Source organism: Castanea sativa, chromosome 5 (assembly GCF_040712315.1).
Source record: "Castanea sativa cultivar Marrone di Chiusa Pesio chromosome 5, ASM4071231v1".
Taxonomy (NCBI): Eukaryota; Viridiplantae; Streptophyta; class Magnoliopsida; order Fagales; family Fagaceae; genus Castanea; species Castanea sativa.
This window is the reverse complement of record NC_134017.1, coordinates 39,749,435-39,821,523: the sequence shown is the minus strand read 5'-3', so window position 1 is coordinate 39,821,523 and position 72,089 is coordinate 39,749,435. Positions and strand designations below refer to the sequence as shown.

The 72,089-nt window shown below is 34.1% G+C and overlaps 5 protein-coding genes across 7 annotated transcripts; 1 reads left to right on the top strand and 4 right to left on the bottom strand.

Moving 5' to 3' along the window:
* Positions 1 to 7,396: 7,396 nt before the first annotated feature.
* LOC142636339 (26S proteasome non-ATPase regulatory subunit 6) lies at positions 7,397 to 18,810 on the bottom strand. Of its 2 annotated transcripts, none has more exons than XM_075810527.1 (8): positions 18,447 to 18,810; positions 18,235 to 18,349; positions 13,946 to 14,036; positions 13,702 to 13,847; positions 13,381 to 13,600; positions 13,124 to 13,232; positions 12,702 to 12,870; positions 7,397 to 7,905 (listed from the first exon to the last, which is right to left on the bottom strand). In XM_075810527.1, exons 1-8 carry the CDS (start codon positions 18,580 to 18,582, stop codon positions 7,731 to 7,733), a joined length of 1,161 nt encoding a protein of 386 aa, XP_075666642.1. In that variant the 5' UTR covers positions 18,583 to 18,810; the 3' UTR covers positions 7,397 to 7,730. The 2 variants fall into 2 exon arrangements, with proteins under 2 accessions (XP_075666642.1, XP_075666643.1); XM_075810528.1 differs by having other exon boundaries at positions 7,397 to 7,882; positions 18,447 to 18,771.
* Positions 18,811 to 22,032: 3,222 nt separating this feature from the next.
* LOC142636953 (uncharacterized) lies at positions 22,033 to 26,667 on the bottom strand. Its single transcript, XM_075811244.1, has 5 exons — positions 26,317 to 26,667; positions 25,244 to 25,432; positions 24,730 to 24,827; positions 22,895 to 23,011; positions 22,033 to 22,574 (listed from the first exon to the last, which is right to left on the bottom strand). Exons 2-5 carry the CDS (start codon positions 25,413 to 25,415, stop codon positions 22,455 to 22,457), a joined length of 507 nt encoding a protein of 168 aa, XP_075667359.1. The 5' UTR covers positions 25,416 to 25,432; positions 26,317 to 26,667; the 3' UTR covers positions 22,033 to 22,454.
* An 8,751-nt stretch (positions 26,668 to 35,418) lies between these two features.
* Positions 35,419 to 36,714, top strand: LOC142635177 (uncharacterized). Its single transcript, XM_075809381.1, has 4 exons — positions 35,419 to 35,764; positions 36,074 to 36,170; positions 36,252 to 36,320; positions 36,480 to 36,714. Exons 1-4 carry the CDS (start codon positions 35,419 to 35,421, stop codon positions 36,712 to 36,714), a joined length of 747 nt encoding a protein of 248 aa, XP_075665496.1.
* Positions 36,715 to 46,121: 9,407 nt separating this feature from the next.
* LOC142637299 (transcription factor bHLH162) lies at positions 46,122 to 47,086 on the bottom strand. 2 transcript variants are annotated; one of them, XM_075811573.1, is made up of 3 exons: positions 46,846 to 47,086; positions 46,399 to 46,746; positions 46,122 to 46,305 (listed from the first exon to the last, which is right to left on the bottom strand). In XM_075811573.1, the coding sequence occupies exons 1-3, from the start codon at positions 46,963 to 46,965 to the stop codon at positions 46,228 to 46,230; spliced, it is 546 nt and encodes a 181-aa protein (XP_075667688.1). In that variant the 5' UTR covers positions 46,966 to 47,086; the 3' UTR covers positions 46,122 to 46,227. The 2 variants fall into 2 exon arrangements, with proteins under 2 accessions (XP_075667688.1, XP_075667689.1); XM_075811574.1 differs by having other exon boundaries at positions 46,399 to 46,737; positions 46,846 to 47,034.
* Positions 47,087 to 60,834: 13,748 nt separating this feature from the next.
* Positions 60,835 to 61,317, bottom strand: LOC142635176 (protein FAR1-RELATED SEQUENCE 1-like). The gene has a single exon (XM_075809380.1). The coding sequence runs from the start codon at positions 61,315 to 61,317 to the stop codon at positions 60,835 to 60,837; it is 483 nt and encodes a 160-aa protein (XP_075665495.1).
* Between the last annotated feature and the right edge of the window lie 10,772 nt (positions 61,318 to 72,089).

The window sequence follows — 72,089 nt, the reverse complement described above, 5'->3', positions numbered from 1 at the left end:
TGTGAACTTTCAAGTAACTTCAGCATTCTCTTTCCCTTATTATTATAAGAACATCCTTCCAATAACAAAACAAAATCTTTAGCATTCTTCAGTGAAGTATGGCAGGCTTGTTGTGCAGTAGTCTATCTTTATCTAAGTTTTCTGAAATGTGACTTATCAGTTATCGCCAAACCTGCATTCTTTTACCGTTCATCGCCGTACCTTTCAAATCAAAGCCTTTTTCTATATTTCATCACGAAAGAATCAACGGATTCAATAATGTATGATGTCATCAATAAGTTATTGTGATAACGTTTTATTAGGCTTGCAAAAGAAAAAGGGTTTTCAATCGAGAAATTTTTGTTGCTTTTACACCTTCTGGTCAAAGAATATACGTTTTCATTTATAAAATTGCTCGAAGCAATAAGAAATTGTATCACCTATATACGTTTATGTCTAGAACTCCAGTAATCCAGAATTGACCTCCGACTCTAAAATTCTTGAAATCTTAACCTAGCTATTGTGTGTACCGCAAAACTTGCTGCGTAATTAGCACTTGATAGATTGCCTTTCCTTGAGACGTGTTTCACATTTCAATACTCATTTCTAAGGTTGACTAATGATGGGGATTAATATAGTGTATTAAAATAGCAACAACAAAAATGCATATTCAATAGCATATTCTATGAAGTTTTTGATGAACATTAGTCTTTTGAAAGTACATATAAGGCACACCTTTATAAGGATAATATGGGAATTTCAGACGCAATACCTGCAGGAGCAGCCCCAGACCCAGGCCCCCTACTAAAGAAAGCTCCCAAAATTGGAGGGCAATAAGTAAATTTTTTTATTTAAAAAAATGTGAGTTTTATATTTATTTTTTTTCCTCCCATTTTAAGATTAACAAAAAAAAATTAATTGTGTTGAAAATACTATAAATTTTGTTTTATAGGTGTTACAAATTAATGTATCACCGATCACAAAAAATAATTCAAATACTTATTCATTATCTTTAAGTGCTATCAATCACATTAATTTTTACATTAGTTTGTAACTTTGTTGTTATAAAATTTGTAAAATTTTAGCATTTCAAAAAAAAAAAGATTAATAGAAATCTAACTAAATCACCAAATGGAAAAGTGCAAAATGCTAAAACTACTTAAAATTTTGCCAGTATAATCAGTGCTTTCTCAGTGTTGAACATCAATTTTATTGATAAATATCACTGCCCCACTACATATGACATATCAATCATTCCTTGGAATCATGGATACTACTATTTTAGGGATTTTCTTCTTTTCCTTTCTATACTCTATTTGTTTCGACGATAAAATTTTATAAAAAAATAAGTCATTTTTCAAAAAATATTTTCTATAAAACTATCTCATTTATCTATATTTGGTAACAACTTTAAATGTGGTGAAAAAGATATCTAACGTCCCTTAGTTAGCTTGCCATGAGATAAATTGTTTTTCAAAAAAAATTGTGGAAAATAATTTCTAAAAAATAAGTTATATCTTTATGTTGACCAAAGATAGTTTTCATTTAACTTATTTTTTATGATACTAACATCTCGAAAAACACAGAAAATTATCTTCATACAAGATTTTCTGTCAATACAAATAGAGAATTAAAGTTAACCCAAACCAAATGGATCTTGAATACTTCTCATTTTTCAATGATATTATAATTAGTTGTTTGGGTAACTAACGAGGCTCCTGATCATTAAGCCACCATGTATTCTGCAAATTTAACTAACATTGAAAACCATGAAATCTAACCCCCATGTTTTTGGGTTTGGCTTACCTCTTGTACTTTTTTTAATTGAACACCTCCTTTTATTTTCAATAATAATGGCAAGTGATAGTGGGTTTTAATCTCAATCTTTTATTTAGTTAGTGAGTGATGTAGTAATTTTTCAGTAAAACAAAAAGAGATTCTAGTTAAAAAAGTACTAGATGTAAGCCAAACTCATGTTCTCTTTCACTTATTTTTTCTGATACTAACAAACATCTCAAAAAACTATCTTCATACAAGATTTTTCATTAAAACAAACGGAGCAATCAAGTTAAACCAAATGGAACTTGAATACTTCTTATTTTTGAATGACATTAATATTATTTTTTTGGGTAACTAACGAGGCTCCTGATCATTAAGCCATGTATTCCACAAATTTAATTAACATTGAAAACCATGAAATCTAATCTCCATGTTCTCGGAGTTTGGCTTATCTCCAATACTTTTTTTTAATTAGACACCTCCTTTTTAAAAAAAAATAATAGTGACAAGTGGTAGTAGATTTTAATCTTCATCTTTTATTTAGTTAATAGGTGGGTGATGTGGCAATTTTTCATTAAAACAAAAGAATATTCTAATTTAAAAAATGGTCATGCTAACGAGTGCCCTTAGGGCATTGGTTAACAATTCATTTTAGAAAAGTTTTGACACAATTTTTATGGGAAATTAAAAAATCTGTCAAAATATTTTTTTTTTTTCTTTTCTCATAAAAACTTTCTTTAAATAGATTATTAACCAACGCCCTAAAGACATTCGTTAGCATTTTCCTTAAAAAAATATTGAATGTAAGTGAAACTCATGTTCACGTTTCTCTCTCAATTCTTTACTAGCATTGCTGCATTGCATTGCCCAAGTCGTTGACTCTTAAAATTCTGTTTTGATATTGATTTTATGATCATACTTTAATCCTCAATGCCAATGTCGCCCCTCATTAATTAATTGGAATTCTTTAAGATAGTATACTGTAAAAGAGTTACAACTTCCATAGTCTTCTACCGAAGTTTGTGCACTCCATTAGCAACTCTCATGCAAATTGTGTTTATTTAGTCAGTGATAACTGATAATGACCCCAAACTTTCACACTAACATGTATGCATATATATAATAGGGATCTTACTGGTCCGCAGACTATGGTGCAAGTCAGCATTCTTTCTTTAATACTTTTGAAGAGATAGAAGACAACGAACTAAAGTCTAAAACCAACATTAAACAAGTGTAATTATAATGCCGCAAGCAGTCTGGATCAACAATCACAAGTCATTTTTAAGTTTCAATTATTCAACTTCCTAATTTCAAATGCGACTATTTTTTTTTTTTTCGTAAATAATGAAGAGGATAAAATAAGAGACGGATCTCTTTTCTTGAAGCATGACAATACGGTATTGACATGTGGATGGTAGACGGGTCAATGTTACAAGGACACGTAGTAGACAGTTGTAACATCTGGCCTCCGTTTGTATTGATTAGGCTTTAAGGATTCCTAACCGGAATCAACTTGCATTTTGCGATAAGTCTAATATAGCTTTGTTTGATCTCCACACAAACATGAATAAGGAGAGTTCTTGCATCACACGTTTAACCATAATCAAAAGACTCCTATAAAGAAAAGAACTCTATAAAGTATGCAGAATCGAAGATGTGCTATCCTAAAAGGAAATGATTTCCTGGCCAAGGCATGGATGATAACCCCACACCAATATAAATACCTCAAAACTCTCATAAATCAAGGTACGCATAATTGATTCAACTTTGGCACTTTAGGGTTGTGAAAAGTTCTAACTTGACCTTTGGAGGGTTTTTGGCCGGCACCACACCCAATGACGGAGGCATTCATTGACCAAGGGGGGCAGTGGCCCCCCTAATTTAAAAAAAAAATTATATATATATATATGCATTAATTTTAGCAATTTTGTTCTATAAAATTACATTTTACCCTATTAACAATATTATTGAATTTTTTTAGAGTAACGTTAAAGATACAAATTTATTTACAATATTTTATAAACTGTTGAGGTACAAATTCTTATTGGTTCGCATCTGGGTTTATTACTTGCATAAATTTTTTACTTATCAATAATCACTCACTATATCATCAATATACTTCTAGCACTTTTCTCATTTTAAAGGCCATTAAAATTTTATAGATCTAAAATCTAAAACAACATATACTAGCCCAAAAACATTTGTGCAACAACAAAAATCACCAATAGCAAAGCTAAAAAAAATTAAGTCTAATTAACCAATTTTACTCAAATAAATAATTGCCCTTTAAAAAGTTTTAAATAGAATAATTTTGTCTTTACCTAGCAAATGCACACATTAAAAATTTAAAAAAAAAAAACCTCCACAACTAAGAAGCTGCCAAACTAGAGGTCAAAGTCGCCCCCCTTAACTTAAAATCTTGGCTCCGTCCCTGACCACACCGATGCTCTCTGATAGGTCTTTGTTTTTCGTTTTGTATGTGTTGTTTCGACTTAAGAATGGGTGTAGCTTACTGGTGACTTTTTCGGCATCATCAAATAAAATCTCTTTTCCTGGACAGACACACATTTATAGATGATAGGTGGGCGCTAGAACCAAAGTATTTTTGAGTGGCTAAAATAGAGAGAATTTGTTGTTTTGGTTAGTGAGAAGCACAGGTATAGTCAGGATATTGAAATTCGAAACCAAGAGGCTTAAGAAGATTTGTATTTGGTATAAATTTTAGAGCACAGCAACACTAACTGAGTATTGCACTGTTTTTATTTAATTTCATTGCACTATATTACAGTTACTTTTACATCTCTACATTACATCTATTTTTAGAAGACTGCTTTGGTCGGTTACAGGGTTCACAAATGCTATAGAATTACAATATAGATAATTCTAGAGATCCAGGAAATGAGAATATTGACACCCAACTTCTTTTACTTCATTTTGGTGCCACCTCTAGTTCATGTTTGAATTAATGTTGACAACTACGTACCAAGCTAGCTTACACTTGATTTGTTGACAGCTATGAATTACAAATTACATCTTATATATGTTTAACAATTTCAAGGCACTGAGAGAGAGTGAAATTCACACAAAACTGACTAAAGGGATTCCGCAAGACTAGCCAAATGATTTTATTTATTCTTAATAAAGATGCTCTTTTTTTTTAACTAGTTGGAAAATTTAATACATAAATATCCATCCTTTCTTCTCGGGCTCCAAACCAAGTCTCACGCATTCTCCCATGCACTTAAAGACATGGGGAGGTATCATCTGAATCAACGATGGTAATGCATTCTTTAAAGCTTAAATACAAGTTCATGTATACAAATGTATATGTTTTGTGAAGACTTTGATTGACTTACGAGACGGTCCAGGTTGGTATTTTCTGGTATCTTTCATGCATTGACATGCAGATAAATTTATTGAACTTTTTGGGAACCAACCCCAATGGCCTGAACTTTCTTCCCAAACATGGCCCAAAATTAACTAATTGGGAGAGGTGATGGCCCATAAACATGATTAACTCCTATATATAATTGAGAGAAACTCAAATTAAAATTTCAAATTAGAGTTTTAATTTTACGTCATGTACTTAAATTATTTATTCTTAAATTATTTATTTTTAAAGAGTATAATTTTTTAATTTTAGAATTGAATGTGCGACCACATCATAAATATTCATCCAAGTGAGTTATTAAATACAAAAATCAAAAAGTCTAGAATAAATCAATCATTAAAAAATAAAATGTTTCACAATAATTTTAAAAAAATCATGGACAAATTTACATTTTATACCTAATAATATCCTTATCAATTTTTTTAAAGAGTTAACAAAATATAAAAATAACTATTAATAGTATTTAAATTATATATATAGGAATTATATTATGCATCTTATTGTATTTCTTTAAGTGTTCATGCAATATGCATAAGGTTATAAGCTAATTAAACATAATGTGACTGTAGTCTATATTAATATTGCATCACATAATTTTTTTATCAAAATGATATTCTTAAAATATCATCATTGGATCCTACGTTCTATTCAAACTGAACTAAAAATATGTCTATTTCTAGGGAAAAGTAAAATTTATGGACATTAATACATTATGACAAAATATTTGCTATTTGGCCACTTGTCCACGTCTCAAGAGAAAAACTTAAAAATAAAGAATAAAAAAAAAGCCCTCACTTCAATATGCCAAGAAAAACCAAAACAATGTAAATAGATTTTTATATGCAAAAACATCATTTTCATCCTCATTTTTGGGGTTTTTTTGAATTTGGTTCTTATATTTTTGTAACATTTAATTTAGTCTTTGTTATTTTTAACTTATAATTAATTTGACCACATCATCAACTCACTAATGGAAATTAACTATAAGTTGAAAATAGCATGAACCAAATTTACTGTTATTAAAATGTAAAAACCAAATTGACAATAACTTTAAAATATATGAACAAAATGGTATTCTTAACTGTTTTATTTTAAAGATAATTTTATACAAAGTAAATGAATCCTTATAATAATTGTCATACATGCATGCAATATTTGTTAAATGTAACATCAAATCAAACTCATTCTAAACTAGAGCTCATTGGTAAAAACATAGATGAATTCTTCAAATGATGAATTTATTTTAGGAGACAATGTCCCATCCCATTTGAATTAATGCTCATTGGCAAAAACACAGACGAATTCTTCAAAGTAATTTTAGTCAATGAACAAAGCAGAAGATATGTCATTACCAATGGATTAAGATTCAATGCAACACCTAGAGTAATGCACTAGGTGCAATTCACCTTCCTTTCTCTCACAAAATTTTTCATATTTCACTTTTTAAACTTTTACTTTTTACTTTTCTTAACTTTTTTTTTTATAATTTTTTTTAATCTGAGATTGAAAGCTACTTTTTGCAACTAACAATTTCAACTGTGAATAATAATTGCATCAAGTTCTCAATTCGAATCTTTTCTTTGCAGGAGCAATAATAGCACTTAATACTTGACCTGTTATTTTTCTGACTACTGAGTTAGGTGAGATATTATCATCTATAATGTTAATTCTTCTAGAGTTCGTCAATCCAAATCAATATCATTTGTTCATCAACAAGAATCATGATGTACTCGGCTTCTAAACCTATTTCAAATTTCAATACCCTCTCTAGTTGCCATATCCATGCAGCATATATGAATCTACTATATCATCCCAATTTGCAATTAGTTTCCAACAAAAATTCTTAACATCTTCATGGGACTATCAAGCATGAGGACAACCTTTTAACAAGTTAAAAAACAAACCATTATTCCCTGTACCTTATATATTATTATCGAGCATTATAATCATGAATAGTAATCACCTTTCTAATTAGCAAAAGAAAAAAATTAATAAATAAAATCATCTTTCTTGTTGCATCCCAACTGAATCCACTTTGACTATTGAGCATATCACTGATGATTTTTCCTCTTTTGTTTCTTTTTTCTTTTTTTGCTTACCTTTAGTTACTTCTATCATTCTCATTTTACATACATTGTAAAAAATAATAGCTATAATAAAAATGAATTTTAACATTGATTTATTACTTATAAAACTACGATAATTACTTACTTCTAATTAAAGTATTCAATTCAACGTAACAACTTAGTTCTAATCTCACCCAAAAAGTGATTAACAAATAGAAAGCAAGCAAATCTGTTATGCAAGGTACACTCATAGTTTTTTTTTTTTTTTTTGAGAAATAAGGTACACTCATAGTTAACACATCATTAAAGCTACAAAAATTCACATCTGAACACTTTTGGCATAGCATTGATACAAATAGTGGACTAAATATTGCTAAAATAATCCTAATGAGTTTAATAACTAACTAAATTTGATGTATCATATCCAGCCGGAGATGCTACCATGAGCATTTTTTTCTTTCCCTGGTAAGTGAGCAAATTTTGGCACCGTTTCCAAAACAGAAATAAAAAATGCTTCACAGATCAATCACACGAGACAGCTTCTGGATCCGGTTCAATAGGAAGTCCCCCTGCTTGATAGTTGCTTGGTAAAGAGCATTCTTTGCATCCGGACGATTAGTCTCAAGAACTCCTGCAACTTTATCAATCTTGCAATGAAGCTTCCCAGCTGCAATAAAAAGCGAGAGCTCTCTATAAGAGAGAGAGAGAGAGAGAGAGAGAGAGAGATAAATTAAAAACTGAATACACATCACTATCGCAAAAGAATATCTCAAACTCTAATAAATAATGGACAAATGACAAAATTTAGCTACAAAATTGGTTGTAACTTAAGACTACAAACTTGCTCAATATTTTTTTATTGGATGTGAATTTTGACAAATCTACTATTAGATTACATCTTTTTCTTATATCCTTCATGCTTGCAAAATTTTTATAAAATTAAATATTAATAGCTATGTCATCAATAAATTGTTTAAATTACAAGTTTTTATAGTTTGAAATTATGTATAAAATATAAACTTATAGATCATATAGTAAATAATATTCGATTAACACAAAATTTCACGTGTATTGAGAGCGTAAAGAACATGCAAGGCGAAGTGGAGTAGTTGGATTAAGGTCTGCATTTCTACAGTTAAGGACCCATTTGGTTTAGAGATAGCTCAATTTTCAAAACTCATAACTCAAACCCAAAACTTATAACTCCCTACTCAAACCTCACCTCACTCAAAAACTGCAAAACACCTATATGGACTCATAACTTAGCTACATATCTCTACAACTTTTTGCCAAAACCGTGGACCCCACCCACTGACACTACCCAGTGTTGCCTACTATTGCTACCCGCGTCTCATTAACATAAAATCTACTTCTGCTTTACTTCTCCCACTTAGTCACCGTGGAAGCCCATCTTCTTCTTTACTTCTCCCACTAAGTCACCGTGTTCTACCTCTCGCCTCTCGCCTCCCACATCCACGCAGCCCACTTCAATGGTCTTATTTTCACATCAAAGCTAAACACTACAACCACTACAAACCAATCCACCACCACTAACCCAGCCACTAGCCACCATCAACCACGACAAACCAATCCACCACCACAAACCCAGCAACCATCAACAAAACCTATTCATTAACAAAACCCAGCAACCTTCAACAAAACACATTCATCAACTATTGACAAAATCAAAACCCATTCATCGAAATAAAAATAAAACCCATCAACAAAACCCAGTCACAACGACAACGCCCGTTTTGTCAGTCACAGCGACAAAATCAAAACCCAGCACCGACGATCATGGGCCTTGGTGTTTCGAGACTCTCACTTTGCCTTGCTTCGGCAAAGACCACGGCTAAGAGAGGTTCTCGTGGTTTTCCTTTTCTGGGTCATTGGCTAGTGGCGGCAGAACTAGGCTAAACCAGAGAAAGGAAGAAAGAAAGAAAAAACAGAGAGAGAAAGATAAACCGAAGAAAGAAAGAAAAAGAAAAAAATGGAAGAAGAAAGAGAGAGATAAGACAACACACAAGCTATGGGCCCCACAGAGTCCGAATATTTACGTTGGTACCACTGAGTTTCCTATTTCAGTTTTTGAAAACACCCATTTGTTATTTCCTATTTCCATCACTCTAACTCAAATTTTTGAGTTTTAGTGATGGAAACAAGGGTTGAAAACCAAGCCAAACAAAAAAAAAATTTGTGGGACCCATGTGTTTTGAGAACTCAATTATGGAAACTGAGTGATATGATCTAAAAACACCCTCATCCAAACAGGCTCTAAATTTTCAGTTCTAGTGAATGGGTCTCTTGCAAGTTTTTTGGTAGTTCTTGTGGTATTCGCCAAAGAGATCCTTTGTCTCCACTTTTATTCCTATCGGTTGTGAAAGTATTGAATAGCCTATTGAAGAGAACAGAAAATTGTGGTTTTCTTTGTGGTTTTCAAGCGGGTGTGCATATCTCTCATCTTCTTTTTACTGACGAAACTATATTGTTTTGTGATGCTTTTAGGGATCAATTATTATACATTCAGATGGTGTTGATCTTTTTTGAAACTATTACAAACCTGAAAGTTAATGTAGGAAAGAGTAAGATTGTTCATATTGGTGATGTTGGGAATTTGAATGCTTTGGCTTGTACCTTTTGTTGCAAGGTGGGTACTCTGCGTATGAGATATTTGGGCATGCCTCTCGGGGCCCATCACACCGACTTTTTATCTTTGTTTACTGTCCCTCAAGCTGTGGCAACTAGAATAGAAACGATTCAAAGGAATTTCCTTTGGAGGACCTTAGAGGATGTTTTTAAATATCCTTTAGTTGCTTGGGTTAAGGTCTATTTGCCAGTTGAGTGTAGTGGTTTGGGGATCTGAAGGATTGGGTTGTTTAACAAGGCCTTGCTTGGGAAGTAGTTGTGGTGTTTTGGGAAAGAAAGTAACAGATTACGGTGTCAAGTTATAGCAGCCAAATATGGTGAGGCGAGAGGAGACTGGTGCACTAGAGGGGTAAGAGGTTCACATGGGTGTGGGATGTGAAGAAGTATTAAGGAAGAAACAGAGAGGTTCTTTAGTCAGATTCTGTATAATGTTTTTGGCATGATCCATGGAGTGGGCCTATTCCTTTGAAGGAATTCTTTCCTGCTATGTGGGCTTGTTCTCTATCTAAAGAAGCATGGGTCTCTGATTTGGTAGTATTTGCTACAGAAGGAGATAGTAGGAGCTGAAATTTACTTTTTCGACATGGTCCTCAAGATTGGGAGACAGAAACTGTTTATTCCTTTTTTGAGCTTATTTATTCCTCTATGCTGAGGGGTGAGGGAGATGATCACCTGGTTTGGAGATTGACTACATCTAGAGTATTTGATGTGCGCTCTTTTTATAAGCTATTGTCTGGTCCAAACACTGATGAATTTCCTTGGGAGTGCATTTGGTGTGCAAAGGTGCCTAAAATGGTGTCTTTCTTCTTATGGGCAGCAACTAATGATGGGATACCCACCATTGATAATCTTGTTAAGAGAGGTCAATCCCTGATTAATAGGTGTTGTTTATGCTGCTACGATGAGGAATCAGTGGATCACCTTCTTCTTCATTGTAAGTTTTCTCACGACTTATGGTGTGAAGCTTTTGCGGTGTTTGAGATTCAGGGGATAATGCCGAGGTCAGTTAACTCTTTTTTCTTTATCTAGAGAAACTAGTTTGAAAAACATTTTCAACCATTTGGAATATGATCCCAACATATTTAATATGGTTCGTTTGGCAGGAACGCAATACCCACATTTTTGAAGACAATGAGAGAACATTAGGTCACCTAAAATCTCTCCTCTTTAGTACTCTATTTCATTGGGCTTGCATTTGGAGGTGTACGAATTTTATTTCTTTATCTCAATTCTTAGTCTCTCTTTCCTTTAGTTCTTGATTAGATTGTATTTGTTTCTTATTAAGAGTGTTCACCATCGTGAACATGATGTTCAATTTTTTTCAATAAAAATCTTATTACCTATTAAAAAAAAAGATTTACAATATATATAGTAATTTTTTATTTTATTGAGTGAAGCTACAACCAATTTTGTAGCTAAAATTTGTCTTCAAATAATATACTATATACAATAAAAATTACATCTTATATGCAGTAGCCAACTATGCAGTAGTAACAAGTTGACGCACTCTCCTTAGGCCACCATGTGAGGAGGAAGTTGAAGAAGAATGGAGACTTTCATATCCTTTCAAAGGTTAAGGCACCTAGGCAAGTTTCTTTATTTATTTGGATTGCAACATGGGGAAAGTTACTCACTTACTGGTGATAATTTGAGAAGAAGAGGTTTTGCTATTGTCAATTGGTGTATGTGCCAATGTAATGGGGAGACAATGATCATTAAGTGATTCAGTGCGAGAAGGCTTATTAGTTGTGATGTTTTGTCTTTAGATCTTTTGGGATCTCATGGATCTTACCAAGAAGCAAAAGCAGTGCTAGAACTTTTTGGTATAAGAAATTGGTTGGGAGAGCACTCGTCAGACATTTGGAATTTGGTACTGTTGTGTTTGATGTGGTGTGTATTGAAGGAGCACAATAAACACACGTTTGAGGATATGGAAAGTTCGGTGATCAGGTACTTGCTTCATTTATTGGCTTTGTGTTTGATTGGTCTCAAGCGTGGGACTTATGTCTAGTGATTAGGCGTAGGACTTTATGTCTAGTGATTCTCTTGATGATTTATATCTAGTGATGATTCCCTTATGTTTACAAATTCTCTTATCTCCCATACATAATTTCTGTTTTTTTTTCTCTTTCTTGTACTATTTGACTGCCTTGTGATCTTTTCGCTTGAAGTAGCCTTTTTTAATAAATATTTTTCTTGCTTAAAAAAAAAAAAAAATCCGTACAGGCGTACATCATGCTTTTGCCATGCGGATTAACCATAACTATATTAAAATTATTTAGATAGTTTGCTATAGCTAAAATTTTAAATTACTAAAATTAAAATTTTGTTTGCCAAGAGTTTTAACAAATTTAATGAAATTCCACATTATTTTAGAATATTTTATTCATCTACCATAATATTTGCATGGATCACATTGTGCTTGCTTCATGTGACTCAACGTTAATGTTACATGTCATACAACGCGCTCTTATCATGTGGGCTACTAATCATTTAAACAGGTTGTTCCAGATAAAACTCTATTAAAAAAAGTTTTAAAATATATCTCAATTTAAATTTATCAAAAGTTCCAAAAAAATTTATAGGAAGTTTCATTATTTATTTTAAACTATTTTAATCATTTATTCCCAACAAAATATATATAATCATTTACCATATCTTTGTTTTAATAAAAACTTGATTATACACCATGCTGTCACCTAACTTAAGATAGTTTTTCTATCTAATTTATTATTCAATTTCAATGATATTAGTGAAATTTTTTATTTAATCTGTGTATAGCACAAATGTACTGTTAATTAGAATCTAAAATAGAACATTAATGGAATTTAAATACTTACAGATCAATGAACTCCACAGTAACTCCAAATGCCTTAGCCATTGCTTCAATAGTAACACTCTTGTAGGATTCCAAAAACTGGGAATAAACCACAATTCTGACCTCCCTCATAAAATACCGGAAGTGTGGCTGCAAATAGCGGTCCAATTTTATTTGCTCTGTCAGGCCAGCTGAAAATAAACCCCAAAAAGAACACGAAGGTTGAGATGCATAGAATCATACAAGTTATAAATAAATCAATCCATACAGGTTGGAGTAGATCTGATCCCATATCACATAATTTTCATAAAGCCCAACTGAGACAGGAAATGCCAAGGAGCTCAAAGTGTAACCCAGACTAGGGAGAGAAACCAAAAGAACTTATCTCTCTAAACATATTCAATCAATATGAATGATTATGGGATATATTAGGTCTCAACTTACCAAATGCCACAAAAAATGATTTATATTGACAATCATATAGGGCGTTCAAAAACTCTGAAAGATAAGGGATTTTTTCAATTACTGTCAAGATCTCTGGAGCATCCACTACCTAAACAAAGATTAATCAGAATTAGTAAAATTAATAGCAGAGAAGTTGCTCAAAAAATTAAAAAAGATTAAATCACATAAGCAATTTAAATTAAAACCATGCAGTGGGGAATACTTGTAAAAAAATTTCAGTTAGGAAACCCAAATACCTTCTGCTTCAGGGAAACTCTATCCAAGGATATAATGCTGGTAAGGACTGTGTAGAATATGAACTTGTCATAAGGAAAAAGTTCATAAGTTGTGAAGGTTGAAATAGAATCCAAAAATAGATCAGCTGCCTTCTTGAAGTTTCGAGTGGACATGCAGTACAAGCCTTCATATACCTTCAAACGGTTCTTCCTTTCCCAATCTCCTCCCTCTTCAAACAAGCTAACACCATTGTATAAACAGTCATAATTCAATGATTCATGTGCCCAACTTTCAAAAAGACAACCACAGAATGTTACTGGCAATTTCATGGCATTACTTACCTCTTCGCTTTATCAATGCTTTTGGAAATTAGATCAAAATCCATGTAGAAAAATCCAAGCTGCAGTGTATAGAACACCAAGTCCATCTTTTGCCCTACTGCAACAGTTTTGCTTTCTGTCACCTTGAGTTGTTCCAATGCTTTCTCCTGGGGTTCATGCGGGAATGAATTAGATGTCAACATCCATTGTAAGCAGACAATGGTAACAATGCTTTCAAGAGCAATAAGTTATGATACTTATGTACCTTGTCACCAATTCGAATAAAATACAATGATTTTGCCAAATTAGCTTCTCGGACTTCACTTTCACCCAAGTTTTCTTGGGCATCAGCTATCCTGAATATATTCCAACCAGAGAGAATCATTTAAGTGAAAAAATAAATGGATTAATTAGTGATCCTAAGCACTTTGAATCCTAATAGGTACTCACGGTTCCAAAAAACAACAGACTCACTGATTGCTATTATTTGACATAATTCTAAACTAACATATTCTTTCATCAATGAGATCCACAACCAGCTGCTATGTACAGAACAGTATATTATCCAAAACAAGTGGTAGATAAGAAATTCAACCTTATTCACATACAGTAATTCTTTTAAACAAAAACTTGACCATCACAGCAATCAGAAGTTAGATGAATCAGCACAAGCAAACAACCAAGATGTACGCATTTGGTTAGCCTAAAGTTCGAATAAGCCACTTTCATCAAATAAGCCAATCCAAACACATACTAAAGTTCAGAACAAAACCGACAAACTCAACCTAATTAAAAATAAGTTAATTAGGCCTTAATACATTCTTGTTACAAAAGAACAATGCACTAAAATCATGAGACAATTGTGCTCTCCTTGAAAAAGGATATGTATCAGACAGACCAAAAGGCAAAAGAACAAACATTGGAAACCACAAGTGATGAGGCTAAATTTTGACCTTGTCACTCTAAAAATGCAGTGTAATAGGAGCTCATTTGCATGGAATGCTTCTGGTGTATGACAAATTGGGGAGTCTTTCAATGTGTACTTATGGTGGGTTAAAGTTTAGGAGGATTTGTGGATACAGGGTTTAGAAATTGCATGCAAAAGGATTGGGGCTCAAATTTATTAGGGTTTGATGAGTTTTTAAGGTTATTTGATAGATAAAAGATGTGGGGCATTAGGGTTTTAATAGGTAGAAGGATGAGCTTGATTTAGGGTTGTAGAGTAAAAGGAAAAGAGATAAATATATAGTGTTCATGGGTTGTATGAACAGTATCCATAAGCAGTAACACAAGAAAGATAATAAGGAAGGAGACAGAAATAGAGAAAAAATGCACAAAGATCAACATTCCTCAATGCTCAAAAAAACTCACTATTTTTATTAATTAACCCCATCTATTCTACGAGTAAATTGAGCATAAATATTTTTAGGAAACATTTTCCAGCACTAGTAGTATTAACAATCTTAGTTTGACTAGTAAAACTAAAAACCTATAAAATTTCCAACTTGGGACTTGAAAACAAAAAACATGATATACGTAGGATCTCCTGGAAAATAGAAGACCCAACTAAACTATCAAATACCTTTAATTTTCAGGGTAGCAAAAATTACATTTTTGTTCCTGAATACAAAATTGGCCATAACTTATTAAAACAAAACCAAAATAAACACTATTTTAACCCTATGATACATATAACTAGAACTTTAAAACCACACTATTTATACTTCAATTAGATTTTACAAACTGACCCCATAAAATAAATCTTGAATAGACGAATTTGTGTATCTTTGAATGTGTCTACGTAATCCTAAAGCTTCTTTTCCATCACTTTTATTTCTTCAAACCAAACTGAGATTGTTTTGGAATCCTTTTCAGAAAAGAATGCAGGGAAGTGCTATGACTAAAGCTTCTTTTCCATCACTTTTATTTCTTCAAGAGGAATGTCCTTGGGAAGGATAACACTCTTTGTTGTATTGGTCAATACAACCATGTAGATGAATTCATTTGAAAATCTAAGGTAAAGCAACTACAGAATTGGACATAAATTTTGTCCTCTTGTTTAATGTGGACTATATGGGGGGAGAGGAATAACCAAACTTTTAATGACAAGGAGTCTTTTTTTTAAGTAACAAATTTATTATTGAAAAAAGGATCTACCTCATGTGCTCAGGAAAACACAAACTAGTCCATTCAATGACAAGGGTTCTACTACTGAGCTGAAATCTAGCTTCTTGGGAGGGTTATTCAAGAGGTGTCAAATCATACACACTTGCAGTTAATATTCTATTTTAGATTTTGTTGATTCACTTTCTCTTTGTAAGTAACAATTGGTGTTTGTAATTTTAGGCTTATTTTGTAGATACACCCTATGTGCATAAAGTATCTCCTCTTTCTTAATAAAATCTTATTACTTACAAAAAAAAAAATTTGTGAAAGGTTTAGTTCAATAATAACTATTGCAGTTCATATTCTTACATACAATTGTTTATTCTTCATTCCATCAATATTCTATCAAAGTCCCTCCATGAAATTCAACTCAACAACCAATAAGGAAATCATTTTCAAAAAATGAAGAATATTCATGCACTTGTCATGTTCATCAAAATTGTTGAAGACACAGGGGAGCACAATTGTGAGGCTAAAACCATGCTTGAGTGCATTAAATTTGAAGAAGATTAACAAAGGCACAAAAGTGTGACAATTGGTTTTATCAATGAAAAGAAAAATCCATTACTTCAAATACTCAGAAAATTCAAAAAATGAGAGTATTCGTGCACACAAGCATATGTGGTGCTCATCAAGCTGTAAAAGACACAAGGAAGCACAATTGTGATGCCAAAAGCTTGTGAATGCATTAAATTTGCAGAAGATTAACGAAAGCATGATAATAAGGCGATTGGTTTGAGCAATGAAGACCAATCCATCACTTAAACCACTCAAAGAACTCAAAAAATAAGCATTTTTCCAACTTTTCATTCGGGCATAAATCTTGTCCCAATCATGCATGTCAAAACTACCTCCAGCAACTAAATAAATATATAATCTCAAAACTAGGAGGTTAAGCCACAACCCAACCCATCCCAATTACAATTAGGTTGAAAAGGCCCAACCTGAATACAATGCATTTAGTTAGAAATTCAACCATAGCTTTACTAGTCTGAAAACACCAATGTCCCTTCCACCCAACAAAAATATGTAAGGCTAAAAGACTTTGAGTGCATTAAATTTGCAGAAAAGCTATTAAGATTTAAGACTATGCAGGCATTGGGTAAGTCACGTCTTAATCATACATGTCAAAACTAGTTCCAGCAAAAAAAGAAACGGAAAAACTATCAAAACTAGGGGTGACTAGTTTAAGCAATAAAAAGGGAATCTGGAATCCATTTCTTAACTACTCAGAAAACTAAAAGATATAAAACTCCTCTACTTTCACATTAATGCTTTTAATCTTGTCCCTATCATGCATCTGAAAACTAGGGGGTTAAACTGAAACCCATCCCATCCCATCCCAATCCCAAGTTGGATGAAAAAGCCCAGCCTGAATATGATGCATTTAGTAAAAATTTCAACCATGACTTTTCCAGTCCAGAAACCCCAATTCTTGTTACCCAAGGACCCCACCCCTCCAAAAAATAAAAAAAGCCCCAAGATCTTTGTTTGAAGGGCTTCTAAATCCCCATAGACATTTGGCACAAGACCTATGTAGCTCCAATAATTTGGGGGTCTTAAACAGCTCAATTTGGTACAAAATTCTATAACTTCTACATCCCCTTACTTTTCCACATATGCATCTGTAAACCCTTTTTTTTTTTTTTTGATGACAAGGAACCCCCTCAAGGTATGGATAAGTGGGGCCACCCCTGAGGGGTATAGCATAAACCCTAGATGTCTACACACCTCCATTGAGCAGGCATCGGATAAATTGCAAATTGCCTCCGCCAGGAGTCAAACTAGAGACTTCAAGGTTTAAGTAACTCTAAACCCATTTGAAATTATCCAACCTTTACAAGTCTGGCCAGCCACTAAAATCTCCTTAGAATGAACATTCCACTGCTATTTTTCTTTTTCCCTAATACGAATTGAACCAGAAGGCTAGGACCTAAACCCCACCAATCAATTTGAGCTGGAAAACACAGCTAAGAATCTCAATATTAAATACAGATACCGTAAACTTCATCATGAAAACTGATCCCTTTATCTTTCCCATTTCCACAATGTCCCTATTACCATCTTGCAGTAACATACAAGTGAAAAATCAAAATCCCACATGTTAAGATGAGAAATTTTTGCGAGAATAAGAACCACTAGAAACTTCAATCTCAAAGTGATACATGAAATTTCAGATTTAAAAATAATAATAATAATAATAATAAATAATAAAATCCTAATACAACGGTTTCGCTACGTCAAAGTCGAATTTTAGTAATTCAGAGCCCAAAAAATCCAAAATTTTCTTTCTTTTCCCTTCATTCTCACAGCAACCAAACAAAAATTACGTCGAAATTTTTTTTTTTTAATTTATAAAATCTAAAATTAAATCAACCACAGGCTCACTTTTCGTCAAGCTTCTTGATCTCTTCGTCGATCTTGGCACGCATTGAGTCCAGAAGCCCCTGATCTCTCTCCAACACCGAATCAGCGACTAGGGTTTCGTACAACGGAGCCATATCTACACAGGAAAAAAAAAAAAAAAAAAAAAGAGTAACGTGAGGTGGAATTGGAGGAATGACTCGGAGAGAATCGTTGAGTAATCGGCGGTGAGTTACCGTCGGATTTGACGGCGGCGAAGACCTCATCTTTGAGGCGGACCTTCTCGATGTCCTGGACATCCGGGTGCCTCAGGAGGAAGAGCTTGTGAGCGAGCACGAGGTGCGGTTGCTGAGTTCCCTCCTCGCTATCCATGGCGGCTGTCGACTCGGTGGCTGACTCACTGAGTCTTGAACGAGTTCGATGGGTTTTCTTTCTTTTTGGCTTTTTCTATTCTCTCTGAATCTGTGTGTTTGTGCGCTTCCGCTTGCTTGAGGAAGGAAGGAAGGAGGCACTGTGAAAAACAGAGAGAGAGCGCAGTCTTTTTCACTTTTGGGAAGGAACACTCCTATCCTACACGTCGCATTGTTAAATATATAAAATGCTACAAGTAGTTTTTTTTTTTTTTTTTAAATCTTTTTACTAGTCTTTTTTTTTTTTTTTTAATTTCTTTCTATCATCAACAAATAATATTTCAGTTTATGGTGTGCACTCCATAATTATTACTCTTACCTTTGAGTGAATATACCAATTAATTTTTTGTGTGTAAGCAAAATTCAAACCCAATAGTCAATTGTCCAAATTTATTACAACTAGCTTGTAACTCTTGTGACTCAAAAAAAAAAGAAAAAAGCATGTAACTCTTGTTTGAATATCATATATTTAGTATGGAGTTTGATCTATGATCTATCTAATTATTGCTACACACACAGACTCTCCCTCTCTCTCTATATGAATAGTGACAATAGTGGAGTCAATATTTGGTTTAAGTAGGGGCAAGATTGAGATAGAATATTTAAAACAAAATTAATTTCAAAGATGTTTATTAATAAAGAAAAAAGTACTTAATTTATTGAAAAAATATTTTATTAAAATAGAAAATATAATGTAAATATAGGTTTTTTTTTTTTTTGCTTGATATGGTTTCAATTTATTTTTCCAAGCCCAATGTTAGAGTTTGTATAATAATTGTTGTACTTAAACTACTTCTTAAAATAATTAGATAATATAATAAATATGTGGACAAATAACCAGCTCGAAGTTATTTCTTCTAAGTTCTAATATAATATATTTGAATTCTAATAACACTTATTGGAGGGGGACACCTTGGGAAAATTTCTTGAGTTGTTAATATAATATATAAATGTTGAGAGATAATATATTGTGAAAACTCCAATTGAGGAGTTAATATAACATATATGTTAAATGATGTCTCTATATGTTTACATTAACTACTCAAGAGTCTAGTTATAGGTTGCTAAAATTGTTGGATTTGTTTAGGAGTTATTAATTGTTATATTGCCTTTGTTTTATCCAATTAGTTTGATTTTTCAAATAATAGGACTATGCTTGGATGTGTCCAACTAAGATACAAGTTGATGTTATTATATTTTTATCAATTAGGATTGCACTATATGCTTCGATTGAAGGCTATTTATAGCCTACATTTAATAATAAGATATCATTAGAATATTTTAGTAAATATCAAGTTTTTGCCTGTTAAGGAAGTCCATGTTATCCCTCAAAATATAACAAGAAATTTCTCATTCTCTACTATTTTATTTCCGAAATTCTCTCAATCTAACCAATAGCCCCTTATGGGTAAAAAGGGGCAGCACACAACCGTGATGGGGGGTTGCATCACTCCTCAAGGTGTTTTTCTCCCCAATAAGTAATATCAAAGTCGAAGATTTGATGGTAAGTGTTCATTAGTGGGTCCTACTAAGTAGAATGGGGAAGGCTCTCATGTCTCCACCCATGGTTAAGTAATGTTTCTACTAGTGGTGAGTGAAAGTGATTGTGTATTGGTGACTCTAGTAGTTGTGCAAGAAAGATTCCTATGTCTGCCCCAAACATGGTTGAATAAAGGGTACACTATTGGTGATGGTGATGCATAACACTTGAATTGTCAAGAGAAAGACTTCCATTAAAGGGGGAGACTAACCGAAGTGTTATTAGTGATTTGGTAAAATGCTCACACATGAAGAGGGAGATTTGTTGGAATATTAATTGTGAGTAGTGTGGTTGGTCAAGTGGTGAAGTCTCACATTAAATACTAATGTAAATAGTGAGTGGTTAATAATAGTGAAGTCTCACCACCGCACACTCTTGGTGCGATGGTCACTCCACAAGTATAAGTACTTGTGGGGTGTGGGGGGTAAGGGCCGGGTTCAAGTCTCCAGAAGGGAGCTTCACACACATATACACTTAGATTAGGTTAGAATATAAATTCTATCTTGAATAAAATAATAATAATAATAATAATAATAATAATAATAGTAAAGTCCCACATTGGATACTAATGAGAAAAATGAGTAATTAATATAACATAGTTGAGCTCATACACATTGTACTTAAATTTTTTTGGTTAAGTTGTGCATCTATGTGTTATATTAACTACTCAATAAGTCTCCCAATGTATTTCTCTCCTCAACAACAGAAGGAAGATTAGGCTTAATCAATTCTTGATGACTGAAAGGGGGGGAAACAAAACAAAGAAACGGACAATTGATTGGGATGTAACACTGACCAAAAAAATATGATTCAAAGAAAGAAATATTGAACTATGATTTTAGGAGAATGCACCATTTTTGTGATATGGTTTTTCATCCCCTTAGGCATTTACTCAAGCATACATATTCAAGATGTGAAAGTCATGACGGTGAGATTTGTGGGCTTTGAGCACTAAAAGATTGGTTGTTGTCTATTGGTTTGTTGCTTTGATGATTTTCTCCAAAAGCTTTATTGAAGATGACAAGAGATTTGTGATTTGGTTCTTTTCTCCAGAAGTTTTATTGAAGACAAGGCCGATCTATCACATAATGATGAAATCTTAGACTTTATTCCGGAAAGTTCTTAGCTTCAGCAATTTTGAAATTGAGAGAATGATGACTTTGCGTTGAGTGATTTTACCACTTGATTACGTGCTCTACCATCTTAATGAAGGAGAGAGTAGCTGATCTATATTTATTGTATTTGTTCACGCCTTCAAGTCCAACCCATATAGCAAAGATAAATGGGTTAGAGCATTCACATCAAAAGAGCTAAAAATTTTAGCTTTTAACCACTCAAAATCCTACTTTATCTACTTTACTACCTCATTTTACAAAACACCCTTTTGATTTAAGCATACAACATATACCCTAAAAACGCAGCTATAGGCTAGAGCCGCATTTCCAAACGCGGCCTATTCTGTGTGACAATAGCCCCCTGGGGGCCTATAAAAACGCGGCTACAGGTTCCCCTATAGCTGCGTTTTTCCACCCTATAAGCTGAGACCTATAGCTGCGTTTTTTAAGAAACGCGGCTATAGATCCACTTTGAGCTGCGTTTAAAACGCGGCTGTAGGCTCAGACTTGTAGTTGTGTTTTCTAAAACACGGCTATAGACCATCTTTGGACTGCGTTTATAAACGCGGCTAAATTCCCCTACATTGGGGTTTTCTATAGCCGCGTTTTTAAAAATGCGGCTATAGGTTTTTTCTTTTCTTGCCAAATCTGTTATTCCTGCCCAAAACAATTGCAAACTCTCAACAAATGCAACCAACAAAACAATTGCCAACACTCAACAGTTCCCAACCAATTGCCAGCAAACAAAACAAGTTCATTGCCAAAAGATTTCATTGCCCAAATAATTTATATAAACAAATAATTACATAAACAAAACAAGTTCCCAACAAAGATTTGTACATCACCCAATATTGATTCTGCAAACCCATTACTCTACAATTCAAACAGTTTAATTAACACGTGCATACAGAGTACAAACATTGAGCCAAATGAATTTTGCAAACCCATTAGCCTGTAGTTCATAGGGTTCAATAAACACATACACATGCACACAAGCACACCCAATATTAATTTTGCAAACCCATTACTCTACGATTTAGAAGGGTTCAATTAACAAATGCGCATGCACACACCCCACTAGGGGTCGTGGTTGGGGTGTGGGAAACTAAATCTTAGATCTTCACAAGATATGACATGATCATGGACAAAAATGAGTAAAAAACTAAACCATTTGACAATCTACATAACACTGAAATACGCACATCTCTCCATTGCTATTGAAGCCTTGTCTCTTGTGTACCCCATACTCATTAAGGATGACAATTTATTATCCTCATCAAACACGGTATTTGTGATTTCCTGCAAGATAGATCCAATGTATATGCATATTATCAGCAAAAAAAATAACATAATTGCAATTGTCATGATCGTACATGTCCCTTGTATGTGCATCAATGATTGCACAACTTTCAACAATATTAATAATTTCATTTCCATCTAGGTGGGTAGGAAGACAAGAACCACTAGGAAGCCATGCATAATAAATAATAAAGAGTTGCTGGTGGGCTCATATTTCCAGAAGGGCATATTAGATGAAAATTGGTTCAAAAGTCCATACAGTAAACATCATGTAAGTAATTAGTTTAGCCCAAGAAAAATAAAAAATAAAAAATCTCTACCTCATTGTCAGACCAACTGTCAACATTAGAGAAACCATCCAAAAAACTCCCATCACAATCCAAAGAGTAATTATCAGAATCGATATGTTGCTGTTCTTGAGGAGATGTTTCAAGAGTCTGCAAAAATAATTAATATAAAGGTCAAAAATAGATACCACAAATGGCAGATTAATTCAAGTTGTGAAAGGTGAAGCACTAGGATGTTCACAATAGTATCATATGCCAGACCATAGCCAATAAATTCTGGTCTAACAAGGTAGCCAATCATTAAGCCATAGAAAAGAATTTTCAGTCCAATGTGATAGACAATTTATTAGGCCACTCAAACCAGATAGGGGATGAGCAAAAGTAAGTCTTGGAACAGTTTACAAGTGAATACCATTCATATTTACAGTTCCCCACTCTTAAGGGGAGGAGATGCCAGTTGAGCTAGAGCACATTGGCAGTTTGTGATAATTTCTAGAATAAATATGCTTGTAACAAGCAAGATAAGTCCCAAAAAAATCTGGGAATTTTTTATTAATAGTACAGAGGGACATTTCATATAGTTGAAGTCAATTATACTTTATTTGTTTTATCAATTCTTTCTCAATTTACTTCATTATTGTAAATGTACTTATTAATAATTTCTTTGGTCACTTCAGGTGCAGATTCCGGAAACCAAAAAAAAAAAAAAAACTTACATAATTTTTTTTTAATATTATTTAGTTATAAAGAATAATACATACACATATTTTAATATTAATACAAAAATAATATAATAAAAATATTTACTTAATTTATTACTTAAAAAAATGCATTTGGAGCTAAACAATATCGTTTAGTTCATAGAAATAGAATCTCCATGAAGAAAACAGGGAATAACATGGAAGTATGTAGCCAAGATAGAAGTAGCAACTACATCATCTGAGAATTAGGAAGCTATTAATAAGTGATGCAAAATGGGTTTGCATGAATAAGAATTAAAACGAGAAAAAGAAAATCTTAGGCTACACCACCTATGGGTGCTTGGAATCACCAAAGCTATAGAGAAAATTCTTTAACTTGTGTGTTTTTTTTTTTTTTTAATTCAAAATTGTATCAAACTATCTCAAATTATCTCAAACTATGCAGCTCAATAGAAATGCAACAAGGTACCCTACGAAGTAAATAAATGCATGGAAAATCTTCATAAATTCCACAATATGAATTCAAGCAACAGAGATGTTGGTTTCCTTATGGAAAAGAACATAGGGTAGTCCTTTTGTATATTATGACTTATGAGAGGACATTTAAACAAGAAGAGATAGAATTTTGTGATATCCCTCCAAGACTAGACCACAAATGGAATACCTATAGACGCTAAAGATTTTAATGATCTAGGGAAAATCCTTAAGCTTAGTACAATAAAACATATGCTTAACAAAAATGAACCTCAGGAGACAACATTGACAGCCACACTTAAAATAAAAGAATAGATGAATTACTGAAACCAATGCCAAACACAAATGTAATATAAAATATATAGGCACACACACAAACCCAATTAGAGAAGCATTAAAATAATTGATGATTTATATCAACCCCATTAATCTCTAATTGGTATGTACATTTCTTGAAAGTAATAAAATTTAGATGATTTAATTATTAAACTACAAAAACTATTTTATATTTTATTTGGCAAATGCCACGTCTAACATAACCATTTTTTAGGCCTACATAAAGACTTGTGTGTATTCAAACCCCGGTACTTGGGCAAAGGCCATTAGCGTCATATCTAAATAAATTATTAAAATAAAAACATGAAACAAATAACACAAGAAAGCAAACACCATGTAATAAAGTAAGACACTTACCAAATCAACTGCAGAAGGCTCTAATTGTTGGTGCTTACGCACCTGACAAGATGTAACCCCTGAAATATCAAGCTTAGTCTCACTTCCAATCAAATGCCCTGTAGGAACAACATGAAGTACTAGGTGCTCAAGTACTAAAAAAGCTTAAGGAAAAAAATAAATCCATGGTAATCATACAGCATCCGCAGAAGACATGGCCGGCTATCTCAATGAATCAGCAGTTGCAGTGATGAATTGTCTCTTCATTGTAACAAAGTCCAACCAAGAGGAGATATCTACAATCCATGGATGAAGCCCTGTTTCCTAAAACTAACAACTTCTAAACCTTTTACATCCAAGTTTGAAACAGAAATTGTGCAATTGAGAACAAGAACAACTAGTTCATTTCTGATCAATTGCATAAGTAGCATGCATATCATGTAATAAAATGCAAGAACACAAGTTCTTGCACACAATCAGGGAAATTTGAAATAACAACTAAACAAAAAAGAAATCTAAAAGGAGTCATATTCACCTTCAGTTTTGGAAGAGATCTTGAAACTAACAACAAATTCTGGATAGATGTGAGTGTTCATATTCATAGTCCAGACTACATAAATCCTTGGATTTTGAAGATCATCCACTCCACTATCATAGTCCTCGCAACCGGGAAGGTTTTGTCTAGAGCCAGAACGAACAACCTCCATGTATATAAAGGTTTTGTCTATTACAAAATTTTATGAAAGAAAAAAAATTAAATTAAAAAAAGGCATGAAATTTGTTTCTAAAGGAATAGGTAAAGTTGGAAACGAAAAAGAGCTAAGGCCTCTTGTACCATTCACGTCTAGATAGAAGCATAAGAAAGATCCTCCCCTCAAACCACACTTGATCCTCATCAACTATCCCACCTAAAACTGACCAAATCTCCAATAAAATCCTTATCCAAAAATACATTAATCTACTCTCTCCTGCCTTCAACTTTCCAAAATCTCACTACCCTAAAAAGCTCTCCTCCCTCTTTTGCAACCATCCTTTCCATTGAAATGGAAAATTTCCTCAATTCATCTCATACACAATTAATTTTCTATTACTTTACCCCTATTTCTCACTCTTCCATATGATCTAACTTTATTTTAATAACTTAAAGAAAATATTGTAAAATTCAAACACAAAGAAATGAAAATGGAAGAATTAAAAGAGAGATGCTAGCAATAATTCCCAAAGGTAGTAATATATGTATAAAGGCAGTAATTCCCAAAGCAAATCCATACAATCACTAAGTAAATAAGGAACGATAAATAAATATTAACCCTGAATATATATATATATATATATCAAATTAAATTAAATTAAATCAAATCAAATTCAAAGTGGAAAGTCATATATAGCTTAGCGACATCTAAAGATCGAATTCCCTTATTTACTATTAGGGAAAAAAAGTGAGATCTGTATAAGCAGAAATTCCCAAAGCAAATCCATACAATCATCAAGTAAATACGGAATGATAAATAAATATCAACCTTGAATCACTTGTTATACTAATGACTACAGGAATTCATTCCTAGTTTGATCTAAACCAATATAAAGAAAAAGTAGAGCAAAGCTTACCCAGAGTTTGATAAGATGACTAGATGAGCAAGGGCTTAAGCCTAGCTAGTAGTGCTCGTAAAGATCCTACAAAAATCAAGAACAAAATCATTAGTGATATGTGGGAGGTGAGTACAAATTACACACACACACACGTGACGGCCCCATGCCATCACTGCACCTCCACAACCAAAACCCCTATGCCACCACAACCCACCACGACCCAGACCCGCCGCAACTCACCAACCCAAAACCCACTCCCACACAAATTAAAACCCCACACCCCCACCACCAAACCACATCAAAGACCACCACACAAGTTGGGAGTGTGTTGGATGGAGAGGGAATGGAAAAGGAAATGGGTCAGAGCACGGCGGCGAGATTAGGGATCGAGAGCTAGTTAAGAGTGAGCTGAGAGTATTTTTCAATTTAGGGTATTTTTCAAGGGTGTTGAATTTTTTTTTTTTTTATTTGCATTTGTAACAAACCCAGAGCTGCGTTTTATTAAACCAGCTCTATACATGTTTAAGTTGCGTTTGATATCTAGGGTCCGTTTGGATAGAGCTTATTGTTAAAAACTGAAAACACTGTAACAAAATAATTTTTAAATATGTGAATAGTGCTATGGGACCCATTTGTAATATTTTTTTCTGAATAAAGTGCTTGTGAGTCCCATAAACAGTGCGTGAACAGTACAGCTACAGTGCGTAAACAGTGCATTTGATCTCCCGCACAGTAAAATAACGTGCATGAACAGTACCGGTTACTGTTCATGCGCGTTGAAAAAAAAAAAAAAAAGCTACAAAACGCAAAACTCAAAACGTGGCCACAATAAGCTGAATCCAAACTCAGCTCTATACATGTTTAAGCTTCATACATGTTTGAGCTGCGTTGAATAAAACGCAGCTCTATACATGTTTAAGCCGCATTTCATAAACGCAACTTCATACATGTTTAAGCCGCTTTAAATAAAATGCAGCTCTATACATGTTTAAGCCGCATTTAATAAACGCAGCTTTGTTAAAAATGAAAAAAAAAAAAAAAAAAATCAAGACGCATCTATAGCCGCGTTGAATAAAACGCAGCTTTAGAGCTGCTCTATAGCCACGTTTCAAAAACGCGGCTATACGTCCAATGGTGGAGAGCTCAAAGCCAAGCTGTAGCTGCGTGTTTATAAATGCAGCTTAAAAAAATGCAGCTACAGAGCACCTATTTTGTAGTGATATTAAAATAATATAAGCGAAAATGCACTTTTGGTCCCTACATTTTGGACTGATTCTCAATTTGGTTTCTAAATTAATTTTGCTACTAATGTAGGCTGAGTTTGGATACGGATGAAAAATGACAGCGTCTGCGTTCAGCGTTTTTTTTTTTTTTTTTTTTTTTTTTTTTTCTTCTGCTGATGCACGGGTCAGGGGGACAGCGGGTACTGTTCATGCACTGTGCATGAACAGTAGCCCGCTTTTGCTGACTTTTCAGCACATTTGTGGGTCCCGTGTACTGTTCACGGGACCCACAAACTTCACTTTTCAGATTTTTTAAAATTAAAAATGGGACCCACGGCACTATTCACACATTTAAAAATTATTTTGGTACAGTATTTTCAGTTTTCAGTTTTCAGTTTTCAGCAATAAGCTGTATCCAAACGGACCCGTAGTCCCTAAAAAAAGAAAATCAATTTTACTTTGGTCCTTACCTTCAACTCATTAACAGAAATCTCCTATGTGGTAGACGGAGTGCACTGCTGGCTGACATGTCACTAATTTGGCCATTAAAATACTATTAAAAAATTATTTGGCATTTTTAAATGCCACGTCAACATTTTAATTAATAAAAAAATTATCAAAAAAAATTAATTCTTCAATTTTAATTTTAATTAAAAAAATAAAAAACAAACAAAAAAATTTATTTTTTTAGTTTTAAAGATTGAAGGTCTCTGTTCACCAAAAAAAAAAGATTGAAGCTCTCTCTTGGTAGTATATTCTACTAAATTAAAAAACCAAACCCCAACCCAGAACCAACTTGTATGTTAGGACCTTGTCACACCGTATACTAAATTAAAAAACCAAACCCCAACCCAACCCAGATCTATTTATCTCTCTCTCTCTCTGCCCATTACAATCTGCATCATCGGCGGCGGCATTAACATCGACATCGACATCAACGACTCATCCATGGCCAACTCCTCCGCCGCTACTACTCCTCCAACTCAGACCCATTCTCCGCCGCTACTACTCCTCCAACTCAAACCCATTCTCTGCCGCTACCCCGAACCGCTGGGTCTCAAAAAATCCCTCCTTCTTCTTCCATTTCTGATTCCTTCTCTCTCAACGGGGTCATGGTGTTTTCTGTTTAGGGAAATGGGTTTGATTGGCAGGGTGGTGGTGGTGGTAGTTTTGGGATCTGCTAGTCGGTGGGGGTGGCAGTGGTTTTGGGATCTGGTTTTGATTATAGGTTTATGGGTTTGTTGGAGATTGGTTTGTTTATTGGGTTTGTGGGTTTGATTTGCTGAAGATTTAGGTTTGGGTTGTTAGGTTGCTGGGTTTGATTTGGGAGTTCTTGATTTGCTAGGTTTGAGTTCTTGATTTGCTAGAGATTTGAGTTCTTGGTTTCTTCATTCTTCCTGTTAGTATTTAATTTAATTTTTTCTTCTTGTTTTCATATATGTCCTAGTGATTTGGGTTTGAGTTCTTGGGTTGCTAGGTTTGTGATCTTGTGATGGGTTTGAGTTCTTGGTTGCTAGGTTTGATTTGGGAAGAATATAAAGAACAAGTTGTAAAATGAAGAACAAGTTGAAGAACACGAAGAACGTTAAGAAAATTTTTTTAATTAAAATTTTTAATTAAATTAAATTTAAGTTTTTTTAATTTATTTTATTTTTTAAAATTTTCTGATATGGCTTTTTAAAAAAAAATTAAAATGCTGATGTGGCATTTAAAAAATGCCAAATAATTTTTTAATAATATTTTAATGGCCACATTAGTGCCATGTCAGCGCCATGTCAGCCAGCAATGCACTCCGTCTACCACGTAAGATGTTTCCGTTGGTGGGTTGACGATAGGGACCAAAATAGAATTGATTTTCTTTTTTTAGGGACTACATTAGTAGCAAAATCAATTTAGGGACCAAATTGAGAATCGGCCCAAAATATAGGGATCAAAAGTGTATTTTTGCCAATAGTATAAATATCAGAATAAAAGAATATATTTAACATAATAAACAACAACCACAACTACCGCCACCACAACAACCCATGATAACCACCGCCACCACCACCCAAGACTGCAACACCCAACCATCACAATCCCTCTAAATTGCAACCCACTAAACCAAAAACAAAATAAGCACCCAAAACCACCATCACCATCACTGCTACCGAGCCACAATCCCTACAAATCAAAACCCCCCACCACCCAAAATCAAATCACAAACCCACCAAAACCTAGCCACACTTGCTGAACTACCACAAAGACCCACGAATTGAGCCACCCATGAACCACGAAGTCAAACCAGTCCCACAAACTCAATCCACTCCCATGTCCATCTAAAGTTAGTAGCAAGACTCCTATAATCCACAACCCATAGCCCACAAAACTAGCTACAACTACAACCCAATACCACCACTACTACCCACTCTCACAACCCACAAAACCCACCGATCTCAACAACCCGCAACCCACAAACCAAGAACACCATTATCGTCATTGATTTATCACCACAACACATCCTTAAACATGAACAGAGAAAGAAGAAAAAATGGTCTTGATGGTGAGGAGAGAGAGATGAGACACAAAGATGGAGCTGAGAGGTGAGAAAGAGAGAGAGATGGAGACGCGAGGAGAAGAGGCCGAAGAAAGAGAGCCATGTGAAAGAAAAATTAAAATAATAGTATTTGTGTATAACTTCTAGCTACAGTAGACTGCCAAAGATGGCAGTTTACTTTTGGCAGTCTACTTTAGCTAAGTGATAAAAATTTGTAAGTTTAGCAACTTTGATGCTGTGGGTTTTTTGGTGTTTTTGGTGCTAAAATAGATATTTAGCTATTTTGATTCCTTTGGTGTGAATTATCTTAATATTGGTGTGGGTCCATTATTTTATACGTATAATTATTTGTAATTTTATAGTCCAAAGGCTGAAAAAATTAGCCCTCAACACATATCATGAGGTGGAATGTGGAATGGGATCCGGTCGATGACTTTGCATGGCATTGTTAAATAAGACCTTTTTTTTATTAAAAAAAAAAAAGATATCTAAAATCTCTTTAATCATGGGTGGCATTCATAACTCAGTGTCGGCTTAAGCATATAGAAAAGCAAGGCAATCCTTTAACCACCGCCAAAATTTAACTAATGGAGATATGTCAACCCGTGGGAGTATTAATTAAACACAAAAAATTAACCAATAAATAAAAAATAATTTTTTTATTAAAGAAAAAACTGAAAAACTAAAACTCTTTGTTGGATGTGAACGGTTCATTTTCTTTAAGGGTAGAGCTCTTAAAGTGGTAACACAGTTGCCACAACACTATTACTACCGGTTTCCAATTGGTCTTTTGTAATGCACCTGTGTACTATATTTCTCCCTTTAATGGTATGGACAAAAAAGGGGTAGAGCTCTCTCTCTATCTCATTGATAAATTTTGCCACTCTTTCCATTTTAAGAAAAACAATGATTTTTTTTTTTTTTTTTAAATTCTTCTTTGTGGTCGTCTTTGGACCTTTGGACCTCCTTCTTTGTTAGGCCGTTCCCTTCAGCCTCCATGTTTGGCATTTTGACTCTATTCTTTCTTGTTTTAGTTTATTGTTTTATTCTTGGTAGTTAGTGGTAGATAGGACACACACCTCTCACTAAACCATACATTTTGTTAAAAAAGAGATGAGGACGTAGGCATTGGGTAGCATAGGTCTTATTTGAAAAAATAAAAATAAATAAAAAGAGTAATCCATTGGACTTATGGCTATCCATACTTATCTCTTATTTTTTTTTAAATAAATTTTTAGCTTCAATTTCTTTATATACTTCATTATTGATATAAACACTCATGTATACACACACACACACACGACTCAAAAAGTTTTCCTGACCTAGGGGTTTTTTAAACCCCAACAGCCAGTGAAAGTCGGTGCCCACCTTTTGGTTGGGCTTAAGGTTTCCTTGCTCTCTGATCAAGGAACGTTGTTGGTGTTACGTAAGTATACCATGGAGTCCCATCTGAGAAGTGGGAGAAGTTCTCGCTATCGAAGCACGAAGGAAACCAATACCTAGTTCAGGAGGATGAGTTTGAAGAAGGCGACTTCTTGGCTGCTAGTTTCTTCACCAATCAGGTACTGAGTATGGAGGCTATTGCATGTACGTTCAAACTTTTGTGGCGTATAAGGAAGGGGTTTGAAGTATGAGACATGAGTAGCCACAAGGTTTTGTTTGAGTTTAAGGACCCTTCGGTTGTGAACGAGTCTTGAAGGGAGAGCTGTGGTCCTTTGATCCTTTGATAAGAATTTGGTGGCTCTTAAATGGGTGTCAAGGCACACTGATGTGCAAAACTTGGTTTTTAATAGGACCAGTTTTTGGGTTTAGGTGCATAATCTGCCCATTGGTAGTTTCTCCATGGGAGTGGCTAGGAGGTTGTGTCGGTGGCTAGCGTGGTTAATGAGAGTGAGACTGAAGAGGGGAACGGTGAGGGGTGCAATTTCTTATAAGTCCGAGTCTCTGTCGATCCCTTAGACCCGCTGTGCAAAGGCTGAAAGATTGGTCGAAAAGATGGCTTGGTGAGTTGGGTTAGTTTTAAGTATGAAAGACTCTATAATATCTACTACTGGTGTGGCAGACTTACTCACCATGACAAGGACTGCCCATTGAGGTTGAAGAAGAAAGGGACTGAGCATGATGATGAGAAACAATTTGGCTCGTGGCTAAGGGCTAGCACTCCGAATTCGTCACAGCGAACAATCATCCATGTTACTGGGTTTGAGGAGGATGATGGAGGTTAGTGACACCAAAAGCTCGAATAATGTTGAATCTGTTGGAAAATCACGTGTTTGTATCGCATACAAAACATACGCAGCAAAAATTTAACGGATCTACTTCATACACAATCGATAACATGCACTATGTAAGTTTTAGAATTAGATAACAAGAAAGCGTACCTTGGAGCGAACCTTGGAGCGATAAAATTCAAAACCGAAAATCAGAAGCACTTGGGAACACTCTTAATCTTCACTCCAATTCCACTTAATACCCAAGATGTGTGGTCTCTCAATCAGTTTTCAATGAGAGAATAAGAGAGTGTCCAACACTCACACACAAACCATTTCATCCTTGTATGTTCTTCATGAATCCATTTATGAAAAAGACTTATGAAAACACCACCTAGAAATTCTGTATGTTTCTCTCCTTATATATAACTGATTATCTAATTGGGCTAGCCTTTTGAGCCAATCCAGTTGGGCTCTAGTATGTGGCTTGGAGTGGGACCAAAAGAGACCAATAAGACACTAGCTCCAATGGGCCTTGGGCTTTTCTGTCAACTCTTGACAAGTCCAAAGTTACCATTAACTATATTTAATACCACTATATAAATATAGTTGCACTCTAGGCCTTATCTATAAATTATATCCCAAGACTTTATTATACATGCAACCCCTTCACAAAAGATTCGTAGTAATAAAAAGTTATGAATATAGACTGCCACTTTGAAGATTACTACATCTTAATCCTTAAGTACCCGGTTTAATCCTTTATGTTATTCATTATATATTTATGAAATCCAATTCCATAAATATATACTTTAGTAACTCCTTACTAAAGTGGTTGGGTCCAACTCTCTGAATAACCAAACCCATTAAACTTATCTCAAGGGAATATTTTGTATTTCCGTTAAGAGACTATGAATTCCATCTTGAAAATACATGTCCCATCAACACTAAATGTGGCTGCCCAACATACTGAGGTTTTGACCGTGACTAATAGATCTCACTCCTGATATATTAAAACAACCTACATCTCATGATCAGGTCCATTATTCTCTCAGGATTAAGAGTTCATGTAAATAGAAGTCGTGAGATTTATTATTCATTTGACAATCGTTAGGAGAATAATAAATCTCACAACGGTTCAATTCAATATGTCTTAACTCTTAAAACATATCAACATACTAACTAGAAATCTCAATTTCCACGATCAAGACAAATCATCTTAGTTGATATATTATAGTTTTCGCAGATGAAACGCTCAATTTCATCACCAACTACAAATTACATTTTGAGTTTACAAGGAACTTGTGATTTACATCTTCTGTGACTAAATCACATAAATCACATACAATGCATCTCATGGACTAAGATAATGTCCCACTAGTTCATTTATAGATAGTCTCATATAATTAAACAATTTAATTATTTATGACATGCCAATAAATTGGATTTTAGGGCATAAACCCCAACAGAATCGAAAGTGGACAAGGACGACACTCTTTTCTCAGATTTTAACGCAGGGATTGAAACTTCTATGGGGCAAGGGCGTGATTGAGACAGAGCTTTGTGTGCCTAAGGGAATTGCTGGTGGGCATGATATGGTGCAAAGCAAGGAGGTGAGCAATGACACAGTGGGTATTGAGTCGAAGTCACCACATGCAATTATGGTTGCGCATATTCCACTGGTAGCAGGCTTCGCCACTGGAGGTAACTCAGTTTTATCTTCACAGGAGGAATTGGACCTCATTGATAGGGACTTGGCAAAGTTTGATCAGAATGGAAGTGGAGTTTCAATGGATGACTCAGCCTTGAGGATTGGTTTGAGTTGGGTTTCAGTGGGTTCAACGGTAACTGGGTCGGCGCAATTTTTGAAGAATTTTTTGTCTCCAGTGCTCCAACTTCTCTGTTTACAATGGGTAGCAAGTATGACCCTTCTCAAACCACTGGTTCAAAGATTTCACGTAGGCAGAAGGTCCCTAGGAAGAATATGGAGGAGCAAAGGTTTTTGTTAGCGAAAAGGGTGACATGAGAATCTGATGAGGAGATGGAGGAGGTGGAAGGCAGCAGGAAAAGGCGGGCAATATATGAGGTTGATCCATCAGTGGAGGCTGGTAACTAGCCCCGCCGACAATAATGAAACTCTTAGTATGGAACTGCAGGAGGCTTGGGAATCGCCTGCAGTTCAAGAGCTTGTAGACATTGTACGAGCACAAGATCCTATGGTTGTGTTTTTTTTCTGAGACATGGTCAAATAGGGAACATATGGTTAGGATAAATGAGAAGTTAGAATTTGATGATTTATTCACTTTCCCGAATGATGGTCGGGGTGGTGGATTAGCTTTGCTTTGGAAAGAAAGTATAAAGGTTTGGGTGGATAGTTTCTCAAAATACCACATTGACTCGACTATGGAAGGGGGCTCTAAGAATGCTTGGCAATTAACAGGGTTTTATGGGGAGTCGGATACTAATCGTAGGACTGAAGGATGGAACATGCTTCAATGCTCAATTCCAAACCAAAATTGCCGTGGTGCTGCTTTGGTGATTTTAATGAACTCCTAAAGGTGAGGGATAAAGGGTGGTGCACCGAGAGCACATAATCAGATGCAATTATTCAAGGATGTTTTAGACCAGTGTGGCTTTGTAGACTTAGAGTATTCAGGGCCAGATTTTACTTGGCATGGTCGGAGAAGAAATGAATTGATTTGGGAAAGGTTGGATCGAGGAGTGGCAAATCATGATTGGTTGTTGAGATATCCCATGGCTAGGATTCGACATCAACATTGCTTCACTTCAGATCATTGCCCGATTCTCTTATCTCTTGATTCAAATGGAGAAAGTTAGAGATGGAGAAGAAAACCGTTTTGGTTTGATGCTGTGTGGTTGACAGATTCGGGTTGTAGAGATATAGTCACAAGAGCGTGGGATTGTGATGTAGAGGGTACCCCCTATGTTTAAGGCCACCAAAATATTGAAAAAGTGTAAAAAGATGTTGAAAGCCTGGAATAGGGACCATTTCGGTATTGTGTAGAAGAATATAAAGAAGCTAAAAGAGCATCTTTGAAGGATAGAGGAAGACTCGGTCGGATCTGGGATCTATACAGAGGTGGCTCAGATTAAATCTGAGCTGTCAGTCTTGTATGACAAAGAAGAAAAGATGTGGCATCAGCGCTCTCAGATCCAATGGTTGAAGAGTGGGGATAAGAACACCAAATTCTTTCATGGGTCAGCCACTCAAAGGAAGAGGAAAAACTTTGTAAAGGGTTTGGAGGATGATAATGGAGTTTGGCATGAAGATGATAATACCTTTTCAAGTCTGTTGAATGAGTACTACTCTAAGTTATTTTGCTCTTCTATTCCTCATGATTTTGAGTGTATTTTGGATGGGGTTGATGTGGTTGTGATCGAGGAGATGAGGATTGACTTTGCTCGACCTTACACATCTAAGGAAGTGGATGTTGCTATCAAGGACATAGCACCATTGAAGGCTCTAGGGCCAGATGGTATACCACCTTTATTTTATCAGACGTATTGGTCAGATGTGGGGATGGATGTCCATCAGGCGGTTATGTCCTGTTTAAACTCAAGTGCTATATTGAAATCTATAAATCATACTTTTATTACTTTAATTCCAAAAGTTCATAATCTCAAAAAAGTCACTAATTTTTGGCCTATTAGATTATGCAATGTGATTTATAAAATTGTTAGTAAGGCGATTGCTCATTGCCTTAAGCCTTTGATTAATTCTATCATCTCAAAAACTCAAAATGCTTTTATCGCTAATAGATTGATTTCTAATAACATCTTGATAGCATTTGAATCTTTGCATCATATGAAGACTAATTGCACAAGGTCAAAGAGTTTTATGGCTTTAAAGTTGGATATGAGTAAGGCCTATGACCGGGTGGAGTAGGTTTTACTTGAAAAAATACTCTTAAAAATGGGTTTCAAAGCTTCTTGGGTGTCATTGATTATGGAGTGTATATGCAGTCTCTTATTCCATTCTTGTAAATGGGGAATCGAAGGGTTTGATTTCACCTTCAAGGGGATTGAGGCAGGGTGACCCCCTCTCTCCTTATCTTTTTTTTGTTCTGTGTTGAAGGGTTGAATGCCATCTTTAGGTGCCATGGAAGGAGACATTAAGGGTTTTTCCCTTTGTGGAAATGGGACTAAACTTACTCACCTATTTTTTGCAGATGATTGTCTCATTTTTTGCAGATCTAGCTTGGAGGAATGCCATAAAATTCAGACGTTATTGGATTATTATGAGATGGCATCGGGTCAAATGATAAATAATGAGAAAACTACTCTATTTTTTAGCAAGAATACTAATGCTCAAACTCAGAATGCCATCAAAGAGGCTCCTAATGTCCCGGCTATACAACATTATGAAAAATATTTGGGGCTTCCGTCCTTTATTGGTATAGAGAAGAAAGCTGTTTTACCAATGTGAAGGAGCGGATTTGGGCAAGAATGCAAGATTGGAAGGAGAAGTTTTTGTCACAAGCTGGGAAGGAGGTCATGATCAAGGCAGTCATCCAATCCATTCCTGCTTACTCAATGAGTGTCTTTAAAATGCCGATTAGCTTGTGTAAGGATATTGAAGCAATGATCCGGAAATTTTGGTGGGGTCAAGGTGATTCAAGAAAAATATATTGGGTAAAATGGAGCTCCTTATGCTCTTTGAAATTAGTCGGTAAAATGGGTTTTAGAGATCTACAAAAATTCAACAATGCTTTATTAGCCAAACAAGTGTAGAGATTAATTCACCAAAAAGATACATTGCTCTACAAGGTTTTTAGTGCGAAATATTTTCCTTAAGGAAGCATTTTGGCAGCCCCTATTCCTTAAAAATGTTCTTATGCATGGCAGAGTATTTTGCAGGCTCGGGAGGTTAAAGAGAAGTGTGCTATTTGGCGAGTGGGAAGTGGTCATGCAATTGAAGTATGGAAGCATAGATAGCTTTCGGATCCTACCTATGACAAGATAATTTCCCCATGGGGTGAGTCCTCCATCATTCGGGTTAGTGAGCTGTTCTACCTGAACACAAGAGTTTGGGATCCTGGCAAATTAGAGGAATTGTTTTATCCTTAGGAAGCTGAGTTGGTGAGTCGGATTTAGGTGGGTGAAGGCTGTACCAAGGACTTTCTGGTCTGGCCTTTGACAGCGGATGGTGCTTATAGTGTCCGGAGTGCTTACCGCTTTCTAGCATCGACAGAAGCTAACAAGTCTCCCAATTCATCCACAGGGATAGAGCTGCAGAATGTGTGGAAGAAAATCTGGAAAATCCAAGTTCCAAGTAAGGTTAGACACATCATTTGGCGTGCTTCAAAGGATTCACTTTTGACAAAGCAAAATTTGTGAGCTCGACATGTTCCTTTTGATGAAACCTATGATCAGTGTGATAAGCATCAAGAGACGTTGCTGCACTGTCTTTAGCTATGTGATCAAGCTCCGTTTGTGTGGAAGTCTAACCCAGCCTTCACATCTCTCTACCAGAAATTGTATAGGACTTTTGTTGATTTGTTTGAGGTGGTGTTGCATCGGTGCTCTCAGTATCGGGTGGCTTTGTTCTCTACCATAGCGTGGAGTTTGTGGCAGTGATGGAATTGGCTTAGAGAGAAGCAACCTTCATGGGGGCTACATGAGCTGAGCAATCGAGCAAATGATTATGTTATGGAGTATCTCGACTCAAATGCTTAACAATCTTAGGCTATTCCTTGACGTACTCTGACTCGCTGGTCTTCGCCATCTGAGCAGAATTACAAGGGTAATTTTGATGCTGGTTTCTTTGATGCTTCGGGTTGTGCTGGAATTGGAGTAGTGTTTTGTGATCATATGGGTCAAATTATTGCTGCTTCGAGTCAACGTATTCCCCTTGTACATTCCGTGGAGTTGGCTGAAGCCATGGTAGCTCGTCGTGCTATTTTATTTGCTAAGGAGTTCAGCTTGTTTGATGTAGAGATAGAGGGGGATTGTTCAAAGGTCATCACTATCCTAAATGAAAGGGGGAGAAGCAGCACTTTGTTTGGTCATATCATTGATGAGTGTAAGAGGTTAGGTGCTACCCTTCAGTTTTGCGAGTTCAAACATGTTCGCTGGGAAGGCAATCGGTTAGCTCACTCTTTAGCTAGGAGAGCAGTTTTATCTGCAGACACAAATGTATGGGTAGAATTCCTACCTAGTGATTTGGATGTTTTATTCCAATCAGATTTAATTCAATAAAATTGACTTACTTTTTTCTCAATATATATACATACATACATATATATATTGAGAAGAATATACACTTCTATATAGGTGGTCTACATCCACGCTTTTATCTTCTTAGTATATAATATCTTAATTGTTCAAAAAGAAATTTGTGAAAAAAAAATTAATTATTTCTTATATATAATAAATCAAGCTATTTTTTCAATTCATTGTAGGTTTGAACAATTTCAAAAATATAAAGATATTATTATTTTTAAGTTAAAATCACTAAACGATGATAGTTTGAAAAGGTATTGTCTACATCTTGAATATTTTCTCAAACATTATATTTATTATGATATTGATGCCTTATATTTATCAATAAATTTTTTATTGAAGATCAATTATGTCATAACTCATTAAAAAAATTAAGTGTATTAGTCGTATTAATATATTATAAGTTGAAAATGAAATGTTAGTGGAACTTGAATATAAAAACTTAATTAATTGCATATCAAAAAAATAAGAAAAACAGGCTTTCAATGAAAAAAAATGGTATCAAAAGTTATATTAAATTATTAAATAAAATTTGTAATATTTAAAGTTATTGTCTTATACCCCACAATGCATTGAGCTAGCCCTCTCATAACTTGTGATTATATACAATAATGGGCTCATCTCCATCCTTAGGGGGATCATAAATAAGTAGTAAACTTTTATTTTCTTGAGAAAGAATTAGTCAATCATTTAAGAGGCTCAGTGACACGTGATAATAGCTTAATTTTTTATATTTATATCATTATTAGAAAACATTATTATACTTAATTTGAGTTAATTCCAATGAAGCTAATACCGTACCGTACCGGCCGGTACAGCCGAAGTTTACCATACAGGTGGGCAGGCCGGTACAGAAACACCCTTATTTTGTCTCAGATTAAATATCGGCTATACCAGGGTTATTCCGGCCGTATCGGGATAAATACCGAATTCCAACTAGTAAATAGATTTTGGGCAAAACAAAAACACTTACAATCTTACCTTCTATATATGTTTGTTCTCACCTGATAATGCTTCTCTATATTATCTCGATCTCCCTTCTTCTTCAAATTTTCTTTGTTTGCGACTTCCCATCTGCTCTCCATTTTTTCCAGCTTTCCTCCACTTTTCATTCTGCTGTTCTTTCTCTCCAGATCTCCCTCTCTCAACATTTAAGCGTCTTTGTTCGTTTGTTCCTTTCTTTTTCTGTTTTTTTTTTAAAACTTTTTTATCTGATTTTTGGGTGGCCACGTGAAGAGGCACAGGCGTTTTTCAACCAAGAAAAGAAAAAGTAATCTAGAGCAATAAATGTGATAAGACTTATCTTGAAAAGAGAGAGTAAAAAAAATATTTTGAAAATAATAATAAAAGATACTAAAGATACTAGAAGAGAATAAAAACTTAAAAAAGTAGTAACAAATTTGGCAGGTATACCTTGCCATGTAAAAGTACAACAACTTCAGATTTTTTTTCTTTTTTTGCTAAATCCAACCATTTCAAATTTGGGTAAAAAAGAGATTTACATATAAGCCTTATAAACTTTTTTTTTTGAAAAAAAATATGTCTAGTCAATTATATATATATAGTGGTAACTTCGAAACGGTACACCGGTATTAACCGGTACTGAAATATATTATTTCTGTGGCCAAACCGGTACAACGTCCTGTACGAAATTGACTCCCTTGGTTAATTCATGCATTTTATAGTTAGTTTTGGAATAATGCTGAATAATTAATTTTGTGCTTAATTGAATTTTAATGCGTGAATTTGTATTTTATAGGATAATGAAATTAAATAAGTGGATTTGTGCAAAGAAGACAGCTAATGAACTTTACTTTTACAAGGGCCATGATGAAGTCAAAGAAGGCCAACCCAATCAAATTCGAGTCCAATTGGAGTAAGGAATCAAAGGAAATTTGCACCAAATCCAAGTCTAATTTGGATTAGGATTCTAGTTTGCGCACTAGTTAGTATTTCAAGCATAACTTTCGGCTCAAATATTCAATCAAGATGATTCAAGTTTGGTTAGAAATTTAACTTAAAGGACTACAACTTTGTAGTTTACCAAAATTACCAAAATTCTGAATTATGAAGTTAAATGGACTGAAAACGTCGCTTAAGTGAAGCCTAAAAACCTGAGATTTTCTCCAAATGGGAATGTAACTTATAATAGGATTCCTTGACTTATTTAAAGACTCTTTAGGGAAAAATTCAGGGGAAAGCTGCCGTAGAATGTAATTTAGATTTTTTTTTAAGTTTCTTTACAATTTTTAGAGTTTTATTTGTGGTATGGCTTGCTAGAAGCCTTGCTAAGGTGAGGGGTGAAATCCAACCATTTATTGGTATGTTCTTAACAATTATTTATTGGTTTTAATGCTTATGTTTTTATGTTTTTTATTGTTTTAGTCATCTAGAAAAGTGTTTAGTTCTGTATAATCTTTTGATTTATCGTAGACTCCAGGCACATTAAATGCTTAATATTCCCTACGAACTAATTTACTAGTTTTGTTTTGCCTAAAATTAATCAATTTCATGAAACTACCTTAGATAATTAATTTTTGAGTTTTTATTGTTAAATCATCCGACTAAGATCATCCTTCCTATAAATTTTAGTTGAGTTATAAAATAAATATTGTTAAGACTACTAATAGATGTATTGTGTGTGGATCCCTAAACTTTAGCGCCTTAATATATTGTTATTTTCTCTCAATTTAAATTAACTTTACTAAGCCATCAAAAATCTCTTCAATTAAACTTTATTATTTTAGTTTTATTCTCTTATGGTTTGTTAATCAATTCTCTTTTCCCTATAGATTCAACCTCGGACTTACCGAATTATTGTTTCGCAACAATCCTATATTGGGAGCATTATTTAAGTTGCAGTAACACGTTCTGCCTTATTTGAATATGACATTGGGACCTAAATTATTTGATAACAAACAAATAAATCACTATTCTTATTTGGATGAGTCATACACATCATTATGAGAAGACCAGGGATAGGAAAAAAAAGTGCAATCTTAGATTTGTTGTCTATTCTAAATTATTTCTTGCATGCATCCCTCAAAACCAACACTGTTCTTTAGTCATCTTCCCAAATAAACAAGCCCTCCTAGTCTTAGAAAGCACATTGCAAAAAGAGAGAACTAATAAAAGAGAGCAGAGGGAAAGAACGAACATTATATGAATTTCCTTGGGTTTCATTGTTCTTTTACGCTCCGTTTGTTTCAATAGAAAACCTTGTGTAAAGATAGTTTTCATTGTTTTCCAGTGTTTGGTAGCATAAAAAAATATGAGTCAAAGGAAAACTATTTTTGGTCAACATAAAAAATATGGCTTATTTTTTAAGATTGTTTTCCATTAAATTTTTTTGGAAAACAACTCTATTTCACAGCAAGCTAAATAAGGAAAGTTAGGAGGTTGTTTTTCAACTCATTTAAAGTTGCTACCAAACATTGGAAAATGAGATAGTTTTATAGAAAATGTTATTTAGAAAATAACTCATTTTCTAGAAAACATCATTGTTGAAACAAATAGAGCGTTAATTTATTTTATTTTATTTTTTTCACTTTGTGCTTTTTATTTTTCTCTTCCAACATACTTTTTTTTTCCCCCTCTCTCTATAATGTTCTCATATCTTATTGAGAAATTAGTTTTTTCAGACAGAATATAATGTCACCTTTTTTTTTTTAATATGAATGAGCTTCTCTTTTATTTTGCCATTCTTTAGTCCTCTACTGATATTTCTAATAATATTACATATCTTATGCATATTATTATTTTCTCTATGCCAAAATAAAAGTTGTTAAGAGAGAGAACTGAAGGAAATTGTTGCAAGGGAGAGGGAGACATGGAAGACATTGAATGCAACATTAGAACTTAGAAGAGTATGAATCTAATTGTGATCGAGAATTTGAAGAGTACACCATCCTAAACAAAATCATCATCTTTTCACAAACTTATATTCTGTTTATTTTGAAGTAAAATATTTTCAAACATAAAAGCACAAGAAGATGAAGATGTATTTAAAATTGCTATCCTCATTGCGTTGCAATGGCTGGTAGTAGCCCTATACTTTCAATTTAGTTTTTCTTCTAAACTAAGAGCTACTAAACTACCCTATGCAGAAGCTTATTTCATGTTCTCCTAATAATATTTTCCTTTATGAACATATATATATATATATATATATATATATATATATATATATATATATATATATATATATATATGGAAGGGCCCTTTGGACCACTAGGACTAAGAGCATCCACAGCAGTGGAGCTAAAAATTTAGCAATTTAACTTTATCAAAAGTTATTTTATCTATTTTACTTACACACATGCTGCAGCAGTGGATCTATTTTAGCTTTCAACACAATAAAATAATATATCTACCACAATAAAATAATACATCTCACTACACTAAAAACACCACAATAAAAAGGTAATGTGAACACAAAATAAAAAATTAATTTTTTTTTAGCTCTCATGAACAGTGCACATCTATCTATAGATGTGCACTGTAGCAATGAGCTAAAAATATATAGATTTAGCTCCACTGCTGCATGCTTCTTTTTGGGGTTTTGGTGGAGCTAAAATAGCTATATAGCTATTTAGCTCCACTGCTGCAAGTGCTCTAAACTCACCAGACCTTTTTACCGGTATAAGACTTAAAACTCATATTCACTTAAAACTCATATTCTTTAGAGAACGCTGAATACAATATTACCTTTTTTGATAAAGAATACCAATTTCATTTCATACGAAGAAAACGAAACAATTATTCAAGTCAGAAAGAAATTTGAGACAATTTTCAACACTTTAAATAGAAGGTAGATCAATGACCATGGTCATATTTGATACATTAAAATTAAAGATTATTATCAATTACATAAATTTTCATTCCATACCAAGAAAACGAAACAAGTTTTTAAGTCCAAAAAAAAAAAAAAAGAAGACAATTTTCAACACTTTAAAACTAAAGATTGACCAATGACAACAGTTATATTTGATACATTGAAAGATCATGTGTGTGAAACTTCTCTATCAAATCTTTGCTACCTTACTTTTCCTTTGTGAATATGGAAAATTTGGATCGCTGGGACTAAACTCACCAAACATTTTTACAATATTCTCTCTATATAGTATAAGATCACTTAAGCTCCTATTCTTAAGAGAACACTGAATACAATATTATTTTCTTGGTAAAAAGTATCAATTACTTAAACTTTCATTCCATACCAAGAAAAATAAGTAAAAAAGTAAAATAGAAATTTGAAACAATTTCCAATGCTTTGAAACTGAAGGTTGACCAATAACTATAGTCATATTTGATACATTGAAAGATCATGTGTTTCTCTATCAAGTCTTTGTTACTCTTACTTTCTCATCTTCCTTGACCCTTTTCACAAGATGCCTTATTTTCTATATTGACCTCACGTACAGATCGACTTTTGACCAATTCTACATTGAAAGGAGGAAATCAGTTCAATTATTGTCAAATTTTCAAACTGAAGTATTTGATACATTGAAGTGTCCCTAACTAAGAAACTTTTGTTTGTACAACTACTATCTTCGAGATCATATTCTAAGTTCTAACGCCCTATATCATATTCTAACACCCCCCACAAACACCCGATGCCAATATCAATCTCAAATTTATGATAGGTTTCATATGGTTTAAGCACAATATCGAACCTTAAAATAAGGGTGTCAATTCGGGTTAGCGAGTTGTGTTCGTGTCGTGTCGAGGTTAGGTATTCAACTAAATACCTCAACCCAAACCCGACCCATTTAATAATTGTGTCATAATCCTTCAACCCTAACTTGACTTGTTAATGAAGTAGGTTGACACGATCTGATCCACTTGACACGCTTAATAAAAGAGTCGTGTTAGGTTGACACAAATATGATACAACCGATTTCAACACGCTTAATATTAAATATAAAATCCATATAAAAATAGGTTCTTTAGATCCCAAAAGTAGTGCATACACTTTAATTCTTCAACCTACATTCAAAATAATATAGTTCAACAAATTATAAGAAGGTTTAGAGATTTAGGGTTTGTAGAGTTTAGAGATCTAGAGTTTATAAAGTTTCAATTTACAATTATATCACTTATAAGTTTTTGTAATTACTCACTTTTCTTTATAAGTTTAAAATATATATTGGATATAAAAGTATTTGACAAATCTAAAACAAAATAATTAGATGTTTTACGAGTTACATGGGCTATGTTAAACGAGTCATTTCAGATTGACACAAATAATTTAACGTATTAAATATGTCTATTACGAGTTAAGCGGGTTGACTTGCTTATGAATGTTTTTTATCATATCGCTTTCGAATCGACTCGTTTATGACCCAAATCCGCTAAAGTCCAACCCTAGCCAGTAAAAATCCGTGTCATATTCACGAGTCGTGTCAAACATTGACACCCCTACCATATATATGGCTAGGTAAACACTACAAATATTAGAAAAAGGATAAATGTGTAGAAGAGAAGATATCAATGAGCACAAGAAAGAATAACTAAGCAAGAAGTTATAAATTATGCTAGAAGACATATCGAGGCTTGACTATCACTCCTACCTTTCTTTCTTCAAAAGCCTCATGTAGTCAGTAAACCATATCAAAAGCTAAAATTTAACCTCCAATGTCAATAAGTTAGCTAAGACAAGTACAACCTAAACAAGCTCATTTATTAGTATGTATATGAGCACTTTCTCATCTTCCAAATTCAACCACTGAACCCTGCTAATCGTCACCTATTAAATAATATAACATCAACATAGTCTAATACCAAATAGAGACCATTACATACCCTTTATTATCCCCAAAATAAGATGTCCTAACCACCAATCGACTAATTCAATTGTCCCCCAAGCCACATAACTCTTCTGATATTAGTGAACATATAATATAATGGAGAAATTCCTTCATATTTTAGATTCCCAAAGGATTTATTCAATGAAATTCATAACATGATACAAAAATGTGAAAATATTTAAAAGGATATATAAAGAATTTGGAAAGTATTAAAATAAATGTCAATTTTACTACAAACATTTTACAAATTAATTAAAGTGTCAATAAATGTGGTCAATGTCACATCAACAATATAATAAATAAATTTTTGAATTATTTTTTTATCTAAAAGTTGATACATTATTTTGTAATTGAAATTAATATAGTCAATGCAATATATAGATTATATTGTTAACAATTGTAGCATCACTCAGAACTTTCAAAACCAAATTTAGCAAATAAAAAATATAGAGGATAAATCCATATATTGGTAGAGAAGTTACACACACATGATCTACCAAACGAAAAATCTCAAACCAATGTATCTTGATCTCTTCATGTTTAAGTATTATGTGCTTATATATTATTGAGTGTCAATTTGGCTGGAAATCTTCTGACTCATCATGCTGATTACCTTTTCAACGATTACATGGATCTGGAAAATCAGGAGCAAATTTATCCAATATGATTCGCTAAACCATATACCTAATCTCCAAGGAAAGATAATGTGAGCTTGCTTGTTTAGTGGGTGGATACGAGAACACAGTTAGCCAAGCTTTTTAATTTTCACTTGCATTCACAAAAAAGAAAGTGCAAAAACATAAGAACAAAAGATCTCCAATTAGCAGAGAGTATTAAAACTTAATCCACTTAGTTAGAAACTTACATGTAAATATTATGAGTAAATATAACACAGTCGTACTTCAAATTCAATTAGCATCACTGACAAACTTCTTTAGTCTCTCATATATGCCTGCAGCTCCATAACCCAACGCAGAATCCCCAACCTACAATTTGAAGCCAAAAATAGTCTTAAATATTTTTCATTGAGCAAATGACAGTCTCTAAAAAGATTGAAACAAAGAGAATTGCCTAGCTACCTTAGAATGAATTGTGTGAAACACTGTATCTTCAACAACAGTGAAGCTGGCATTAACAATCTCAGCTCCCTCTTCATGAAGCACGCGAATAGTTTCATTGAACATAAACTGAAAATCTAACCCAGTTTTTAAAACAACCTCTAAAGCAGAACCCACTTCGTGAATTTCAATTTGTGGTGGCTTAAAACCCATCATCATTCCACAATTGGTGCTTGCGTTTGACTTTTCATGAATTCCCATTAGATTGTTTTTCTTCTCCTTCATTCTCTCCAACTTTGTCTGTAGCCTCTTTATATAGTTTGCAGCTTCATCTAGTTGATCCGGCAGCGATGTCACTTCCTGCAGCCCCTTCAAATTTTCAGCATTAATTTGTTAGCTATATATGTATATATGTGTATAGTGCGTGTGAGTGTATTGTGTATGTGAGAGAGAGAGAGAGAGAGAGACCCTTGAGGTTTGATTGGGTATAAGAGATTGAAGCTGGGAGTAGAGGGCCTTCATCTGATTTCTCCTGTTTCTCTCAATGGTTTTTCGGTCAGTTCTTGATGAACTAGGGTTGTTCTCCATCAATATGCCCAGCTAAAAGATACACCGAGTTAACTAGCAGAAAACACAATATCAAATTCAACACCTCAGCAGCCGTTGGTCATTTAACTTGTTGGAACTGCTTTTTCTGATACAAAGACAAAGGTGAAAGCAAAATAATATTCACATTTTATTTATAAAAAAATAGAATAAAGCAAATAAAATAATATTATCTATACTATTATTTAAGGGATTTTCCTGTTTGAATTCCTCATTTTTTTTAGTTCAAAAATACCCTTACATCCCTATGTTTAAGTAGAGAAAAAATTAAAGAACAATTCGGTAAAAATTCAATTCTTAAAAAATAGGAATACTTTCTTGTAAATTTTCAAATTACTTTATCCAACTTATAAATTAGATTCTCAAAATAAAAATTATATATATAAAATAAAAATACAGAGTTTTTTTTTTTTTTGGTTAAAAAAAAAAAGCCTCATCGCACACGCAAAGTGGGTGGAATGAGGCTAATTATTATTATGTTGGAAAAGGTTGGCTGGCGTGAGAGAGCGGTGGGGCTGGATGTTGTAGTTTCCACAGGCCTATGTGACCATCTTTGACCGTTTAAATTTGAGATATATCATATATATATATATATATATATATATATATGAAATGGAACTGTATGAATTTCGGCTTTAACAACCTTAGTAAACTGTCAAAAGTAATTTATCACATGGTTCTTATGTTGTTATTAATTGATTTAACACCTGTCATAAAAATTTCAAATTTTAACTATTCTGATTTTTTTTTAAATTTTCATTAAATGTATATAAATTTGGTAGAAATTGACTGACTTTGCTCTACAAATTACATTATTTCTTCTGAGGTATCATAAAGTTTTAAAAGGAAACTATTAGAATCATTTGGGCAAGAACGTTGATGCGAAAGGTCTTTGGAGGTACTCACACAATATTATTGTTGAAAATTATTATACACTTGAAATAGAAGTCATAAACAAAACGAAAAAAGAAACAACCACACATAAGTGGAAAAACACCAAAAATTTACTTAGTTTGGTGGGCTTAAACCTACGATTAAAAGTTGCAGAAGATAGATTCACTATATCAATTACAAAGTGTTTACATATTCAAAGAAAGTCCACAAATAAAATGTTCTTTTAAATTAATTCAAAATCTCTCCCCATTTTTTTTAGAATGAAATCTCTCCCCATTTGAGAGGACATTGTGCCAAAGTCATTAAAGTTTTTGCAACATTGTGAATTTTTAAACTTTAATACCTATTTTTTGGTGAACAGTGACCCTTTATTATACTTCTCGACAAAATATAAATTCCTTCTATATCAAGAAAATCCAAAGTAAATTAATTATAATATGAATGTGAGTTAAACTCTAATAAATTTTCATTTTGACTTAAATTTTATCAAGTAATCTTTCTTCTTCTAAAAGTTCTACAAAATCCAAAAAGTAGGAGTCACAAATTGATCCAAACTCTAGAACTATAACTACCTAGCTAGAAGCAACTTTTAGTGAATTTTGGCTAAAATTTCCAATAAGTTGAATTCAAACACCATTTTTTCCTATTAAAGCTTCACTGAAAGGTTCTCCAAATTTATATGTGATTAAGTTGGACTTGTTTAGCATTTCAAAATTGAATGTTGAATCATTCAGATATTTACTCAAATTTTGCATTACAAATATAATTGTAATTCAATTAATACTTCTTGGTATTTTTTTTTTTAAATGTTTAAGGTTTAAATCTCTTTTTTGCTCATTTTTGCTATCAAATTTAACCCAAAAAACCAAAACTTTGTTTTATGTCAGGGAAATAACTGTATTAAATGCTATATATAGTAACCTCTATGAGGTCTCAAACTCATCCAAGCAATTTGCCGGGTCAACCAGACAAAGCCTGAAACTGCTTGAGTGAATATAGGAAAACTAGCAAGCTCAGTTGTATGATTTGCCGTATGGCGCAGCACACACCATATAGTTAAACTGTCTGCCATGCAAACCTGAACACCACCCAAAGATAATTTAATTTATATAAATAAGTGTTTCATTCATTTTGCAAGAATAATAATAATAATAATATTGTGAAGTAACAACCAAAAACATGTTTTCCAACAAAAAAGGAGAATGGAATAGGAAGAAAAGACAGTGGTGCATGTGAAGCAATTCTTCCTCTTGAAAATATCAATCAAAAGGGGTATAGAGGACCGCGTATATTTTACTTGATCTTCTTTCCTTTTGGATTAGATATTGACTAGAACTTAAATTGTGAAACAATTGAATAATTTAGCCACAAAACTATGCTAGTGCTGCTACATCAGTAGGGTTTTTGTCCAAATTAATAGCATCAGTAAGATTAGAGAAGCACTAAAAAAAAAAATTAGATATATAAATAATTAAGCTTTAAAAGAGATCTTATCCAACCAGCTGCAATTTGTCCTAGCTCATGAACTTTGATTGGTTATTTCTAATCACATGTGACACGTGGTTGATGACGGTCAGCCAAGAGGATTCTCTAGCATCATCAAAGATGATGCTAGATTAAACTCAATTAATTAATCTCAAAAGATTAGGTATGTGAAAGGTTAATGATTGAATTAAGAGCATATTGGTTAAACCCTAGTTAGTTTTGTATCCACATACTCAAAATGGTTCTATTTGTCGCTTCCAGGACCAGTAGTCCAGAAAACGTCAAGAGCACTATATCAAAGACAGTGAAAAAGAGAGTCTTTCTAAAGTAGCTTTGGGTCTTTTTGGCCCAGTCACAACTTAATGGGTGTTCTTTATGATTAATGAGCAGTCTTAACTTTGGGAGAAGCTAGATGGACCACCTCACTTTGGAATTTGAGGTCTTATTCGGGGATGAGAATAAGACACGCGCTCTTCTTTTCAAGTTTTATTTCAATAAAACCCAGTACTAGCCACCAAAAGTAAAAAAAAGGTTTTCATATATACACCCTGGCCACTGTTAGTTGTTGCTTTCATGTAAGGAAAAGGGATACGGCTAATAGGTGTACTGGCTGTGCATCATCAGTCATCACTGACCAAATCTAGTTGGATGCTGTTTCTTGTTGGGTGTACATGCATGTTTCGCTGTTCAGATCCTCAGTGGGTGTCATTCCTTGCCCTGGGATGCACGGACGCGGCACCGGAGGTGCCGCACCCGCGTCCGACGCGGCGGGACTCGCCGACGCGCGAGGGACGCCGCTGCTCGCGCGTCGGTGCGGCGTCTGGCCGAGTCGGCCACGTGGCATCTTTTTTTTCCCGCCGACTCGCGCCGACGCGGCTTGAATCGCGCCGACGCGGCGCCGATTCAAGCAGATTCGGGCCGATTCGGCCAGAATCGGCTAGAATCGGGCTGTTTCGGCCGACGGCCGAAACGGCCGAAACAGACCCGAAACGGCCGAAACATGCCGAAAAAGGCCTCTAATAATGCTTCAACCGCCGAAATCAGCTCTAAATGAGACCCAAAAACCCTAAATCTATCCTTCCTTAATTTTATTTTGAATATTTGTTGCTTCTTTTGTGTTTTCTTTTTGGTTTTGTGTTGTGTTTTGTGTTTCTTGCTTTTTTCTTTCTTTGTTTTGTGAATCAAGGCATAGTAAATTAGTAATATGTTTTTTAAGAATATTTTAATAGTAAAAATATATAGAAAATATAAATAAAAATATTTTTAATAATTTTTTAATTGCCGAGTCCCGCCGCACCCGCACCCACTTTTTTCAAAAATTGCCGAGTCCCGCACCCGTACCCGCACCCGTACCCGTACCCGCACCCGCACCCGTGCTTCATAGTCCTTGCCTCTCAACTGACAATATAAGAAGGAAAATGTTAACAAATACCTGCCATGGTAAAAATTTTCCTACATAGATGCTATTTAATAAAAATAACAAAAGGTTATTAAGAGAGTTGTCAAAAATGATTAAAAAAAATTGTTATAAAATTATCAAAATAAAAGTTGCAAAAAAAAAAAAAAAACTATAAAAAGCTCCAAAAGATTACCCGTTAACACAACCATATAAAAAAGGGACGGTACTCTATAAGGATCTGTTTGATATATTATTGGAGGGCCAGAGAAGGAAATTTCTGGGGTTTTCTCATATTCTTTTACATACCAAGGCCATCACTACTTTATTATGTCTTGACTTTTACTAGAGCTTTATTCTTTCAACATGTCAGGGAGTGATGTACGACAGAAAACGGAATTAGAATTTTGTTATTTATTATTTTTTATAATTTTAAGCAATTTTTTACGGCATTTACTGCTTTATAAGTTTAATTAGAGTTTTATGACGTGTATTTAGCCGACTTAGGATTTTTTGGGGTTTTTTAAGTGTCTCTATTTTTTGGTGAATTCCAAGCTCTCTCTCCTTTTGAATTTAAAAACTCTCAAAGATTCGAAATTATTTCTCAGGAGTAAACATGTTTCACTTCTTGCAACTTTCCGCCTACATCAATTGATATTAAAGTCTTGCTATTGCCCTAGTCTTATAATTAATAATCGTGAGTAGCAACTCTAGTAACAAAAATGTTAAAGGACAAGTTCTTCGGAACAAAATCCTTCAACTTGAATAAGAAACCCTACAAGGATTATGCGAACTACAATAAGTAGTCACTAGCTATAGGAAATCCTCTCACAACAACACCAATCAATCTATTCATAGACGCAATCCTAAATACAAGAAAATTGCATTTTTTAATGGAGAGATGTGTACATAAGTTGGATTTTATTGACTAGATTTTTGATTTGGAGGAATGTTTTATTAATTGGGAGATCTATGATTAAGCATAAGATCACAAGGAAGAAAGTGTAGAGAAAATTGTCCAAGATTTTGATGCAATCATTGACTCTTATTTGACGAATATTGTAAATTGTATGATGATCAAAGAAAAATAATCTATGATTAAGCATAAGATCACAAGGAAGAAAGTGTAGAGAAAATTGTCCAAGATTTTGATGCAATCATTGACTCTTATTTGATGAATATTGTAAATTGTATGATGATCAAAGAAAAATAATTTCAAATTTCTCAATTGAAAACTTGCAAGTTTGGAAAGTAGACAAAAAGATTGAAATATACAAAATATTTGTTCACTTCGAGGACAAGTTTTCAGATCTTGAATATTAACTCAAGGACAAGATTTTTCCAAGTGGAAGGGGGGGGGGTTTTGATGTAGGACTAAATATGAAATTAAATTTTTGTTATTTATTAATTTTGATATTTTCATATGTAATTTTCATAATATTAGGTTTACAGCTATTAGTTCCTTGATTTTATGTGCAATTAATGCTTTTTAAGTCAAATTAGGGTTTTAGGACTTTTCAAAGCTGTGCTAGAAGTGCCTTAGGGTTTTCTAAGCATCTCTTAGTAGACATGGTAAAACGGGCGGGTCAGGTTGGGTCAATCTGGTTACAGGTCAAACAGGTTACGAGTCAAAAATTGGTCATTTTAAGCGGGTTAAAAAGGGGTTTGAGTTAATCGGATTGCAGGTCGGGTCAGGTTGACCCGTATTTTTCACATGAATTTTTTTTTATAAAGAAAACAACATGTATTTGCCATTTGGAAAATCATGTAACAAATTATTTGATGTAAAATGCATTACTTTAAATTCACCACTTATATCAAGAATGAACTCAGTTAAACTTATTAATACTAATTCAATACTTTTAAAATTATACAAATCCTAACATAGCTATTTAAAACAAAATAACACAAAAATAAGTAAAACAAATACACAAGTTTAATTCTACATAATATCAATATCCCAAAATATAAAACAAAATTACAAATGACTCATTGGATGACTCATTTGACAAAGAATAAAAAATATATAAGAAATTTACAATTTTAAAAATTAATTTTATAATCTATTATCAATTGTGGTTGTCACTCTATTTCAATTTGAGATATACATTAAAGTTTGATTGTTTACTTATTTATACATCGTCTCTTTTATGAATATTATATCATTGTTAAGCAACACACTCTAGGAAATAACATAATTTATTTTGAAAAACCGTTTATTTTTTGACATAAATTGTTAAAAAATAGGTCTAAGCATTCATAATTTATGCTATTTAATACTTTGGCTTCACTATTTTCATACTTGTGAATGTTTCTCACACATATCTACAATTTTAAATCTATATTTTTAACTCTATCGTAACCAGATTATCTTGGCATGTATTTTGCTATTTGATATCTAAAAAGCTTTACTTATTACAGAATGCTCAACCATTCATCTTTCAATTAATTTGTATGCAGTTATGTAAATGTCTCAATTGTTTCTTTAAAACTCACAACAAACAATTAAACTAGTATTTTCTTAATTTTATTATTTTTTACCAAAAAAGAAAAGTTTCAAAAAATGGTTCGGGTTTGGGTCGGGTCGCTGGTCAAGTCGGGTTGGCCCATAAAAAAACACGAGTCGGGTCACGAGTCAACCCTTTTTGCTTTGGGTCAAAAAAATCGGGTTTAGTTCAGGTCAAAAAATTCAAACCTGTTTTGCCATGTCTATCTCTTAGTAACCCTATGACTACTTTTCTATTTAAACACATTGTAGTCTTCATGGTAATTTAGTTTTCAAATTAATAAAATTACAAATTTGTGTCTCTATTTTCTAGTAGATTTTAGGCTATCACTCCTTGTGAGGTCCTACTATGGTCATGCTTAGATAAGATTATCATCACTCTTTATTTAAAATGGACATATTACACAGTTTAGATTAAATGTTATAAATTTAAAGGTATATCCAGTGCTAAATTATTTATTTAAATGATTTGACATAGTTTACATTGCTAGATTGAAATGCAAAGGATCATAATATTTCATTAATTGTAAGATGCTTAACCAATAAATTCATGAGAAAGTCATCATGGGAAACTTAAGCTAAGTGTATATGTGTGTGAAACTTCCTCCTGAAACTTGAACGCTAGCTCTTATTCCCCACACCCTACAAACACTTATATTTGTGGAGTGACCATCGAACCAAGGGTGTTAAACTTGTGTTGTGCTCTTTGCTAAGTGTAAAATACGATCATGTTAATTACCATAGCTTAACACCATCGATAAATAACCATATCCATTTGTAATGGAAAAGTAATAAATTTAGAGAAAATTACATAATTATTTTCTATAGTTTGGAGTAATTTCAAATTAAATCCTACAAAAAAATTCAATCAATTGAATTTTCTTCAATTTTCTTCTCAAAAGAGTCACTCTTAGCTAAAAGTAAAAAAAAAAAATCAAGTAAGTTTCACATAATACTTCTTTAGCCATTAAAATACCCATCATATGAATTCTATGTACTATTTTTAGCAGCACAAAAGAAAAAAACAAACAAACAAACAAACCTATCGCAATATTGTTGTCATGAAATTATATTTATTTATCAAAATGCTTAAGTTTTGTACCTTTTGGTCAAAATAGATTATATGCAATTCCCATGAAAGGATTTTTGGTATCTTGATAGGTTCTAATTACATCATGTGAAGTTCTATTACTTTTTTTTTTTTTTTTACTTGTAACTAATTGAGGAAAAATTTGAAATGATTTAAAAAGTTAATGATTTTAATAAAATATATTTTCAATATGAATAGTGCAGAGGATTCAGAAAGCTCAATACAATGAACTTATTATTCATGATTGTATGAATTCTAATTGTGACTCATTGATTACAATTTCAACCAAAATATGAACATATTTCTATTCTTTACACCCTTTTAAAAGCTCGGTTTGTATCAAAAAAATAAAAAAAAAAGCTCGGTTGGGGATCAATGTACTTGCTCTTCTTTCTTCTCCTTTCTTTTCTTCCAATTTTTTTTAGTCACGGAGAGGTTCTTATATATAGAGGGGAGTATTGGTTCACCAAAAAAATATAGAGGGGAGCATTGGACTCTTTCTCCCATGAATTTAGAGGGTGTGATGATCGTTACACATGTCATATCCCCCTTGCCACTGTTCAGGCTAAAAGGATGGCCTTGGGTCCGTTGTCTTTTGCCTCTACTATTCAATGAGATCAACCAGCAATTAGGGTTGGTAGGTTGCTAGTTGGTGGCAGTAATTAATGCGGAAATAATAACCAACCGCTCTGTTTGCTCAGCGCTAATGTAAACCTTAACTTGACGAGCCCAAACTAGAGTTTGACTAAGCTCCAACAACGTGAGTGAACCACAATGATCCGAGGTCCTCGCATATCTTCGATTTGATCCTACTTTGTATGGGAGGGGATTGGTTTTAGGAATAATCATAAACCAACCCTCCCTCCCCACCCCCAAATAGTTTTGAAAGGAGGAGAATAGGAAATTATTGAAAATTAAGAAGCAGAAATCAAGAAAGTTATTATTCCAAAGGTTGCATCTACTCAGTTCTAGATAAATCAGTCTGCACGAACATGGATTAGTCCTCTAGTGGTTGGCCACATTCTGAACATATTTTATACGTCCAATACTTGTCGGGCACCTTATAAGGTTGTACAGAAAAATAGAGACCATATAGATATTTTGAGAACGTTTTAGACTTTCCAAAGCCAATTTTAACGGATGAGGATACTTCACAGGTCAAGATGATGCTGACTGCGGATGAGGATACTTCACAGGTCAAGATGATGCTGACTGCCGAGGCCTATTAATGGGGGACCTTTCCAAAATAGCCTGTCTCATGATCAGCTTATTGCATTTCTCAGCCCCCCAAAACAAAAGCTTATTGCATTGGTGCATGTAACTATGTAAGTACGGCCATATACCAAAAGCTATAGTCGCATAATCCAATGGAAAATTTACCAACAATGATTTGCTATTTCTTTCTTCTTCTCGTTGTTGCTATTATCACTGAGGTCATCATATCTTTGAGCCTGAATGTTTATTATATGGTGCTTGTGTATTGTTATACTTAATCTGTATGTCTATAAATTAATATCTCTTATGTACGGTTTATACACACGTGTGTGTCTATATATATATATATTTTTTATTTTATTTTCAATTTTGCACCACATATTCTATTTAATTTTAATTTTGTGTCCAAGTGAATTATTGAGGGTAAAAATCGAAAATTTTAAATCCAATTAAATTCTAAATTGAATTTTAATTGAAGTCCAATTTTTTGTTACGTGCCCATCTAAGTTTTAATTTTTTGTGACAAGTAAATTATTAGGTGCAAAAACTAAAGAGTTTAAAACCAATTGCATAAATCATGTGTGTGTATATATTTATGTTTGGACTTAGTTTAGGTCCAATGCACTGAACGCGATTAGATGATGACATATGTTCAAAAGTGGACACATTTTATCATCTCAACGGGTCCAGTACTACTGGATAATGGACTTAAGCCTGACCCTTTTTTTTTTTTGAGAAACAAGTGTGTGTGTGTGTGTGTGTAATGAGCAAATATTACATATTTTAAAAATGTATGATTTAAAAAAGTGTAAGCTACCATATATAATTTGAACATCTTATAAAAAAAATGTATAATTTGAATCATATAATTATGATTATTTTTAATTATACCCATACATATGCATGGGACTACACACTAATTACAATATAAACATTTGGTCTTCAAACTTAAATTGTTCAAGATTGCACAAAATTATTGCTTTTGAGCATATTATAGCATAGTTCTAGAGAACCCAGTCCCATGCATGGGTCATTTAGAAGTGTCCAATCAATCCACCAATCCGCAAAAACTAACCAAATCTAACTCAACTCAACGAGTAGGGTCAATTTTTAATATATATTTAAAATATATATTATATAATATTATTATTTACCTTTTTTGCTTGATGGACTACCAACATATTTATAAAAATTATAAAGCAAATTTATGAAAATATGCTACTAGCAAGTGAAATAACATTTCCAAAATGCAAACCATTAGGCCACACACATCTTATTGGTTAGGAATGAAAAATTAATAAATATAAATCAATTTAAGTATAAAAAATATATTAAAAAATTAAATAACATATCATGGTTTGACCTCGGTTGAACATCGGTCTAACCTAAAAAACCTTAAATTTCTCCTTTTTTCAGTTCATTAAGGGTGGGTTTGGATAGAGAGGTTGGCATCTGCGTTTGGGATTTTCACGTTTCACACCTTTTTTTTTTTTTTTTTCCCTGTGCACAGATTTCAACCAGAGACATGGCGCACTGGTGTCACTGTGCGTGAACAGTAACCGCACAGTGGTGCACTGTTCATGCACTTTTCAGCTTTTTTTTTAAATTAAAAATGTTACCCGCGGCACTATTCACACATTTAAAAATTATTTTGCTACAATGTTTTCAGTTTTCAGTTTTCAGCTTACAGCTGTATCCAAACGAACCCTAAATAGTCTAGGTTTCAAAACCATGAACCCAACCGACCAAAGTACACCCACCCCAATAAGACCACTATAGAATGTTTCCGTACCAGTTATTGAATAATAACCCAATTGTGTTGAAGCTTCTTGATTAATGGAACATTGAGATTCAACCGTTATATTCGGAAATTGTTGGGATTTTTATTCTTAGGGGGAAAAATCATTGTATTAAGGACAATTCAGAACCTTGACAATGACTTAAAAAAACAGAATCATTTTGTTGGGTTTTTAGTTTTCCTTTATTCTGCCCTTATCGGTTTGGTAAGCAAAGGCACGATTGGGTCCTCATAAATTTTTCCCATTAAAGTTGATTAGCTAGTCAAATTCTACCACTAATCAAGGACCAAGATCAACACACAAAAGTGTACCCATGGCCATAGGACATGATTTATAATTATACTTTCTTTTGTCTCTACAAATGGTGAGGCCTTTGTCGATTCTCAATATCCCAATTGTGTATTATTCTTTGGTTGGTAGACGATTTCTCAGAAATAAACACAAGGACTACAAGTTTTGGGGCATGCATCACAAGTTTTTTTTTTTTTTTGGGTAAATTACGGATCAAGTACAGGCAAGCTTTTACAACCTATTTTATTATGACCAATTACTTGTGTCCGGTTTGACCCATACCCAGGTGTGTCCGGTTTGACCCATACCCAGGTGGGTCTGACATGAACCCCATAACCCCCGAATCCATTTGATAGGTCTTCCTCTAAAGTGGTATAAAATTGGTCTGTTTGGATACCATTTACTTTCTTGAAACTAAAAACTTATTACTAAAAGTATTGTAGATAAAGGTAAAAGTTAGCTGAAATAGTACAGTAAGACCCATAAATAGTATTAAAAAGTACAGTGGGGCCATGAATAGTAGCAAAAATAAGCTGAACAGTGAAATAATTTTCATTTTTTATTAGTATCCAAACGGAGGCGATATATCATATAACCTTCCTAGTCAGTTCCTTGTAGATATCATCATCATCGTCATATGATTTGGTGATCTAATTGTTTGATTTGTCAAAAAAAAAATTATTACATTGTTAAAACCAAAAGACCACATTTAAAGAACATTTGAAAATTAATTATCATAATATAGATATAAATATAAATCCTTGAATTTGGGAAAAAGAGGGGGAAAAAAGAATGATAATAGAGATGCAGTAATCTTTGAATATGTAGCCATATAAAACTTAAAAAATGTGAGATGATTTAATAAACCTTTACTTAAATTTTAAAAATTATTTAAAATTTCGAACGTGTGCACATACAAAAAAATAAAATATAAACCTAGTACTTTTTGTTTATGAATAAAAAAACTAGTACATTTATAATTTAACTATTACATACAAGGTTATTTCATAATAGGAGTAAATGTACTTTAAGAACCTATATTTTAGACATTTTTTTATGAGAGGTGCTACGTCCACAACATTTTTACAACAAATCATAGGTGGTTAGTTGTTATTGGTTCAAATTTGAACCTAACGCTAAGATTGCTTTTTTGCCCCAACAATAACAACCAGTAACATCCTGCCACTTAGGATTTGTTGTAAAAATATTGTAAAATGTTGTGGACATATCATTTCTCTTTTTTTATGGGATGGGCTCCTTTCCCATTTCTTTTTCTCCAGTTCTCTTCAGTTTTTAAATAGATGCATGACATCTGGCAACACTGAATCTAAGGATCAATTATCAAGCCACGTCATATTTCACAGACTCCTTGACTCCTTCCATCATCTCCTTCCCACTAAAATCCTATAATATCACTCTCCATCTCTCTCAAATTTTTGATGCAGCTTCAACATCACTCTTGCATGGTATTTCTTACTTTTTCCTTTCCTTAATTTTTGAAATGGGAAGATCTAAGATAGGCGTCCAATCTATTGGGGAGACCGTTTGCATCGTGTATTCTTCCAAAAGGGAGAAATTTGATCAAAGAAGTCATCTCTTGCTAAAGCTGGGGCTCTTTTTTCAGTTTGTGTTAAATTATTAATGATTTCCATAGAGAATGAAAAGATAGTGGTGGAGTACATGTGGCAAAAATTTGAATATACTTATGACTTCCTTCATTTTGTAGTACTATGTAGCACAACAATTGTATTGAAAGCTTCCTTTCTCTGATTGAAATGTACTACCCTTGAGGACTAAATTGAACAACTTGTGAAGAGAAGCAATAGTAACCCTTGAAATGCTATGAAGTTGTTTGTGAAAATGCTTAGGCTAGTGGTAGCTTGTTTTTTTTGTAAAAGTACCTCATGAGCAAGGGTGAATGCAAGGCTTGTTTCTGTATTTTCTGCTCATGTAACGATTGTACATTATCTTGATTAATGAAATTTTTTTGTTGAAGTTTAGTACAAATGGGGTCTCTCTATATTTGTTTCTTCTTTGTATCCTTACGTGAGATATTATAGAATAGGTATAAAAATATAAAATTGCAGGAAATTTTCATGGAGCAATTTGACAAAACTTGTTTGCTTCTAGAATTGCAAATGCATTAGACTTTGTGTTTGAATCTTGCAATTTCTTCATTGTGCCTCTCTAGAGTCATCACTATGATAGTGATGTTGTATTTGCTTTCCTTTTTGAGTGCAAACCTTGGGGAATATTTGCTGCATGAGCTACAAGATAAGCACATGAAAGCAACTGGAATATTTCACTTCCCTACACAATTGCTTATCTCATATTGGCTTAAAGCTGAGTTAAGCAATTGATTACAAAATTATTTAAAGATATAGCTAATACTCTATTAATTTCCAAGAGAGCATAAGAAAATGAATATTTTTGCAAGAAACTTTAAAGAAATTTCTCTCAAGACACAAGAAAGAGAACAATGGGTCATTTGATCTCTTCAACTTGGATGGTACAAAAATTTCGCCAAAAGCTATATTATAAACAATGCCAAAAATAGATTACTTTTCATGCTTAAAACTTAGCACCACTGGTTGTAAAACTATCACATAATGCATATATGTGATGTCCTGCTTCTACCAAAAATAATAAAACAATGAAGAGCAATCTGAGGTAGCCAGAGGATGCAAGTAGTTTAGCTACAACATAAACTTCTAAGTTGAAGGAGATGGAGCTCATGGCTGTACAAAAAAAAGATCTTGTTTTGGGCATCACTCCCTCCCCTGCAATCATCCAACCTCTTATTAGTCACTTAAATGAGTAAAACTATGAGATGGTAGCATCTAAGACAGTCCAAAAATTCAATTCCATTTTGATTTTGATTTTTTTTAATAGAAAATTTATGTTGTGGTATCAAGTGAGCAATAGTTTGTTGCACACACTCAATTCTAGTGATAAATTCAACAATGGGATATAAAATCACAATAAGTAAACGAGGTTTATGTCATGGTGGTGGAACATGTGGTTGGAGGAGTTAAGCCAGATGTGAGAGTTTGGATTTTTTTGCTTCTATTTTTTAAGTTCCCTTTTCAAGACAACCTTTCAACCGTTTTCTCCCATGGGAAACTTCCCTTCTCTTTAAACCTTTTGCTTATATGGAACATGTGCTCTTGACGACCTAATTTTCACAAGACATTGAGGAAGGCGTAAGAATCTCACTCGGAGATTCAATCTTTAAATATTCTTCTACTTTTGCATCTAACTCACTTGCAAGACTTACAAGGAAATCAGATGCCTCTTTAGATTCTGCAGCTTTACCCATAAATCTAACATAAGTGGTGCATAAATTTCGATAACGGGCTCGCATTTCTAGCTTAGGGTCACTTTGTACCTCACACTCATGAATATCCAAGACAATTCCAGCCTTTGCATTCTTGGTCCATCTCTTCAATATGAATTGTTCAGGGATCATCAACTTAATCTTCATCTCATTGAGTACTTTCAAAATATGGCTACACATAATTCCAACAAACTCAAAATTTTTACGACATGTAATCAAACCATTTGAAGATGTAACTGTATATTGCCTAGAACCTTCGCAATTATGAACTTTATATGTAGAAACTGGTCGACTTTGATGAAAAGTGTCAACAACCACCATCAATGACTTTTCGAACTCATTTTGGAACATAATAAAAACAGTTCATGTGTAGATATCTCTGGCATGTCTCAGCAAAGGAACATTAACCTTCAAAGTGGAAATTTTTTTGCTCATGTCATAGTTTGCACAAACTTCATTACAACGGACATCATCAACAACCCTTTGAAAATGTTTGAAAAATTGTATTATGTCCAAATCAGACTTCAAATAATCTTTTAAAAGAGAGTTGAAACTCTCACTAAGCTGTGTACTTTTCTTACCTGCAAAAAAGGTATTTCTCCCATACACCATTGCCCTTTCTTATCGCACTTTAAATAGATCTTGCAATCATTCATTTTCTTGAAGATCATATTTTTCCAACATATTCTCCCAAGCATTAATGAACTCCTCTTCATACTCACCATCATATATGCAACTTCTAAAATCAGCATTGAAGGTTTTTTGGCTCTTAAATAGATGATTAAGATTTTGAAGAGCATTTTGATAAATATGCCATAAGCACAATCTATGATAAGTCTCTAGCATCACTAAAGATATTGCCTTTGCCATTGCAAGATCTCGATCAGGAAATATTGTCTTTGGCTTTTTATTGGACATACACTCAAAAAATGTATGAAATAATCACTCAAATGAATGACTAGTTTCATCATATAACAAAGAGGCCCCAAATACAACTAGTTGATAATGATGATTTACTCCAACAAATGCTCCAAAAGGTTGACACTCTTTATTGGTCCGGTAAGTTGTGTCAAAGAATACCACATCACCATATATACCATAGTCTAAAATCATTTTGGCGTCAACCCAGAATATGTTAGTGATCTGGTCTTCAACATTCAATTGAACTCGAAAAAAGAATGATGGATTTTCTGATACTTGACTAGAAAATAATTCAAAAGACCCCCGACTTCACCTTGCTTCAAATCTCTTTTCCTATTACTCCTCAAATAATTCTTATGATCTTACTTAATAAAACCAAGATTTTCTCTACCTCAAACTTGATGACTCATCAATTCATGTGCCAGTTTAGGTGGTATACCTAAATTATCTGCCAACTCAATTTCAATAGCTTGAACATCAGTTTTAACTCTTTTAGAAGGTAACATGTGTATACATGACTTATCCACTAACTCATGATTGTGATTTGATTCAAAATCAATGACCCGATATTTTCCATTAGCTTGAAGGGAAATTGTTAGTCTTGCTAAGCAACCAGTTCTAGTTTCTTTTCGCGGCTTTTTTCACACCCACTCGCTTGTCTTTTTTTTTTTTTCTGTATTCTTCCTTATAACAGACAAATATTCTACTTGATATTACTCCACTAAATCTATCCTCATTTTTCCATTGCTTTCGAATGCTAAATCCAACTTCTTTAGCATATTCATTATACCATTGGTGAGCATGCTCTTCTGAGTCAAACTCCATTTTCCAAACAGATATTTTCCCTTGACAATCAGAATTATGCATAATATTAGCATAAATATCTTCATTTTCTTTATCACCTTCAGGGCATATTTGTTCATCACTAATTATAGACATTATACTGACTAGTAACTTTGAAAACTAGAGAACACCTAAATAGAAATTCAAAAACCAAATTAAAGCAAAACAAGTTAGTGTTTTTGATAAAACAGTCAATGATATAAAAATAAAACAAATAATAAGAAACTGAATACTCATGTTTACTTGCTGCATTACTAAATATTGAATTATTAGTATTGAACGAATCCCTTTTTTCTGTACATTGACGAGAGCACTTTACCCCATGTCCTGTCCATGCTTACTAGATATAATCACTTGAGCATGGTAGTAAGTAAAATAATTATGGAAAAATACTTGATAATACTAGATAAGGAAGTCAAATCAGATTTATGAATACTAATTGCAATTGTTTTGATTAGTTAGGAAATAATTTTCAAAGTCTAAAAGCTAAAATAGTAGTGAAGCAAAAAGAAAAACAAATCCAAATCAAACAGGGAATTCAATAATTTGTTAGGAGATCAGTTAAAGACTTGGCAAAAGAGTATAAAAACTACGAGAAAAAAAATACAAATAAATAATGCAAAGAATGATTGAGCACCTATTGGAATTCAAAACTTTCAATTCCAGTCAAGTTGTTAAAATCAACAGCGGTTCTGTTTTGTGGTCTCTCTAGACAGGGGATTGCTTTATGGTCTCACTAGAGTTGGAATGATGTAAAGATTTTTATCTTGGGTACACTCAGCAGAAAGCAAATCTTCTTTGTTGGGCTGGAATTCAAATGACTGGAAGATTTTGGAATTGTTAGATATTTTAGCGAGTTGCTCAAAGGTTTAAGCGGAATGGCTTTTCATGAAAATTTTGAGTGCAGGAAGCAGAGTTTTGTGCTAATCTATGTTAAATGAGATAAAATTTTGCTCATGTGACGTGGCTTAATGAACATCCTTAGATTATATAACTGACAAATGTCATGCATCCATTTAAAAACTAAAGAGAACAGAAGAAAAAGAAACGGGAGAGGAGCCCATCCCTTTTTTTTTTTTTTTTTGGTCCCTACATTTTCATTTTAACACTTTTAGTCACTAAAACAATTAATGCACAATATTTTGGTCTTTGTCGTCAACCAACAGACGGTAAAAGTATACGTGGCTGACGTAGACATTAAAAATATTAAATTAAGCTTACGTGTCATCCTCTGGTTTGAAACGTGAGTTTCCCGCCCCTTTTTCCTTGTCACATGATTGATTCTTCAACCACCTATGGCGTGTGGATGTAGAAAACCCCCAAATCTTAATATGAAACCCTAGAATAACATTAACATGAAAACATCATTAGTCTCTCTCTCTCTCTCTCGAAGCTTTAGATGAACTAAAACCATCATCAAACATTTCCTAAAACCCAAAAATGGTTATACCCATTTGAAGCCAAATTCCCAAACCCATCTCTGCCATTTGAAGCCAATTCCCAAACTGATCTCCATTCCTAAAGCTAAACCCAGCTCTGTTCCTAAAGCCAAATACACCTCCATTCCTAAAGTGAAATCTATATCCATTTTTCTTGTAATTACAAAGAAAAGAAAAGCAGTGAGACCTCTTTCTTTGTGAAAAGGTATTAACTCCCTTTCTGTTTATGTCCTTATTTATAACTTTACAATATGTGTGGTAGTTGGATCTGGTAGTAGAGGCCACGATGTTTGATACATGTTTTGACTAAATCTTGATTGTTTTGAAAACACCATCAGCCTCTCTCTCTCTCTCTCGAAGCGTTAGATGAACTACAACCATCATCATCAAACATTTTCCAAAACCTAGAAATGGTTATACCCATTTGAAGCCAAATTCCCAAATCCATCTCTACCATTTGAAGCCAAGTACCCAAACTGATCTCCGTTCCTAAAGCAAAACCCAGCTCCGTTCCTAAAGCCAAATACATCTCCGTTCCTAACTCTCTCTCTCTCTCTCTCTCTCTCTCTCTCTCTCTCTCGTTCTTTATAACTTTACAATATGCATGTTAGTTGAATCTGGTGATAGGGCCACAATGTTTGATGCATGTTTTGACTAAATCTTGATTGTTTTGTATTATACCCTTTCTTTGTTTTGTGACTTTTGACTACTGTTAGTCCCTATCTGTATGTGTTTGTTTGTGGTTTCCAATGTGGTCCCTGTGTTCCCCTATTGAAGAGAATTAAATAAGCCTAAAATTATTGTATGAGTAGTATTTTGTTAAATAAACTGTTGATAACTATGCATAAATCTATTTGAGTGTGATAGAACTATTGAATGAAGTGCTGTGTTTTTATTTGAATAAGTGCCAAAGTTGTTGAATGTGTGTTGTTTTGATTAAAAGTGTTGTTTTGGCTTATAACTAGCGTGCAGAATTGATTATTTTAATAAGTGTTGTGTTGTTAAATGAGTGCTATTTTGTTAAATAAGTGTTGTTTTGTTTTGTAACTAGCATTTTACTGAGAATCCTCAAAAATATGTGGAAGGTAAAATAGAAGTGGTTGATAATTGTGACCTTGATAAGTGGTCCAAAGTTGAGATAGAGGGTATATGTAGTAGGGACTTTAGGTACTCCTCTGTTAGCAGTTTGTAGTATAAAATGCCTGGAATGAACCAAGAAAGGGCAAATTTCCATTTGGTTGTTGATAATCATGATGCCATGTTCATGATAGATTTAGTGAAGGGTCATGAAAAGATTCATGTATATTTAGAGCACCTAATAGGTGACCCTATACTAGTTAATAAAGGTGAGGATGTGTAGCCATTGGCAGTGGAGCAAGATCTTATAGGTTATTATGATGGTGATGGTAGTGAACATGATGACCATGATGGGAGTGAATTTTACAGCTTTTATGATAGTGATGATATGTATGCTAATGATGATATTGATAATAATGAGGATGAGCCCATTGAGGTAGATGTTGAACAAGTGTATTCTAGGAGAATAGGTGAAGGACCTATGATGTTGTTGAACCAGACTAAATGGGTGCTGGTGTAATGAACTCTGATTATGAGAGTAATGAATTGCATAGTCTTGATGAATCATCATCTAATGATCCAATTGGTTATGATAGTGATGACAATTCTGAGGATGATACTAGTACACATGGAAGGGGAAAAATACATGAGAAAATGAGGAACTTCCCTATGTTTAAGCCAGTAGCTAAGGTTGAACATTTATCTTTTGAGAAAGATATGTTTTTTACTACACCTAAGCAATTCAAGGAAGCTATAATTAAGTGTGCTATTCATGGTGGATGAGGGATCAAATTTATTAAAAATGATCTGTTAAGGGTAAGAGCTGTTTGTCAACCAAACTGCAAGTTTGTAGCCTATCTAACAAAAGTTCCAAGGGAGAGGAGCTACCAACTAAGAACATTGACTATGGAACACATATACTCTAGAAGTTATAAGAATCCTAGGTGTACTTCTTCATGCATCGGGAAGAAATTGATGAAGAAGAAGAAAAGACAGCCTAACATGAAGCTAAGAGACATTCGAGATGTTGTTCATGAAAAGTATAGCATAAAGAAAAGTACAGAAAAAGCCAGTAGGGCAAGGGATAAGGCTCGAGAATATGTTGAAGGGGCTTTTACTCAACAATACAACCAACTTTAGGAGTACTATAAGGAGTTAAGGAGGTTTAGTCCTGGCAAGTACCATACTTATGAAGGTACATACCTTTAATGAAGGTGATTTAGCAGCTGAGATGGACTTGGTTTGTGGGATGCCTTATTTTGAGAGGTTATACATATGTTTGGAGGGATGCAAGAAGTGGTTTCTGGCTAGATGCAGGCCATTCATTGGTTTGGATGCCTGCCATTTGAAGAATAAGTCATGCGGTCAATTGATTACTGCAGTAGGTAGAGATCCTAATGATAAGTATTTCCCACTTGCATATGCAGTAATAGAGGCTGAAACTAAAGACTCTTGGACTTGGTTCATAAATATATTACTTGCAGACATAGGTCAGAACAGAAGATAGGTGTTTATATCAGACTAGCATGAGGTATGTAGTTTCACTATTATTTTGTTTTTTTTTTTAATCTACATTTACACATTGTATGTTCAGTTACTAACTTTACATATTTCTCTGTGATACTGTTTGTGACAGGAGTTGGTGCAAACTTTCATTGATAACTGACCACAGTATGAACATAGGATTTGCTGCAGACATCTCTATAACAACTTTAGGAAGAACCATCCTGGTGTTCTGATTAGAGAAATGTTTTGGAAAGCAGCCAAAGCAAATTATAAACAAGAGTTTGATATGGTGATGGATGAACTGAAAGAAATTGATGTTGATGCACATAGTTGGTTGCAAGCTCATTCAACAACAAAATGGACCAGACACTTGTTTAATGCGGATGGTTTGACTGATATTGTGCTGAACAATTTGTCTGAGAGTTTCAATAGCAGGATACTTAAATTCAGGTCTAAGCTTATAATTAACATGGTATGATTCTTTGTGATCACCTACAGTTAATTAGATTCATTATTTGATACATGTAGTTGGCAATTCATAGCTAATATTTGATTGTATTTGTATGTGATTGCAGCTTGAGTGCATTAGGGTATATCTTATGACTAGGTTTCAAGAGAATAGAGAGAAGGTTATGAGAGTAGAATTAGATATATGTGTCAAAGTTTTGAAGAGGTTGCATAAGGAAAAGATGGCATGTAATAGGTGGCATGCAATAGGTGGCTTGCAATAGATGGCTTGCTTGTTGGGCAGGGCAAACACAATTTGAAGTTAAAAATGGTCTGCAAAGCTTCACTGTTGACTTGGCCATAGCACACTGCAGTTGTAAGAAGTAGGATATAACTGGCATACCATGTGCTCATGTAATCACCTGCATATTTTTCAATAAATAAAATGCTATGTTAACAACTATTTCCATGTCTCTTCATACAAAGCCTGCTATGAGCCAATCATAGCACCTATCAATGGGCAGAATATGTGGAGACCTAATGGTATCCAACCTATATAGCCTCCCATCAAAACTAAACCACCTGGCAAGCCTAAGAAGAAGAGAGCAAGGGAACCTAGTGAACCACCAAGTCATAGAGCTAGTATCTCCAAGCAGTGTAGGGCCTGTGGTAAACTAGGTCATAATAAAAGAAGCTGCAAGGGTGAGGTTGGAGGGAACTCTTCCTTACCAGGCACCATAAACAAAATTAGCACAGCTAATAAGGTAAAATATTAACACATGAGTGAATCAGTTGCTTTGCATATTATATATTAAGAGATGTGAGCTTTCTATTTATAGACTAGTAGAGGCAGAAACTCTTCCAATCACAGTGCACCATATCAGACCAGAATGCACTAATCCAGTCAAAGTGCACCATCTCAAGCCGAGAGCAGCTCAGCCACTCCATTTGCACCACCTCAAGCTAGGAGCAACACAACCACTCCATTTGCAACATATTAGGCCAACATGCACACCTTCAGTCAAGTGCATCACACCACCTCAGGCCAAGAGCAGCTCAGCCACTTCATTTGCAGCATATCAAGCTAGCACACACACCTTCAATCCAACTGCACTAGCTCAACCACTCCATTTGCACCATATCAGGCCACCATGCACACAGCCACTCCATTTGCACAACATCAGGCTAACATGCACCAATCTAGTCCAAATGCACCATCTTAGGCCAAGACAAGCTCATCCAATCCATTCCAAGCCAGCAAAAGTGCATTCACTCAATAGGATACATATCAGTCCAGCTCCAATCCAACTGCACCACCCAACTCAGGCAGCAACACACAAAATCCAAATGCACCACCCAACTCCAACAAAAGAAACTCAAACCCAAGGCAAAAAAATAAAAGGGTGGTCACATCAAAGACTCTGAATGCTTCTAAGAATGCATCCAAATACATGGATGCAATCAAATTTGCTAAGAGCCAATCATCTGTACATGGTCCAAGGAAATGAGGAGAGCAGGAGTTTTTTTTTTTTAAACCTAAGCAATTTTTTTGTGTAATTCTAGTGATGGTAGTAACTGTTGTAGTTAAACAATGCCCTATTGTTTGGGTTAACTTTGGTACTTGACTATGGATCAGTTGACCTTTGTGTTGTTTTGGTTAAACATGAATCTTTTGTCCTGCTTTGGTACTCATAGCAATAAGAAGAAATTAATGATAATTCTAATTTTGTATTTGTATTGACCTTTGTTTTCTTTTGGTTAGTCTTGAATTTTTTGTCTTGCTTTGGTAGTCACAGCAATATATATGCAGTTTATGAATATGCTGAGTTTATGGATTTCTTGAGCTTTGTTGTATATATTGACACTGTATGTATTGAGTTAATGAAGATTCTGAGCTTGTGGATTTCTTGAGCTTTGTTCTATATATTGACACTAGTGGAGGTTGTATGTATTGACAACAGGTTTTGTTACTCTTAATAAGAAGCAATTAATCACAAGTTTTGTTACTTTGTAAATATTGTTAAATAGGACAAAGGTATTCATTTACATAGCACAACACAGCTACTAGTCCACACTGCTACCAGTCCACACAACACTGCTACCAATCCACACATTTACCTTTACATAACTTAACACTATTACACTACCAACCCACACATTTAAGGAGAAAGGTATTCATTTCATATCATAAAGAGTACAAAATAACCTACAAGTGTTACATTGCTAATAACAACATCTCATACAAAAAGTGTACTCACTGCCAGCCTTACATACATTAATACTGCCTACCCTACATGCATTAACAACCATAGGATATTGAAACTCCCCCACCTATGTAACCCACAAAATTGATTTCCACCCCCTACCTAACCAAACATAGAATTACAAATATCACCAATACCATTGCCAAAACCACTGTGTAAAACTTCTCTCTCTTCTTGCAGATTGCAACCTCAGCCTCAAATGTGATAATCATTTACCTTTGCTTTGGGATAAGCACCTTACCACGATCACATATCTCATCATCATGCCAGTGGAAGAACCTACACTTTCTCCCAACCTGAAATGCAAATCATGCTCTGAAAAATGAAAACCTATCAACTATTGTCGCAAAAAATTGAAACAAAAATATTGAAATGCATATAGTTAAACCCACTAAAACAAAATACTGAAATTCAAATACCTAGTAGTTTGGACAACCATAAAATCTTCTTCCAGGATTGTCTGCTGTCCAAGATACAACTAACACCAGTTTTTCAGAACAATAGCACCTCATTAGTGCTCTCCGCCTTGAGCTTGAACTGGTTGAAGAGATTGCTGCCATCAGATTGTCTGGTCTAGGGCTTTAAAGATTGCTCTGATTGTAGTTTGGAGAAGTGGGTTATGGCGGATCATCTGTGTGGGTGGAGCTTTAACTTCAAATTTTTGGTGGAAGATGAGTTAGGGTTTCTAGTAGTGATTTAGGGGTTTTTTTTGGTAGAGGTGGTTGAAGAATCAGTCACATAAGGGTCATATGTGTGGACACAACGAATGAAGTCGCCACCTAGTTTTTGCAATGGTCGAGGAACCATATATATATAGCGTCCTCTCGAGGAAGGACCTTTCGATCTTACTACCAAAAATATGAGTTCGAAGTTTAGGTACGTTCTTCGGAAGGTGTTAGACACCCAAGACCGCTTAACCCTAGGGTTGACCTTCCATCATTGTGTCTTACGTCTTAATTCCATTAAAAACATGTTCAACACTTACGTTTATACTCATACACACTAGCATACATCTAAGCATAAAATATGGCATCATCATTCCTAAACATGTGAAACCCTATCATATCATTCATCTCAAACAAAGATAGCAACTCAATCATAGCGATCACAGGATCATCTAAACATTCATATTCAAGATGAAACATCATACAAACATGTTCATCACAAAAGATGCATGTGCATATCAATGCATAACTTACCTTTACTTACCTTGCAGCAACTTAGCACCTATGGCATTAATGCATGGACATGTGAATGAATGGCATGGCATTAAAATTAGGGATAATTACACTTTGCCCACCTGTGGTTTGCCTCTAATTCGATGTGCCTACTTGTGGTTTAAAGTTTGACACCTTGCCCACCTGTAGTTCCCACTGTTAGTCTCCTGTTATCCATCTCTGTTAAAAAGAAGGGTAAATATGTATTTTTGCACTATTCTTATGTCTCTCTCCTCCCAAAACATAAAAATTCAAGAGAAAACAATATCAAAAGGTGCTATTGGTAAAGAAAATTATGCAATTTCTTTGAACTTGTATTTGAACCTATCGTCTCAACCACAAGCAAACAACTATTTAGATTTAGATCCAAATTTTTACAGAGCAATGAACTATTCAGATACAATTGCTCTGTAATACCAAATTATGCAATTCAGTGTTTATATGAGATTTAGATCCAAATTATGCAATTCAGTGTTTATACCAGATTGGCTTCAAAATTAAGCCCACAAAAAATAGTCACAAATTGCTAGTAACACATTGAAAATCAACATGCAGAGAGATAAAAATCACAGTTCCAACTTCTCTGTTGGAAGAAAACAAAAAAAAAAAAAAAACTTAGAGAACTTTAATGGAACTTAAGAACAAATGGATTCAACCCAGGCATATATTTGAAACCCCAATTTCAAATCTAGACATATATTTCAGGTCTTCTCACACCCAAAAAAATTAAACTCAAATCAACCACTCCACAGATCTCAGTCCCAAGACCCACGGCGAGCTGCTACCCACGGCCCTACGAACCCAGGTCCACCCACAGCACCACGACCCCACGCTGATGTCCACCGTGACAACCCAAAATCTCAGATCAACCTCCACCAGATCCCAAATCGCAACCTACACGTCACCCTCCTCAAAACCCAGACCCAAATCAGTCATGCTCCTCTTCCACAAATCAAAACCCAAACCCATAGATTGGCTTTGCCAACGATGAATCGGAGATGTTGGAGGTGGGTATGGCTTCGCTGGCGTGAGGGAGATTTTTGCCTTGGTGGATTGGGTACATGCAAAGCTCGAAGTGGGCGGAGGTGAGAGAAGAGAAGAAAGGGGAGAAAACTCACTAGACTGGCGTCGAAGTGTGGGGTGGAGCTGCGTTGAAGTGTGGGTGGACGTCAGACCTTCGACGGAGTGTGGGGTGGAGCTGCGTCTCTCCATCGTCGATGCGTGGGGGTGGAGCTGAGGCGAGCTTAAGGATGAGTTTTGAGGTGTGTGAGGAGTGTGTGAGAGAAGTGATGAAGTATCAATTCAATTATTAAAGGTAAAATGGATACAGCTAGAGATTTTTAGAAGGTAAATCCGGAAATCTATTGAAGGTAAAATGG

Excerpts from the sequence above, each read along its gene's own strand:
- LOC142636339 (XM_075810527.1), bottom strand. The coding sequence starts at position 18,582 with ATGGATAGCGAGGAGGGAACTCAGCAACCGCACCTCGTGCTCGCTCAC. Across the intron at positions 13,233-13,380 it reads GAGTTTCCCTGAAGCAGAAG|GTAGTGGATGCTCCAGAGAT; the intron begins GTATTTGGGTTT and ends ATCTTTGTTTAG. Across the intron at positions 7,906-12,701 it reads ACTGTGGAGTTCATTGATCT|AGAGCTCTCGCTTTTTATTG; the intron begins GTAAGTATTTAA and ends TCTCTCTTATAG.
- LOC142636953 (XM_075811244.1), bottom strand. The coding sequence starts at position 25,415 with ATGGAGGTTGTTCGTTCTGGCTCTAGACAAAACCTTCCCGGTTGCGAG. Across the intron at positions 23,012-24,729 it reads AGCCTTCTGCAGTTGATTTG|ACTCTTGAAACATCTCCTCA; the intron begins GTAAGTGTCTTA and ends TTATTTTTGCAG. Across the intron at positions 22,575-22,894 it reads ACAGTTGGTCTGACAATGAG|GAAATCACAAATACCGTGTT; the intron begins GTAGAGATTTTT and ends TCTATCTTGCAG.
- LOC142635177 (XM_075809381.1), top strand. The coding sequence starts at position 35,419 with ATGTGGCATCAGCGCTCTCAGATCCAATGGTTGAAGAGTGGGGATAAG. Across the intron at positions 35,765-36,073 it reads GAAGGCTCTAGGGCCAGATG|CATTTGAATCTTTGCATCAT; the intron begins GTATACCACCTT and ends ACATCTTGATAG. Across the intron at positions 36,171-36,251 it reads AAGGCCTATGACCGGGTGGA|TCTCTTATTCCATTCTTGTA; the intron begins GTAGGTTTTACT and ends GTGTATATGCAG.
- LOC142637299 (XM_075811573.1), bottom strand. The coding sequence starts at position 46,965 with ATGGAGAACAACCCTAGTTCATCAAGAACTGACCGAAAAACCATTGAG. Across the intron at positions 46,747-46,845 it reads TACCCAATCAAACCTCAAGG|GGGCTGCAGGAAGTGACATC; the intron begins GTCTCTCTCTCT and ends GAAAATTTGAAG. Across the intron at positions 46,306-46,398 it reads TTCACACAATTCATTCTAAG|GTTGGGGATTCTGCGTTGGG; the intron begins GTAGCTAGGCAA and ends TTCAAATTGTAG.
- LOC142635176 (XM_075809380.1), bottom strand. The coding sequence starts at position 61,317 with ATGGTGGTTGTTGACACTTTTCATCAAAGTCGACCAGTTTCTACATAT.